This window comes from Homarus americanus, unplaced genomic scaffold (genome assembly GCF_018991925.1).
Source record: "Homarus americanus isolate GMGI-L3 unplaced genomic scaffold, GMGI_Hamer_2.0 scaffold26351, whole genome shotgun sequence".
Taxonomy (NCBI): Eukaryota; Metazoa; Arthropoda; class Malacostraca; order Decapoda; family Nephropidae; genus Homarus; species Homarus americanus.
In genome coordinates, this window is record NW_024724368.1 from 5,292,951 (window position 1) to 5,346,163 (window position 53,213).

A 53,213-nucleotide genomic window follows, 5' to 3' on the forward strand; every position below is an offset into this window, starting at 1 on the left:
ACACCAAATTAGAGTTACATCTATTTGATAAGGCAGGCTTAGCGTTACCCCTCAAGATAATACAGAATGAAGAGTCACACCTACAAAAAACACAGGTTTAGTTTCACAGCCACAGTATCAGATTACCGAGTCACTCTTCGGCTACATGACAAATGATTGTAAAAGTGTGCAAAACGGTTGAATACATGAATGAGAGGAGAAACAAATCTCTTCGTGCCATAGTGAAGTGGGATAACCAAAGTTGTTCACATGGTGATATGAGCATCAAATTTAAAGTATACTTTCTTAATTGTATATATTTTGCTCACTCTCCTCCCAAATTTTTTTTGACAAATGCCATCGTAATTATCTTTCATAAAATCTAAATATATATGTCTAGTCAACCTCAAACCTGACAATTATGATCCTGTGGATATCATTCCGTAAGTGAACAATAGGGTCTAAGCATAACTATATCATCATTAGTTTACCGCAATGCATTCTGTGGCAAACCCAGGGTCGTTTTTTCGGAGGTGCTTGCAATTTTGTATGAGTGATGTTAGAGGAACAATTTAAAAGAGTTCTGTTTCACAAGCTAATTTTTGCTTCCACAAGAGCGGAAATGATTAAATATCAACACAGAAAAATTACAATCCCATAAAATATCTGCGTACAAATACCATAGATTAAATACTAAAGTGTAGTGACTCTTCACGTGTCTGTCCACCAGCCAATCAGCTGGGTTGCAACGAACTGCCCTGTGCTTCAGTTGTAAAGTTCGAGTGAACAGGCTACATTTACCTATGCGTTTTACTCTAAATTCTGCAATACTGTAACCACTATTTCCCTAAATAATTTTAAAGCATTACAAAAATACTTCACGATACTCTAAAAAGGGTTAAAAAGTAAAAAACAAAACAAAACAGAAATAAGACAAGCGGGTTTTTTCGGTTTGATAAACTGCATTTCTTTATAAAAACACATTAATCTGACGTAGTTTTACATTCTAATTTAGAAAATATCTATATTTTTTGAGGAATCAGTGGAAAGTACTGAAAATTAAAAAACAAATATTTAGGGCTCTGAATAGAGGTAACAGGCTAACCTTTGTGATGTTTTCGGTGTTTAGTATATGATGGTGGTGCTGTTTGCAAAAGCGAATCTTACCATTTTGTAGACCAGGAAAGGTTAGGGAAGGTTTTCAAAGGTTTGTTTGGTGTTTCTAAAAAAAATTAATATTTTTGAAATTAGAATGTAAAATTAAGTCAGCTTAATGTGATTTTATTGAGAAAAAAAAATGAAGTTCATCAAATCCGAAAGATCCAGAAAAACTGATGTAGGTATAATGAAGAAAAAAATATTTTATTTCAAGTAAAAGTGCCCACGATATACGGTGGTGCATGAGTTGATGTTTCTACCACCAATTGAATTCTTGTATAGTGTAGATAGAGAAGCGAATGAAATACATTTCAACGGTATCGTGGCATGACGGATTTCTCCCGCCTGCGGCATCAATAGTACATAATTCACCAGTGCACTCAGTTGACAAAGGTTATAAGTACAACATTTGCTACTCATTTAGTCATTATTAACAAAAGGTAGTATTTCAATTAGGTGTTTGTTCTTCCCATTCTAATAGTATAGGTTAAAACTTAAAATGTTGTTCATTTTAATGTACACTGTATCCGATTACCTATAGTTATTCGTCTATTTATCTGTGTGGAAAATTAATGCTCTAAAGTAGTATTCCAAAATTTGTTTAACTCACAAGGTTAAGTTGTACGCAAGGAGTTAAGTCAGCATACATGTATTTACAAGGATGTATTCTCGCACTAATGAGATTCAGTTACATTACTCTTTAGTTGATGTTTTCTTTTCTGCGAGGTTAAGTTCAACTCAAGAAAATATTTTTTCTTGCACATGATGTTACGTTGTCCTCAGGAGGTTGTCTTCCTCATGAAGCTATGTAATACACCTTTTCACATATCTGTTGAGACATTGTTACATAACTATTTGACAAATTTCATAACCGAATGACAGAACACATATCGAATGACAATCTAAAATAATTGTTGGTGGTATGTCATTCTCCAAGTGTTACATTCTCAAACTATATGTAGACTGTCGGTTTATTGTTCACGTCTGTCAACTTCATAACTTATGTCAATCACTTCCGTTAGCATGAACGAACAGTTATTTTAGATTGTCATTCGGTATGTGTTCTGTAATTCGGTTATGAAATTTGTCAAATAGTTATGTAACAATGTCTCAACGGATATGTGAAAAGGTGTACTCAAAAGGTTTTGATCAAGATGAGAAGTTGTCTTACAATAATTTTATTAGGTTAAGTTGTATTAAACAGGTTTAGTCGTAATCAAACAGTTAGCTTTGTCAACAGGTGAAATTAGTTTTACTTGCAATGTTAAGTTATTCACAAGAGGATATTTTAATCAAAATGTAAAGTTATCTCACTCTAGTCCTAGTAGTTAAATTGTATCCAAGAGGTTGTCCTGCTCAAGAGGTAAAGTTTTCTTACGCGTGTGATTAATTGAATTCAAGTGGCTAAGTTTTCATATACTCAAGAGATCAATCTGTACTCAAAAGATTAAGTTATCTTGCTCCAAAGTTTAAGTTTTCTTACTCAAGAGGTAAAGTTGTGTTGCTAAAGAAGTGAAGTTGTGCTCAAGATGTTAAGTTATTTTCAAGAGGATTTGTATTCACTAGGTTAAAATATCATTGTTAGAGGCTAAGTTGTCTTAATCAAAAAATTACATTGTTTTACCCTAGAGATTAGATGGACTTAATTAAGAGCTTGCATTTTTCACCTGGTTGTAGTGTGCTCAAAAGATGTAAATTATACTCAATAGGTTGCAACATATTCAAGAGGTTCCATTGAATTCAAGAGACTAGTTTTGTATTCCAGAGGTTTACTTGTTCTCAAGAGGTTAAATTATAATAAAAATGTTTCGTTGTATTTAAGCGGTTACGTTGTAGTCAAGATGTTAATATGTACGCAACCTTTCTAATTTCAGAGGTTAAGTTTCATTTAAGAAGTATAATATGTATTCAAGAGCTTAACAGATTCAAGTGATCAAGATATATTCATGTGATAAAGATTTCTCAGTAAGAGGTTGTCTTACTCACATGATAAGTTATATTCAGAGTTTAAGTTGTATTTAAGCTGTACACAAGAGATTAAGCTTACTCCAGAATTTACGTTGTTTTACCCACGAGGTTGTCTTAATCAAGAAGTCAAGTTGTATTCAAAAGGTTAAGTAAACCTCAAGAGTTAACCTGTATTCATCATGTCATATTCACAAGAAGAGGTTGTACCAGGGATTCTGAGATTAATCAGGGGTTCTCAAACTTTTTTTCAGCAGGTACTCCCTGAGTTATCACACCGTCGACACTAAATTCAACACAGAGTGGTACTATACCGGATATTGTAAAAATTTTGAAATGGTGATTACTTTATTAAGCAATAAGCATTAACAACTAATTCAATGTACAGTACAATGGTACTACACTGGAAATTGTAAAATTTTTGAAATGATGATTACTTTATTAAGCAAGTACGGCTGCATTAACACATTGTTAGAACAATCTGTTAATGTTAAGACAGTATTTCAATTATGACAACCAATATTAAGTTTCATCGTAAAAGATGTGCCTGTTTTGCGGAAACTTATTTCTCAATTCGAGGAGCAGTGTCAGACAAGGATACTCGAAGGCCACACTCCATTTTCAGCCGGGCCCGATATTTAGTTTTCTTGTTCAACAACACCAAAAATCCTTGCTCACATATATAAGTACTAGGAAACGTCAGCAAAGACTTCACAGCAACTACAGCAGGGCACTATTCACTTGTTTTCTTACCATAACTTGGTCAGGGGAATTGTTTCAATTGTAACCCTTGCAAAAGAGTCATTCACCAACTCGAGGTCTTGCATAAGAACATAGGAAAATAAGGAGTCTGCAATTGGCCGGTTGGCCTGTGCATGGCAGCTCCTGTCGAGAGTTACTACCACTATCATTCTTGAATCTATCTAGCCTCCTTTTAAAACTTTCCAGCATTCCAGCACTTACTACAAGGTTGTTAAACTTGTTCCACTCGTCCACCACCTTATTTGTGAACCAGTTCCTTCCGATCTCCCTCCTAAACCTAAACTTATCCAACTTAAATCCGTTGCTACGAGTCCTATCCTGCTCGGATATTATAAGAACTTTATCTATATCCCCTTTATTGATTCCTTTCACCCACTTAAATTCTTCTATCATATCTCCCCGCACTCTTCGTCTTTCTAGGAAATGTAAGTTTAGTTTCTTTAACATATCTTGATATGGAAGGTTTCTAAGTCCCGGAATCATATTCGTCATTCTTCGCTGCACCGACTCCAGTGAATTGATATCCATTCTATAATAAGGGCACCAGAACAGAACTGCATAATCAAGGTGCGGCCTGACTAGCGCAAGATATAGTTCCAATAAGACCTCTGCACTCTTATTGCTTACACTTCTAGATATAAAATCTAATACTCTGTTTGCCTTATTTCGAACATTAACTCACTGTTTTCTAGGCCGTAGGTCCGGGCTTATAAATACCCCTAGGTCTCTTTCACAAGTCGACTTCTCTAGGTTGATGTTGTTAAGGCTGTATACATTGACAGTATTTGTTCTTCCAATATTAAGTACGCTGCACTTGCTGGTGTTGAATTTCATTTGCCATTTTTCTGACCACTCCTGCAGTTTATTTAAATCCTCCTGTAGTGCATTTGCATCCTGCCTTGAAATAATCTGCCGCCCTATTTTGGTGTCATCCGCAAACTTACTTATGTCACTGCTGATTCCAGTATCTAGATCGTTTATGTTGATCGTTCATGTATTCTTCTTGTATGTCATCTGGAAGAAGGTGCACTTTAACGATGAATGGGTTTTTGATTAATTTGAATCCAGCTCACTTAGTTCAGGGAAATAAGACTGCAATTCCATCTGCACGGAAGACAGATGTGCCTGCACTAGTTGCACCATTTGTAGTTTTCCAGTGCCTCACTAAGGTGTTCAAACATAATAAGTTTTTTGTCATTGACCTTACCCTCCCATAGCTCAGTTTCATGTTGAACTATTTGAGTTTGTCCACTGGTTATCGGACAATTTCTTGACGAACTCAAGCGGTTTTGTCTTGTTATCACGTTTGCAGAATTAAAAAACTCCTGTTTCAGTGACTCCTCTCTTGATATTACATTCTCCACGACAGCCAGAGAACCTCGGTGTAAAAAAGCAACACTTCTTCATTAGCACCAAACTCTTGGCACAGTCAGTGGATGAGTCGAGTATTGATGGCATTTACCATGTTTCAGGATTCGCCTTCTTCATTCTTCCTTGAAACCCCTATTGACGGCCAAGCATTGCTGGTGCTCCGTCAGTTGTGCACACACATTGTCCCAAGATAGTCCTTCAGCCACAAAAATGTGGAGATTTCAAGGAAAATGTCTTCGCCTCTTGTAGTAGACTCCAGAGCACAATAGAACAAGAAATTCTCATTGAAATCTCCACAGCTGATGTATTGCACAAACACGAGTAGGTGGGAACAACCAGCAACATCTGTCAACTCGTCAAGCTGAATTGCAAATTTGCCTGAAGATGCTCCCTGTATTTCGTTGATGGACAATGTCATTTGAGTAGAAGAGGCACTGATGTATTTATGACCTGACCTCATATTTAGTATAGTCACCCTGTGTACTTAAGCCTTTCTCAGTCCTTGTAATTCAGTTGCCTCTGAAGATGTCTTGAATAAAGACGAAAGCTAAGGTGCTCCTTTGTTTACCTTTTCCCGTGTGATTTTATCAAGATTTATCTTATCCTCGTTTTCATTGTGGATCTACATGAAATAAATAAATAAATAAATAAATATATATATATATATATATATATATATATATATATATATATATATATATATATATATATATATATATATATATATATATATATATATATATATATATATATATATATATCAACACCTCAACCCCAGGATTCGAACCCACGGCCCACGAGCCTGACTGTGACCGGGGAACGCTATCCGCTGGACCCAGGATACTAAAAGCAGTCCTAGACTTTGTTATATTTCACACAAAGCCTGTTCAACGAGCTTATGGCGCCGTGAACCTCAAATGGGGACTACCCGTATCACGTAGGTGGTCAGAGTAACGTTTTACCAAATCCGGCTTCGAAACACGAGGATATATATATATATATATATATATATATATATATATATATATATATATATATATATATATATATATATATATATATATATATATATATATATATATATATATATATATATATATATATATATATATATACAGTATACACAGTGGTACCCTGATTTACGCGGTCAATTGAACTCACAGGGTACCGCGGAAAGTGAAAACCGCGTAAAGTGAACAACAGAACATATGGGATTAATTCCAATAGAGACTGGCCCGACCCCCAAACTCCACTTTTTGACGACACAAAACTATGTTGTAGTAAAAATATTATCTTAACTTCATGATGGTATGCACACACAATTAATATAGAAGAGGTTAGGTTAGGAAAAATAAAGGTTATGTTAGGAAAAATAAAGTTTAGGTTTAACACTTACGTTAGTAGAAGAGATGGGTCGGCATATGGGGATGGAGGCTGGTTCCGAGGCAGAGGGCAGATTACTGGCCCTCAGGTGAATCACCATCACTAGGTGAATCACCATCACTATCTGCCATAGTTGTCAGGGCCTCCCTGACAAATCCCTCAAAGTCACCTTCACTGTCACTATCACTGGCTCGGGCTGGTTGTGGTGGGTTGCAGGCGAAGAACTCGGTAATGCTCTTTTGACGGCTAGTGTTGATGTTGTTTTGATACACCTTGATGTACGGCCCCAGAGCCTGCACCAGCCGGGTATGGAAGACTTCATAGCGGTCATCGTCATGGTCGTTGGAAAGGAAGAGCTCCAATTTCTCTGCACACTCGATGGCACCCTTAATATTACTATGCGTTAACTTGTGTTCTTCTGGGGTTGACGCACCACCTGCCTCTTCTCTGACGTGACCATCTTCCAACATCTCGTCGGCAGTCATTTCAGGATCTCTGATCATCTCCAGGATGTCTTCGTTGGTGGTCTCGGAGAAGCCTTCAGCTGTAATACTGTGCGCAGCTTCTCTTGCAAGGTCCAATGTCACTGTAACAGACTGAACCTCACCAGTCACAGGTTGACTCCGCCTCTCACCTGGTATACCATGCAACACATGCCTCCATGCGTGACGAACCGTAGCTATAGACAACTGATCCCATGCCTCCACCAAGAAGTCCACAGCTTGTTTGACGTTTAATTTTTTCCAAAACTGTTTGACGAGAACTTCTTGATTCACCACCTCTTGTTCCTTTTCCTAGTCGCTTTTGCTCTCGCTATCGGTGTCACCCAGCTTACGCAACTCATCCTTGGTGTTGGTACAGTCGTTCAGGAGCTTAAACTTCTTTGCAGAGTATGCAGCTTTCACACTGCATATCAACTTCTGGTCCATGGGCTGGATTAATGTCGTAGTGTTGGGAGGAAGGAAGACCACTTTTACGTTGGGGTGACGATCCATAAGTAGTGGTGAGTGTCCTGGTGCGTTGTCAAGGAGCAACAGAATGTTGAAAGGAACATTCTGTTGCTTGCAGAATTTCTTCACGTCGGGAACGAAACAGTCATCAAACCAGGAGAGTGACAGAGCAGAGAACATCCACGCCTTACGTGAGGTCAGCCAGTGGACATTAATCTTGCTCATGTCCACGTTCTTGTAGGCATGCGGCTTGCGGGCTGTGTGGATCATCGATAACTTGAGTTTACAGGTACCGGAGGCATTGGTGGTAAAGAGGACGGTGATGTGCTCCTTCTGCAACTTCCGGCCCCGAATCTTGCTGGCAGACTGGACAATGAAGGTCTTGGTAAGCAACTTTTTCCAAAATAGACCGGATTCGTCCATGTTGAACACCTGGTCGTCGGTGTACTGTCCTTCCTCCATAATCTCACGTAAAAACGGGGGAATATCTCTGGCCGCCACCCACACGGTCAGCACTCGCTTCTTAACGACCAATTTTGATGTTGGTGATCTTGTTCCTCTTCTTAAACCTATGCAGCCAACCAGAGGAAGCATTGAAGGGTTTGGGCTCTGCAATTCCCATCTTACGTGACACTGCTGTGTACAGTTCACGGGCGTACTCTTGAACGAATCGCGTGTCCACTGCCATGTTGCATTGCGCCTGACGAATCAAGTAACTCACCAGCAAATTTTCAACCTTTAGCAGCACCTTGTTCTGGCAATACTTGATCATTGAAGCACCTGCAGACTTTGTGATTCTCATGTGTTCTTTGATCTTGGCTGCATCCTTCTTAATAGTACGAATCGTAGATTCGTTGACTCCATGCTGGGGCGCGAGATCAGCTTGACGTGTTCCTTTCTCCAAATCTTGAATGATCTTGTATTTCACTTCGTAGCTTAGGGAACATCGTATCTTCTTTGGCTTAGGGCGGCTGGGTCCAGGTAAGGCAAGGTTTCTCTCTGGGGGCGGTGGTCCGGCGGAAGCCATTTTACAGAACAATGGATGCACATTTACACGGTTTGGCCTGGAGGGATGAAACTGACGCGGCTAGGTCAAGCGTCGTCTTTCCTCCCTCCCGCGGGTGGACACGTCATATTACTTTAAACCAATCACAGCTAGCAGCGGAGGGAAGTAAGGATGCATGGCCCAATCACAGTCCGATATGTCATATGACGTCACTGATAATGCAACAGAGACATGCACTGCGCAACCTTACCGCGCGGCTTGCCCAAGCGGGAGAAGGCGGGAGGGTCGAATCTAAAAATAGCGTCGTGCCAGATTCTCTGCGCGTATATGGGTAGATGCACCGCGTAAAGTGAAAGTTCGGTTCTGGCGAGGCACCGCGTAAATGAGAAATCGCGGAAAGTGAAACCGTGTAAAGCGAGGTATTATTGTATACCGTATATAATTTTGTATTGTACTCACTGATGGGGGGAGGTGATGGAGCGAATGTGTGGTGGGTAGTGGAGCAGAGGAGGATGGCGGGAGAGGAGGAGGGTGGTGAATCACAGAGACTCGGAGGGTGCCGCCGCCTCCTCCTCCCGCTCTGACTGGCGTTTCTCCTCTATTTTCGTAGCAAGGCTAATGGTTTTATGTTGCTTCTTCAAACACTAGCATCAGTAGCACTTGATGGGCGCTTGGAAGCCATTGCGAATGCTTAGAGTACAGTATTTATAGCAGAAACACTTAAGCACAAACGAATGGTGTGGAAGCCTAACAGAGGCTGGCTTAGAGTCGCTTGGGGACGCCGTGATGTTCCACGAGTTAGAGGTACAGTCTTGCGCCGAGAGAGGGTGATGTGCTGTAAAAAGTAGTCCGTGATGATGCAAAAACGACGTTATATTAAGTCGTCGGGACGTTAAACGAATTTTTGGTATCTAAAGATTAGCGATGTAGTACCAAAACAGCATTAAGCGGGCCGACGTTATGCGAGGACTTACTGTATATGTATACAACTTCACTGGGAAAAATCATACTTCTATCCATTGTAACCCCCAGGTACCTTTATGGGTAATGGCTACAATCACCATTTGCTGATGGGCCTGTGCAAAAATTCCACCAACACCTATTATTAATCTAGTCTACTGTTCAAATTAATTGAAAGGATTATGTTCTAGCTCTGTACACTTATCTTTCTCCAACCACAAACTTCTTGCCTGTGACATGGCCACCCTTTAATCTGAATACAGTACATGGTTGAATATTTTACCAGAGCATGGGACAAGGCCTCCATGAGAAGGTTGGATTTTTCAAGCAGGGCTGGTTGACAATTATACCAGGTCTTTGAGTGGATAAGTGGTTATTTCATTAACAAGGAGAGTTCACATATACAGTATATGTAGTTGCCTTTGACAGTGGAATAAATTATTTTATAGTTTTCCCCCGAGGTACGTACTCATAATGTGACACCCTACTCCTGGATGGGTGAGCAGGTGTGGGTGATATCAGAAGGCAGATGAATGTTCACAGTATTCTTTTGTGTTCCACAGTTGAATATACAAGTGCAAAAAATATATCCTTAATAGGTGCAGGTCCATTCATTTCCGAGGGGTGAATCCTGTGACTCCCTCAATCCACACCTTTATAAGAATTTCCTGTAATTCTAATTATGGCCTCACCAGGGGGTCTCTTTCATCACAGACTGAACACCCATGCCTAGAATGAAAAAATGAAGGTATATTCACAGGGACTGAGTTACTCAACATTAAACAGGTTGTCACTTTAATATCGAATTTACAAATTTGTGATACAGGGTGAAATAAAAAATATTGGAAAGACAAATTTAAGCCTAAAAAGTAATAGAAGTGGAAATTAAAACCCCTTTTTAATGTGGTTAATTCCTATAACACTGCATGTACTGGTTGACAATCCCTTATCCAAAATCCTTGGGGCCAGATGCATTTCAGATTTCGAAATTTTTAGGATTTCAGAATGGTTAGGTTAGGTTTTTATTTATTTTTTTTATTTTTTTATTTTTTATATATTAATTTTTTTTTTACAGGGATCAGACCACCCGGACACAGGTCACTGACCCACATTGGGGCCTGAGGGGCTAAAATTTAATAATAATTATAATTCTGTAATAATAATAATTCATAGGTCTAAGTCATGTTCCTCAATTTTGATCTTTTTTTCATTCTTGTATTTCTTTATTATTATTATTATTATTATTTTTATTTTATTATTACAGTATTACTGTTATTATTATTATTAATTTTATTATTGTTATCATTATTATTTTATTTTTGTGTATTTTTTGATAAATTTTATTTACTATGAATAATTATTATTATTATTATTATAATTATTATTACATTTTCGCCCCCCAAGCCCCAATGTGGGTCAGTGACCTATGCCCGGGTGGGATAATCCTTGTTTAAAAAAAAATAATAATAATAAAAAAATAAAATAACAAAATTTGCTCCACAAAAAACTTTGGGTTTTCAGAGGTTTTCGGAATTTCAGATAAAGGGTTGTTAACCTGTATTGGGTATCATTGGAATTAAATTAGCCAGTACAGTATTCATGTACTACAGGAGATATGAAAACAAAATTTACACTTTTTAGAAGACTTATACAGTATAGTCTGGATTTACGCAGTTTTTGTTCACGTGTTTGGTCATTTACGCGGTGCCTTGCCAGAATGAAAATGCTTTAATTACGCTGTAAATTTGGTCATTTACGCAGTTGGAGAGGTCCAGACATCTGCGCCATTTTTTACCCACGCGGTTAATTCTTGACCATACGCGGGAAGCGGTGCGGTGAGGGGTGCGCATTAGGCCGCTCTTATGTTATCGCTGACGTCATATGACGTATCGGACTGTGATTGGGCCACGCATCCTTACCACCCACGCATTCCCTCCGCCGCTAGCTGTGATTGGTCTAATGTAACATGACGTGTCCTGCCACCAGAGGGTAGAAGTTGCTGACCTAGCCGGGCCTGTCTCATTGTTCTCAGTCCACGTATACAGTTCTCTCTTGTGCCCTCTATTCCCCTCACAATGGCCTCTGCGGGACCACCAGAGAAAAACATTGAATTACCTGGCCCAAGCCATGATAATGTGAAGGAAATCATCAAGTTGGGGGAGAAAATTAAGCTCATCCTTGACAATGACCCAGATAAGCATCGGTATGAAGTGTCTAATAACCATCTGACGAAAGTTATGGAGCCGTATATCCAGATCTATCTCGACAACATCAATGCTAGTCGTCAACATAGTATTAAGGACTTCTTCTCCCGCAACCCACCACAACCACAGCCAGCCCAAGTCAGTGATAGTGACAGTGAGGATATGGACTTTGAGGGGTTTGTCAGGGAGGCCCTGCAAACCTCTGCTAGTAGTGAAAGTGAAAGTGATTCACCGGGGAGGGCAACTAATCTGCCTTCTGCCTCGGAACCAGCAACCATCTACGTGTGCCGACCCAGCTTTTCTACTAACGTAAGTGTTAAAAAACCTAATATTATTGATATTTCTCATAATTATTAATTGTGTGTGCATACCATCATAAAATTAAGATGTTATTTTTACAACAACGTACGTATTGTGTCGGAAAAAGTGGGGTTTGGGGGTTGGCCCAGTCTCTATTTCAATTAATCCCATATGTTCTATTATTTCATTTACGCGTTTCTCGTTTTACGCGGGCCTCCACGGATTTAATTGACAGCGTAAATGCAGACTATACTGTATAGGAAGTTTTTAAGATCAAGAAATTTTACAAATATTCAAGTTACTATAATATCTCCCTGTCTCAGGAACGAACATCACAAAAAATGGTAAAATATTGGAATTTTCTGAGTTGTTAAATACATTTAATTTTCCTGATATTGATAGTAAAACAGTTTATTTTGCCAGAAAAATACAGTTACAGAATTGTTAACCCGTACAGCGTCAATGGCGTAACAGTTACTCCGATATACTTTGGAGATAAATAAATAAGTACTGTAACATCTATACTTATAACGCAAAAGAGAAACCAAATAAAAAATAAATAATTATAAAATCACACAAAAAAAATAAGTACTGGTGAAAGTTATGAAAATGAATGTAAATAATACGAAAAGGGATAAATATACTATATTGATGTTCCGAAATCGAGATAGATGATAAATAAAGAAAAAACAGCTACAGACAATGAAAACTTACAGTAATTAGCATAATTCCACTCTCACTCGATGAAAAACGTCAACACCCGTAAAACTCTACAGGTTCTACCCGTAAACTTTGAACACCGCGACACGTTCATCCATGGGCGTAACTACATCTTCCATGGTCCGGTGGGTTGCTAAATGATGGTTTTCCTTCATTATATGATAGTTTAAGTCCATTTCAGCCATAATCCAAAAGTAAAAAATTTGCCGACACCAGCTGAACATAATTACAGCTCCTCCCTGACTTACGACGGGGTTAGGGTCCCAAATCCAGGTCGTAAGTCGAAAATACTTAAATAATACATATGAAATCTAAAATGGGTGTCTCTTTTTCTTCTCAGCACCACAAAACTCTCACTTTTAAGCTTGACAGCCGTTTTAAAGTGAATTACAAACGAAAATTTTGTCGGTGTACTGATATTGGGACTCAAAAATACATAATTTGACAGAATTTTGGTACGACTGAAGCAGGTCGTAAGTGCTGGTGGTCATAAGTCGAGTAGGTCGTAAATCGGGGAGGAGCTGTATATTGGTGATAATGACTAAGAATTTAATTTCAGTTCACAAAATTATTAATATCAATAACACGAAGAACACTTACCATGATATACAGCACGGTCATACTGATTTTGCAGCTCATCCTTGTTGACAAAAACGGAGACTGTCTCAGAATCAACAAATTCTTCATTTGGATCAGAAGAGTAGAAAACCTCCCTCACTGTCCTTGATGGTCTTATACTGTTCCCTTGGGAAGGATGCACAGCAGCCAGTGTGCTTGATCTTGTAAATGGGCCAACTGAATGTCCTAGTGTACTCTTAGTACTGCGATCTGGCTGTCGAATGTTAATTGTGACGGTGCCATCTTCTGAGGTGATGGCTGTGGTGTGGGTCTGAGAAGAGGGGGGATAGTCTACTGGCGTGGCTGCAGAAGTACCACTACTATGGGCTGGACTGTCATTAAATGACAAATACTGCATTCCTGGCATCTGGGGGAGAAAATGTAAAATAAATACTATAAGGTGTAGGTAGAGACCACAACATTAAGAGGGTATTCTCTGACTAAAGGAAAGGTACTTATGGTATATCATGATCATTGAAGCATAAAACCTTGCATTCCTTGTTCAGAAACCAAATTTGGAATGGACCTTGAAATCCCTTTTAATGCTCAATGGCAAGTGACCATATTCAGTAAGGCTACACCTAGGATTTCCACCTTTTTGGAAGAAGAAAGAAGAAAAAGAAGAAGAAGAAGAAGATGACGAAGAAAAAGGAGGAAGAAGAAGAAGAAGAAGAAGAAGAAGAAGAAGAAGTAGTAGTAGTAGAAGTAGAAGTAGAAGTAGAAGTAGAAGTAGAAGTTGAAGTTGAAGTTGAAGTTGAAGTTGAAGTTGAAGTTGAAGTTGAAATTGTTGAGATGCCTCCATACATGTGTCAGGAATCTCTCTCTCTCCAACACCACCCACACACCCCCAACACCAACCGCACATCCCCCACCCGCACACCCCTAACACCGCCCACCTGCACAATCCCAACACTGCACACCCCAACACCACTCACACGCAAACCCCCAAAGTAATAAACAGGACCAACCACACAGGCCTGCGCCTGTGTGGTTGGAAAATATCTCTTTCCATTTCCCTTCCTAACTACAGCTGCTCTTTGACTTACGACAGGGTTAGGGACCCAAATCCAGATCGTATGTCGAATTGGTCGTCAGTCGAAAATGCTTAAATAATACATTGAAAATCTAAAATGGAAGTCTCTTTTTCTTCTCAGCACCACAAAACTCTCTTTTAAGCTTGCCAGCCATTTTAAAGGGAATTACAAACGAAAATTTTGTCAGTACAAAGCACAATCAATAACGTCGGGACTTGAAAATACGTAATTTGACAAAATTTTGGTACGACTGAGGCGGTCGTATGTCCGGGTGGTCGTAAGTCGAGTAGGTCGTAAGTCGAAGAGTAGCTGTAATAAATTAACCTAAATATTTTGCCTGGTGAGGATTTGTCGGTACTCTTGCACATTGGCACGAAGCACCAATGACTCTTTGTCCTTTCCTTGAACATTGTATATGGCCACAAGTCCTGTATTTCTGCTGGTAACAACACATACACCACAGCTAGCTGCCTCCAGGCATCCCGCTTGGAGGCTCGAGCTAGTATGTGATGTCACAACCAATCACAGAACTTTTTGCAGTCACATGACTTTTTAGCTACTTTAACCCTTATTTTTTACACTTTTTGGCACAATTTATTTAAAAATATCATTACCATTGTGAATTTAAGAGTTTTCTTTACCCATTGACTTGCCATCTTACGAAAAAATTCAACTGACAACTCATCCATTATATACGCACCATTCATCATCTAGATATCGGCGAAATAACAATACTGACCAGTTTAATGTCACTAATTTAAAAGCTAATGAATCTTGTTTTATTATCTCAGTGCTGCCTCATGCTACTAATTGAAATAATGGTGAATAATATTTACTCGTCTCAAACTGTGAACAGGCCACTCCAAAAATTACCCATCGCTAAAATAGCAGGTCTTTAATGTGTCTAGAAATAATGCTTATTTAGTTCTTCCAATCACCCACATGAAAAGTGATATAACATGTACAGTATATTTTGGCCGAGAGATAATTAAGTACAACATTAAGCGTTCCAGTCAGAATATTGAACACAAAATAACTTAATGTAATTTATCTATATGTTATTCCTTTCACATTATTCCACAGACTCATAACACAATTAATTTATAGAGTATAATTATGGCCGTTATGAGGCCCTCAAATCCCAACCTAATTCAACCATGGAATACACGACATAAAGATAATATGTATTTGGTAGCGTAGAGAGACAGCCAAGGCTCGTGAGACGTTTGTTGTAAGAACAAACACACCGCTCATCACCAATTTATAGCATAAGTTGTTGATCTACTTACCCTATTCAGCCAGGGCAGCACTGGAGTTAATTAAAGGTGGGTCACTTGACTATATACCGTATTTGCCAGCATATAAGATGCACCACCGCATAACATGCACCCCTATTTTACAAGGATATTTTGTGGGGGGTTTTTAGTATGTTTCGTCATACAATTATTGAAAGTGGTTTAGTAGGGGAAAACATGATTTTGTGCATGTAAATACAATACAGTTGTACCCCGCTTAACGCGGTCAATTGAACCCACAGGGCACCGCGTTAAGTGAAAGTTCGGTTCTGGCGAGGCACCGCGTATATGAGAAATCGCGTAAAGTGAAACCGCGTAAAGCGGGGTAATACTGTATACAATAAAGCCTCCGATAACAACGGTTCGACCAACATCTTTTCATATTTAAGACTAGTAAATTTAGGGCCCAATTCAATTTACATCTTTATTTCATTCGTATTTACAATCAAAATATAATAAAAATTAAATAAAATTACATTTTCATATAAATAATAACTAAATCCCGACATGTATTATAAAAAAAAATAAAAATTACTGTAAACAAAAATGAAGAGCGCCTTGCGCAAAGAAGCTGCCTGGCTAGTGAGTGGTAAACAACAGTAGGAGGTTGGCTGGCCTTTTTTTTTCACGCATCTGGAACAGGGAGAAAAACTTTCTCAAGTTTTTTACAGCATTTTTGCATCCCTATTCAACACGAGCAAGAAAGCAAGTGATGGTAGTGATGCTTCAAAAGCTAATAGAAAGTGTCTAAGCTTAGCCTTCTGAGAAACTAGACTTGTTAAAACGATATGAAAAAGATGAAAGGTCTATGGATATTATATGGAGCAAGCAATGAACATATATTTTCTGAAGTGGATCCATTAACAGAACAAAGCATTAAAATTTAAATAAACGCAAATGACCTCTACATAATGATGTATAATGAGAAAAGAAAGCAGCTGTGTAAGGTTCTTTTGAGAGCTTTATTATTCGAAGGCCTAAACCATCAACTTCAGCTATACCATCAAATTCAGCATCATAAGCAGCTTCAACATCAACTTCAGGTTCAGTAACAGTTTCAGCAACAGCTTTATGGAACACTACAGCTTCAGCCAGAGTTGAACCTGATGACTTCGCCATCTGAGTAAAACTCGCGCAATATTCATTGGCTGTCCTTATGTTTTAGACCTTACCACCATTGGCGAGTAGAATTTTTGTTTTACATTTGTAAATATTATTTAAAACATAAATGAACAGTAAATAAGTGTTGCTTTCATATTCATATGTAGTGAAATGACGATATGTTTTCACATGTATGCACTTACTGTTCATAAGATGGCGTTCCCAATCGTCTAGCCTTATTTCTTTACCATTAGTGGTTAGCTGCTCCTAGTGTTCCATTTATTAACATGAGATAACATTACTTAAAACGTACATACAGGTGTTACCGCCACAGTAGGATATGCCACCGCCACAGTAGGATCAACTAGAAGAGAAAGAGAAAGGGAGACAGGAGAGAGACAGAGTGTTGACAACAAACTTTGCTGAGGTGTTAAATGTGAAACAGATGGCCCTCGCCTCGGGCTGACTCACTCCCTGTGGGGTTCAGAAGATAGTCTCTAGCCATCCAGTGAGCTAACAAGTCAGGGAGCTAATAAGTCCTACATTAGACCCAAAACACGTAAGTTTTATATGGTTTAACACCCCACTCTACTCAAATATATCATATGTAGTTGTTAATAGTGAAGGAACATACGAATGAATTAATTATCTCATATGTAACATGTGCAATTTGTACTCTGTAGGTTTTGACCGAATAAAGAACAATCGAGTCCTATGGGCAAGGGTCTCATTATCCCACAGTCACTCATTGGGCGGTTACACAGGTAATCAATTTTTTTTTTTAAATTAAGTTCACTACAGCTACAACCAGGGTCTTATTTTCTTGTTTCTTATGTAGAACCATCGTCACTCACGAAAACAATGCCGTCTTGTCTCCTCGTGTGTTATAATATTTTACTTATTATTAATGAATTACATTGTTCATTTCACATATATAAACATTAATTCAATCAAATATATATTCAGTAATAAACAATAATGAATCTTTTGTACATATTCTTAAGATAAATGACTGTTTCCTTGAGTGCGCACGTATACATTGGCATTCCACTATCAGTCTCACTTTTTCTTTAATATCAGTGGTTACCTGGCACTTCCTCTGTACATTAAATAACATCAATTAAAACATACGGGTACATATTTTTTACATTAAATTTGCTACAACAACAACCAGGGTCTTTTTTTCTTCAGCTTCAAGTGGATAACTGACATTTCGGGTGTAAACACTGACAATGGCGTCTCTTATCCTCTTGTGTGTTTTAATATTCTACGTATTATTAATGAATTGTATTGTTCATTTCGCATATGTAAAGATTAATTCAACCAAATACATATTCAGTAATAAACAATAATGAATCTTTTGTACATAAGTATTCTTGAGATAAATGACGTGGTATCCTTAAATGCGCACGTATATGCTGGCGTTCCCAATCCATCTCTTCTTTTTTCTTTGCCATTAATGGTTAGCTACTTCTATTGTTCCATTTATTATGTGAGTTCTATCTTCAAGAAGGGCGATCATCACTCCACGAACAACTATAGACCAGTGAGCCTAACCAGCATAATATGTAAAGTACAGGTGTTCCTCTAGATTTTTTTTTTTTACGGGAATTAACCCACCCAGGCACAGGTCAAACGACCCACAACGGGGCCTGGGAGACGAAAAAATAAGAACAGAAAGAAAAAGGTTATACTGTGTTAATCTGCACCACGTAGATGACGGAAAACCAGCTTTTTAAGTGAGACAGATTGTATAAGTACTGTATGGAAACACAGAAGAAGGCAGAGCATTCCACAGTTTGGCTGTGTGAGGAAAGGAGGAGGTACTATAATGGATTATTCTAGTGTGACTGACATCAACAGAGAAACGGTGGGCACAGCGGGCAAGACGTGTGTTACGAGCCCATGGCCTTGCCGTCGGTAGACAGGATGCCAAATCCACCGAACATTGCCCGTTAAAGTACCTGTAAAAGAGAGAGAGTGAAGGAACATTGCGGCGAAGAGAAAGGAAATACAGTAGAGATTGTTGACTAAAGGAGGAGAGTTAATAAGATGAAATGCCTTTGATTCCACCCTATCTAACAGTTGGACAAAAGAAGAGCCACCCCAGATATGAGAGCAGTACTCCAAGTTAGGACGAATGAATCCATTTTACTGTATACTTGGAGCAACTGCTCAGGAGTGAAGTAGCTATGGCATCTATACTTAAGAACGTTCAACTTAAAAACTTTCAGAGATACAAACATCATTGCTGAGGGAGGTTACTTGCCAGAACAGGTGTTTAATGTGGGTGAGACTGGATTATTTTTAAGAAAATTCCAGATAGAACAAACATTACCTGAGAGGAGAAGAGTGAGCCAGGTTTTAAGGCTGCATTAAAGGGTATAGCTGTACTAAATATCCATTATCTTTTCATTTTTTGCAATATGTTTGGCATCTACAAGAGTAAAGCTGGACTTACAAACAATTGGACTTACAAACAAGTCTCAGGAACGTAACTCGTTTGTAAGTAGAGGGGCACCTGCATTGAATTTAACCAAGTTTGTACCTCCCCATTCAGAGATGCTGCACAGATCCACATTGATAGAAGTAATGATATCAGCTCTAGAAACAGATCTAGTTTGAGTGTTAGGGGGAAGGGCAAAATGTGAAGAAGAGTGAAGAGTAGAATCATCAGCGTAAGAATAGATAGAATTAGTTGTAGTGTGAAGTAAATCATTGATAAAAAGAAGGAAGAGAGTAGGTGAAAGAACAGAACCCTGTGAGACACCACTATTGGTAGAGAAAGAGCGAGAGATCGATCCCTCGACAACAACTGCCATGGATCGGTTCTCAAGGAAGCTAGAGACTAGAAAACAAAGTGGAGGAGAGAAACCAAAAGAGGGAAGTTTAGAAAGCAAAGACATGTGCCATACCCTGTCAAATGCTTTGGAGGTGTCGAGGGCCATGACGAAAGTTTTCCCATAATCCATAAGAGAGGATGACCAAAGATGGGTGCAGTAGGAGAGCAGATCACCAGTAGATCTCGCCTGGCGAAAGCCATACTGGCGATCCAACAAAAAAGAATGGTGTTCAAGGTGACGGAGAAAATGGGAGTTCAAGATAGCATCAAAAATCTTAGAGAAGGATGAAGTTAGGGCAATGGGGTGATAGTTAGAGTATAAATTAAAAAAAATAGAATACTGTATTTTAACTTACTTTGAGGTGTGTATGTTGTATTCCCAGCAGCTTTGTTTACATATCGAACAGCTGATTGTAGAGGCAGTCAATGATGACATGCCATATTCTTTACAGAGTGCATTGGTTCTAATGCCTTCTTCATGTTTCTTTATGTTTCATAATAATTTCTGCACTGTATATTATCAATGTTAACTAAATTTCAGAATGACCAATAATTTTAATGTAAAAATGCAAAAATATTCAAGAGACCAACAAACTGGATGTTCACTCCTCTGTAAACAAAGTTAAATTGCGAAAGCGTTGGTGGGTGATTCGATCAGCTGATTGGCACAAAAAAACTGTTCCCTGTACTGTATATATTATCAATATGATAACTAAATTAGAATGACCAATAATTTTAATATAAAAAATGCAAAAAAATTCAAGAGCACAACTTTCTTGATATTTACTCCACTGGAAACGAATGTAAACATAGAACCAATTACAGTGGCCCCTCGGTTAACGAACTCAATCCGTTCCAGAAGGTCGTTCGTTAACCGAAACGTTCGTTAACCGAAACCATTGTTTCAATGGGTTTTTGGGTAATTGGTTCCAGCTCACCGAAAATTTCCTAAATTCAACAAAAATGGTAGAAAAGTTCACTTACTTTGAGGTGTGTATGTAGAAGGCTCCTGGATGATGATGATGATGATGGGATTTAGAATGGGGGTGGAGGAGAAGGAAGAAGAGAAGGCATTGGGGTGGAAGAGAAGTCACCCCATGGTGCCATTTCACCCATAAAATTTTAGCTCTCTGGTTTAATTCAAGATTATTTTCTTTAAATCAACGCTGCACTGCATTATATATTGTCAATATATAAAATATATTTCAAAATGACCAATAATTTGCTTGGAAACACAGAAAAAAAGCGTTTAGTTGAAGAGAGTCTCAAGCAAGATGTTACCTCCAGTGAAAACAGAGAGAGACTGACGCCTGTTTGCTGTGTTAAGAGGCTGGATGCCGCGCATTAAACTAGTCACTTTACCTTCAATTTTGTTCAATAATTGTTAAAATGACTAAAAAATTGAATATTAAACTTTTAAAATTATTGAATAGTATAAACTTCTTGATATTTACAAAAATAGTAAGGAATTTAAGCCCTAGAACCGATTAATGTATTGGCGGACTGATACTAAACCTGGTTGCCCGGTCAGTGCAAGCGAAAACATGTTGAGGTCGGTTCGTAAGAAGTTCGTTAAGCGAATTTTTTTTCGTTAACCGAATTGAAGATCCTTATGGAAGGCAGTTCGTTAATCGAAATTACGTTAACCGAGGTGTTCGTTAAACGAGGGGTCACTGTACTGCACTGTATTGGCGAACTAGCCGATCAGCTGATGTGCACAACAAAGTGTGTTTTTTCGAAAGGTTTTCGTTAATCAAAGTTTTGTTCGTTAATGGAATTGAAAATCCTTATGGGAGCTAATTCGTTAACTGAAATTTCGTTAATTGGATCGTTCCTTAATCGAGGGACCACTGTACATGTAAGTATTGTACAGTTTCTCAATTTGTATTTTTGGGTCGATTTAGGGGATTTTTAGGAGTGTTTCTGACTTTATACGGTTGCGAATCTACTGTAAATAAATTTATCACTATATATTGGAAAATGTCGTGATAAATTCGAAATATTTCCTGCCCGACTTCCCTCACAAAATATCACTATATATACTGTATAGGAAAATGTCTATAATTTGGTAGCCGCGATATAAAACAATCGTTATATAAAGTCGGTATATATATATCCCGACCCTACTGTGCTGTACTTTAGTCATATAATTAGGGATGAAGGGATAATTACTGAAATATTAATGGGCAAGGGGAAATCAGAGACTGAAATGGATGAAAGAAATTAAAAACTGGGTCCCCAGAGAGATAAAAAAACCTTGGAGGATTGGTAAAAACAGCCCAAAAATTTTTAGAGTGGAGGACTGTGGTCGCCAACCCTCAGATATGAAACCGGTACAGTACTCTGATTGATTGACTCACAGTACTGTACTCTTTTTATATTTTAAAATGTGTGACCACTCTTAGCTCAAGAGTTTCCAAGCTGTCTAGGCACCCATATAATCATGTCTAACCATTAAAAAAAGGCAGAAAAAGTGAAAACAATAGTTCTGCAAATCATACTCAATCCTTAAAGTGCTAGTGTGAACATATTTCCTTGGCTGCTGCAGTGTGTTAGTGGAAGCAGGTTTCTTGTTTGGGACCAGCCTAGAGGGTGAACATTTTCCACCTTACAGTGCAGTGTTGTCACATATGCTCAGTCGGCCTGACACTTTAAAAAAAACCTTACCCCTCACAAAATCCAGAAAATATTGGATGCTTTGACATTGATACTGATAAGGAAGATTTACGAGATAGTCAAAGTGTGCAAATAAATTAGCAAGAAAAGCAGGCATGCTCCAGGTCACTGATGCACTGTGGTAATATGTGGATGGCTCATGAAGTTATATCATAAGTGGCTCAAGTAGCCTACATGAACTAAGGTCTTTCATTCTATGAGAAAAATGCAAACTTTTCAAAATTTTATGTTTACTTAAAATAGGCAGTCTGTGAAGTGGTTAAATTTCTAAAATAAACTTTTATGTTTTAAGTGAAGAACTGTACCATTTATGTGAAAAGAGGCCATAAAAATATCCCCCTGGGAACATAACCAAAACTTATAAAATTAGATTTATTGTAGTTTTGGCTTCACTAATGCTCATTTTGCTATTACTGTAAAGCACTTGTAATCACGTTTTTCAGGAACAGAACCCCAATAAATAATGAAGACTGCCTGTATACAATATATACTGTACTCCATACTCAAAAACAGTGAATAAAATTCTGCCATACCATCTGTGTAGGCTGATGAAGATCTTGTGGAGGTTTTGCTTCTGTAATAACTTCAAGTGTCCCATCTCCACACTCCTCTCCTGGAAGGGCCAATAATGCAATGTGAAATTTAGTGATATCCTGCAAGATAAAATCATATCAATATGACAGGTACAGCACCTTACTGACTGCAATAAAATCAGAAAACCAGTACATGTACAGGTATTCTAGTATGTGGAAAATGAGTGACTGATTCTTGGAATCCAATTTTATGATAAAAAATGGAGCAAATTACTAATGATTTGGTCTATTCTTAAAAGAAGGGGTGTTTTTATATGTTATTTGTTTCCAATTTAGCAGTAGTAGGTAGTAGGCAGCTACCAAACAGGGAGGTACTACTGCCTGGGAAGATATTGGAAGCAAAATGTTTTGTCTAATGGCATCACGAAAATTGTGACCAAGTCCCAGGTTGCTGATCTGACTTTCTGCTTCATTTACACACAATTGCAGGGTCTCAATTGTTTCTCTTACCATTGACAACACACATACATATATCGTTTCTCACTTTTCATCTTTTTTTCATTTTTGTATTTATAGTTCTTTATTATTAAAATTATTATTATTATTACAGTTACTGTATTATCATCATTATTTTATTATTCTATTTTTGTTTGTTTTATCATAAATTTTATTTATTATGAATTATTATGACTATTATTTATTATTATTATTATTATTATTATTATTATTATTATTATTATTATTATTATTTTTATTATTATTATCATTATTATTATTACATTTTCGCCCCCCAGGCCCCGATGTGGGTCAGTGACCTGTGTCCGGGTGGGCTAATCCCCGTGTAAAAAAATAAATAAAATTAATCTCCAATATGCATAAAAATGGAAAGCAAGAAGAAACTTCCACAGATGATGGCTGCCATCCCAACAGCACCTTCTACAAATGATGACTGCCATTTATGGGCCAAGGAAAAAGCACAGTTGTACAAAGAGCAGTATCGGACTTTTTTACTAAAGTAAAAGTATTGTTACATTGGATAAATGTGACTCAAGTAGAAGTAAAGGTATCCAAAGTTCAATGTACGTACTCAAGTAGAAGTACAGTCGGCCCTTAACATACGCGGGTTTAGCATACACGGATTTGCAAATATGCGGATTGCCCCGCCGGAGAAATATTCTGTACATTGAAGTAATTGAAGTACATTCAAATCGCGCGCCATTCAACTCGCGCGCGGCACCGAACACGGGACACAGCCCGCTCCCGCAACCTTACACACACACGCATAGCTCTCCCTCACTCGGTCAGTCTCGCTGTAACCACGCTTGTGTTGACATCAGCATTGTAGTTGCAAAAATATTACATTTCCGTGAATGTATTATATCAAGCACAGTATGAATAGAATATCACTAATATAACAGTATTTTAGCCGAAAACTATTAAAAAAACGAGTAACATGTCTTGAACATCGGAAGGTTAGGTAAAGTCTTTTGTTTTCATGTAGTTTATCCTAATTTACATTGAAATACATTACGTTTCAGCAAAACTACTATTTATTTCTGAGAATATGGAAATGTAATATTTTTGCTGAAATGACGTACGTATTACGTTGGAAAGTGACGAAAGCAAAGACTTTAGCTTTCTTTCGTTCAAAAGATGTTACCGTAATCGCTTTTCGAATGGTTTTCAGTTAAAAAACTGTTGTATTACAATAATATTCTATCCTAATTCACTTGTGATGCAACAGTTTTTTTAACTGAAAACCATTTGAAAAGCGATTACAGTAACATCTTTTGAACGAAAGAAAGCGAAAGTCATTGTTTTCGTCACGATTTTATCCCACTTTCCACTGTAATACATACGTCATTTCAGCAAAAATATTACATTTCCGTGAATGTAGTATATCAAGCACAGTATGAATAGAATATCATTGTAATACAGTATAACAGTATTTTAACCGAAAACTATTAAAAAAACGAGTAACATCTCTTGAACATCGGAAGGTTAGGTAAAGTCTTTTGTTTTCGTCATGTATTTTATCCTATTTTACATTGAAATACATCACGTTTCAGCAAAACTACTATTTATTTCTGAGAATATATTCATTCAGGCGCAGTTTAGGTAAAATATACATGTGATGTAACATTTTTTTAACTGAAAACGATTCGAAAAACACGTGTACCGTCTAGCCCTGTTCAAGGAGAAGACTGGGAGGAGCTGTTTGGTGCTTAAGACGATGACAAGGAAAATGATTTTGATGGATTTTAATGAAAACATTCAGAAATATGGTATCTTAGTATTTATTCAAGTGAATTAGGATAGAATATTATTGTAATACAACAGTAGTGACGATGTGGAGGAGGCGGAGGGATAGAGCGGGGAGGAGTGGTGACTGGCGGGAGCAGGGACGAGTGGAGATGCCAGCCAGTACATTACGGGTGTACAGTATTAATTGTTTTTATAGCTCTTTTTGCATTTTAATATTAAATACTGTACATTACGTTTCAACAAAACTACTGTTTATTTCTGAGAATATGGAAATGTAATATTTTTGCTGAAATGACGTACATATTACAGTGGAAAGTGGGATAAAATTGTGACGAAAGCAATGACTTTCGCTTTCTTTCGTTCAAAAGATGTTACCGTTATCGCTTTTCGAATGGTTTTCAGTTGTGGGATTATGAGGCTAATGATAGGATAGAATATTATTGTAATACAGTATGGTACAACAGTGGTAAACCTGGGAGTGAAGCCAACTATACCATGGGTAGAGGGTCTAAGGGTCTAAGCACACTCGGCCCTTGAGCGAGTTTTTAAAGCCTCCATTCTATATGTGTGCTGCACTTACACAATCAGATTTTATAGAGCTGTGCCACACTTCTTGAGTTAAGGGTTATTATAATTATTTTTATCTAAAGCATGAATACATACAATGATATTATTATTATTTTGCTAATTACGAAATAAAACAAATACTTACTGTAAAGGAGTTTGTGTGAGTATTTGGACCTAAAACTTGACATAAACAACTGGTAGGCCTAAGGTAACAGATGGGACCAGTTCAGTTTTGGTCCCAAGGTCCAGGATTTGAGGGTCTATAACTGTAATGAGTTATGTTGCCTTATAACAAAAAATCATTCAGTGGTAAGGACCGGATCTTACCTCTTCTCCTTTGGTTGCTATAGTCTGAACCACTGGCTGAGCCACTATCAGAAAAACAGGTGGAACATGACTCGCTGCAGGACTCTGAGGCTGAACCAGCACCAGATTCTCCATACAGTACTGAGCTGCATGAAGCACTAGAGCTGCACGATGATTCTAAGTCACGGGCATTTTCCAAAGCTGTTGTGGCTATCTGGCTGTCTCCAAGGCGTCTAGCAACAGTATTGACTGCCATAAAGCAGTCATAATCCTTCAAATCAAGAGCTAGCCGAAATGCCTTTTCCAGTCTACCAGACCTATGAAGAAGAATTAAGACAATTAACTTACTTAAGCATTGAATTTATCTGTAGCTACCTACCTAACTTGATTCCTAAGTTACTGGAAACAATCAGCCTCACTGGACTTACCTCAATTCATTTCAGATTGATGTTGACAATTTATACATATACTATTTTTATTTTTATTTTCTATTTTTAAGTATTAGTTAAGCAATTCAGACCATTCATCCATTTAAATTATTGAAATATTAACCATAAAATAAAGGATGTGACAATATCTTCCAGTTAAAGAAAAAAATCTCAACTTTGAAGATGAATCTAAGAAGAATGCTGATTGGTCAGATAAATATGCAAAATAAAAATCTTGCACAAGAACTCTTCAATACTCGATGAAATTTGCTTGGAAAATCATTCTCAAACCCGGAATTTTCCAACAATTTCCGACTTTAGGAAAAAAATTCCGAGGTTGAAAATCAAGAGAATTTTCTGAAAATGTGTTGAATAAAGATGAAAGTTAAAGTACTTTGAGGGGACCTGACCTGACCTGACCTTTCTCAATGGCAAGTGGAGGTAGGGTGGGGGATTAATGGTCTCATATTACTGACTTTCTGATGGAATGTCAGGTCACCCTTTCTTGGGTGGGGGATTAGTGGGTCTCATGACCTGAAGATGTCTTGAATAAACACGAAAGCTAATGTATTTTTAGTGCGATTGTGATAAGTATAATTATAAATGAGAAAAGTTGCGACACTTGCACCACTGGATCAGGAAAAGGGAGAGCCAAGATGTGTGGTTGCAGCCTGCGCTCTTGCCTCACCACATAAATCAACTCACGGGCAGCCATCAACCCAGCTCATCTTACCTCTCACCATCATCAAAACCCCCTATACCCCCATAAACCCAATGGCGACAGACGAGTGGTGACGGGGACAGACAGAGATGACTGCCGGGAGTCTTTAGTCACAACTCTGCACATGGGCAGCACAGATAAGAGGGTCGTTCATGCACTGGGACCTAGGCAGCACTGCAATCCGGTCCTCTCTGTGCGGCTGAGCAGCCCTTTTGAGGAACCACTCTGCTCACCTCAAAATGGGGAGGGGGCTAGAAAAGGTGCCTAAACATAGCCTGCCTATAAAAACAACCTGACTGGGCAACACCACCCAGTAAGGTCATCCTTATGCAGTTGAAAACACAATCAAAAGCACAGATCCAAACAAAAGCAAACTATACACCCTCTTATGGTCGCTGCATGAAATGTCAGGACCCTTCTGGGTACTGGCACAAATGAGTGTCCTGAAAGAACTGCCCTTGTGGCAAAAGAGCTGGCTAGGCATAACATCAACATAGCAGCCACCTGTGAGTCCTGACTCCCAGATGAGGGTCAACTTGTAACAGCAGCATTTGCATTATACAGTATAAATATATACCCAAATGTATAATACCAAATTATTCACCAAGTTATTCAACTGTGCCTGAGCTGTTGACATTATGCATGGCTGAGGTTGCAGTTCCTTCGGGGAGCGAGCGAGGTCAGGCTGAGTTCAGCTCATGTTAGCACAACAGTACATCTGACGTGTTTCCTTTCTCACACTCCAGAGGGCAGGCAAGGTCAACCAAATTATAACATAATTGGCCTGCTCCTCATCTCTCTCTTGATAATAGTGGCTGGAGAGAGATCAGACTCATACTTTTTGTTACCCAGAGAACACCTCACTTAAGTGTTTTCCTGTGTATGTACACTAAGACATTTCCCCTAGTACAGAAGGTACAATCTACTCTCAACTGAACTCAGTACCTGTGTAACTATAATTTTCTACAATAAAGAAAAACCAACAAAGTGTTTACTTCAGCCCAGCCACTTATTAGTTGCAGAACTAATATATATAATTGTGTGTGACATATATCTATAAAAAGGACCAACACACTGGTGGCAGCGGTGAGAAGGATTAATAGAAGAATCGGTCGGACACTCAGACACAAACATTACTTCAAGTGATTCCAGTGACTTAAGATGACAGGATTTACTATAGTGCATTTTTTCCCAGCTGAGAAAAGATGCCCGCCCCCTCCTCAAGAGTTACAGCTGATTGGCTGTTGCAAACCTGTCCAATTTTGTCCTAAGTAAAGATGTATTTCTAAATGAGTTTATTAATAAAGACCGTTTCTGACAAGACAGATATTTAACTAAATTATATAGAGATGAATACCTTCATTTTTATAAACAGGATCACGTAGGAAGTTTATCAGAAGTATTATACGTGAATTAACTGATAAACTCGGGTAGCAAATTCACGCTTTAGGAGGATGCATTTAATAAATACTTATTTTTACCCACAATAAGACATACTAAGACAAATTACATATCAGTAATAGTACATTATGCAAAAATAAAATTTTAAAAGATCAGAATCACATTGAAATATTACACGCCCGTCAGCAGAGGCGGGAAATATGACTGTGAACTACTTCATATTTTTCCTGTATCTGCTAACGGTCTGAAATAATGAAGGTATGTATCTTTATATAATTTACCTAAATTTATTTCTCGTCAGAAACGGTCATCCCAACGATTATGAATAAACTCGTTAAGAAATACAGTCTCTCCTCGACTTACGACAACCCGGACACACGACCATATTTTTCACATTACGTATTTTCGAGTCCCGGCTGTGGTCGTAATGTGACACCGTACGATAGCTGTCTGAAAAAAGCGAACTTGATGACCAACCCAGCCCTGTCTCCTCCTCTGCCTCATTCAATTAAGCCCTGTCTCCTCCTCTGCCTCATTCAATTAATGTAGTCTACATGCTTAATTAAAAAATTATTGAGGCCCCCGTGTGCATTCAGCTGACTACATTAAAAGTAAGTGCACAGTAACACTTTATTAATTTTTCAGTATTGATTACTTTTACTGTACTGTATTCTATTTTAGAATTTCTATGTATTATTTTCACCTTTTTGACTTACGACCTGGTCGTCAGGACGGAACCCCATCATAAAGTGGGGTTGAGACTGTACATCATTACTCGTGGCAAAATCGGACTGGTTTGCAACAGCTGTACTCTTGAGGAGGGGGCGAGCCATTTTTTCTCAGCTGAATACTCTAAAGCAAACAATTTAGATCATATGCAAATTTGTGTATGAAAACCCCGAGTGTTAATGTGATGATGATATCACTAAAAGCATTCTTGTAATGTCCTTCAATTTTAAGGGAAATTTAAAATGATCTTACCTAAGTACCTGAAAGAAGAATCGTCGAGTCAGTGCCCTCACCGCTGGGCCAAACTCCTCTTCAACGGCCTGACTGAGAGGCTGGACTGGAACATGAAAACTTCCCAAGGCACCTTCTAACTGGTTTTCTCTTTGGGGAGTCACTGACAAACGTAACAGATGGTTGACAATGGAGGTTAAACATCGCATGGTTATACTTCCTTCTTGATCCCAGTTCAGGGAAACCAGGAGGTTCACGGCTTCATCTAGCTGACGATGTTTGATATATTGAGCCACCAGTGCTGAGGCTGTGAGACCATCTTTGCTCACTGCACTGACATCAACACGCAAGCAAGCTATGGGTCCCCGAATATAATGGAGTAAAAGTAAGTGGGGATTATTTTTTAGCAGGGAATCTTCAGGTTTTCTGATTGGGGCCCATGCAAGCTTTAACAGGGACTGTTGATGGCAAAAGTGTTCAGAAAAATCAAGAATTCTTTGAGGATTAGGATCTTCCATAATTAATTGCAATCTAATGAGAGACAAGGCCAAATCAAAACACTGGATCTGTCCTCTTTCATTACTCACAACAACTAAGTTCCCTGAGTCCAACCAAGCAATACTAGATGGTATTAGTCCTGCTTTTGTTACGTGTGTCATGCCACGAGAGTCACAGTGCAATGCCAAAACACCATTGTTACAAGCCAGAAGTAAACGATCCTCTGCTGGGTTGTGTGAGTGTGCCATTAGTGGAGCTTCTAAGGGGATAGTGGTTACAGTTAAACGATGTAATGCGCCTCTCTCCACCTGGTGAAGTAAAAAAATATATATATAAATAAGAAAAGTATTAGAAATACTGCTTTAAACTTTTGATAAATCAGCACAGGTTCTGTATGCTGTACCTTCATTTCTTGTTTATTAAACTCTAACAAAATTTATATCACAAGGTATTTCAGAGTGTTTGTAAAAAATTACATAAACAGTAAAATTATAGCTTTACTGACTAAGATTAGTGCCTCTATAAATGAGGATTAATTAATTGATTGATTGATTGAGGTAATTACATGCCAGGCGACTTTAACAGTTTAGGTCATATGTCGCCAAATTACAATCAAGGCTTAAAAGACTAAAATAAAATAATGGCAGGTAAAAACGAAATAAATAACACAGAACTTTCATAAAAACATTTAAACATTAACCCCTACACCCTGGGTGATGTCGTTCCAGAGCGGTTGATTGGTGCATCCCGGGTGACATTCCAGAACGAGCGCCTTTTCCCGTTGCTGTTTGAATGCCCAACCCGGGTTAACAGGTACCAGCATGACTATTTTTCTCTCCCGGCACACGGAGGGGATGCAAATGTTTGACGAAATGGATCAAAATGTTGAGCGCTTTGCAAAAGTTGACAGAATGATCCAAGACATTGATGAACCACCCAGCCCTGTCTCCTCCTCTGCTTCATCCAATTAATGTAAGTCTCCATATTTAATAAAAAAATTATTGGAGCCCCATGCGCATTCAGCTGACTACATTAAAGGTAAGTGGTCAGTATCATTTTATTAATTTTTCATTATTGATCACTTTTACTGTACTGTAATACATTTTAGATTTTCTTTCTATTATTTTTTGCATTTTCGACTTACGACAAATTCGACTTATGACCTGGATTTGGGTCCCTAACCCCGTCGTAAGTTGGGGACAGCCTGTATAGAATAATACTACACTAATATAATTATTATTGTTGCTGTTATTTCTGTATTATCATTACTGTATTATTATTTAATGCCATTATTACTATTATTAGCAATACCATATTTTTATTGTTATTATTAAAACATTCCATGTACAATATTATGATTATTGTTTAGCGCACTTTCGTCGCCCCGTTTATCCGGACATTTGCCACGGACACCCTCTGCCCCCCTAATTGTCTGGAAGTGCAATGGAATTTAATGAGATTTCCAATGGTGGCTTTGGAATTTTAATATGGCTAATTGTCGGGAGGGTGGGAGAGGAAGTAAGGAGACAAATGCGACTTATCAGCATGGCTGTCGGAAGAAAATTGATGGGCAGCTGAACTCCACCCACGCTTTGGTACTTTCTGGATGCTTCCCTCGCAGGATCATGCATTCATCTGTGACGCATGAAAATCTGAAGCAATTATCTTGCAAACTTATTTGGTGGGGTGGAGGAGGGAAGAATTTTTTAAAAGTTTTATGATGCAATTCACATCACCCATACAAATAGTGTCATCCAATGAATTGACGCAATGTGAGTCATAATGCGCTAGGGGGTTAAAATATAAACCCTGCATGAAGAGGTGGGGATGTCTCATGACAAAAAGTTACCTTATTGAAGTAGTTACCAAGAAATTATAATATGGATGCACTGAGCTCTGCAATAAATTTCATTTGTATCTCAAGTGTTCTAATTTTGTGATATTTCACTCGAAGGATTTTTCAATTGAGTTAATAGCCGTCCTATCGTTGAAAAAGTGTTTAGTTAGCTAGGTGTTTATGTTTAAAGTCTACGTATGTTGTATCAGTTATGTAGGTCCATATGTACTATGTATGTATAAGTTATGTAGGTCCATATGTATGCATGTATATTCTATGAACGTGCTGTTACCTTTACTTTGTATTATTATATTGTCCAAGACCTGGCAAACTACCTTGCCACCCAAACTGCCATCAGGGAAGTAAACCATATCAACATGGGTAGGTCTGGCAGCTCACCAGGCAGTCTTACCAATCTGTCCATACAGAGCACATGTTTGTCCAGGGGTCTTGCCTCTGTACTGATATTCCTTCAGTAAACTCCAGTAAACTAATTGTCTTTTCACTTGTCAACTCCTATCAATCATCTGCTGAATAAATCTGAAATTCAGGGGTTGATGTAAAAAATTATGGACAATTGTTCACATTATTAACTTACCTCATACACACAGCTGAGCACTGTCACACCTCCCTTTTTTCCAAAGCCCTGTTCCACAGTCAGCAGTACATTAGGTTGAACCTTGCTGAAAGAGACACTAAGAGGTGCCATTTCTGTGCGACAATAACACATCAAATCAAGATTTGTCCCGTGTAGAGCATATACAAGAATGTTTGCACGATCGCGGTCTTTCGCAAGAGGACTCCACGGGTACACCTCATCTTCACTTGTCTGCCACCACACTACTATCTGAGGACATATAGAAGTACAGGTAAATAAACTTCAGTATGAGTAACAATATTAGAAGAGGAATCAAAAAATAAAATAATGGTTGCCCCTCGTGGAATGAGGATGGCCGGCCCTAGGGCCCCCGAGGTGTGAGATTGTTTAAGGTGCAAAAGCTGTCACCAACACAACAACCACACCCTAAGTTAACGAGCTGCATGACCCAGTGTCACGGAATAGTCCAAGAAGACCGGACAGCTCGCCAACTGCACTGGCAAACCATTACCCCGGAACGTTCCGCAAATCAATTAACATCCAGGTTCCCAATTACTGCTGGTTAGACAGAGGCAAATGGCATAACGAAACTTGCCCATAGTTTCACCCTGCCCAGGGATCGAACCTGGGTTCGCTCGCTTGCGAGGCGAGCATCCTGACCATTACACCACAGAATAATGTAACACCAAGAAATTCCCTCTTAAGCAAAATCTTGAAAAATGGAACTTAAAGCAAACCAAATACATTTTCCTCATAAGAATTAAGTAGAGTTTCAGAAAAAAAAATTCCATGCAACATTTTCATGTAACTTTTAACAAAAACATAAGTTAGGGATGAATTAGACACACACACACACACATAAAAAAAATATAGTGCATTTTTCCCAGCTGAGAAGAGATGCCCTGCCCCTTCCTCAAGATTTATAGCTGCTTGGTTGTTGCAAATCTGTCAGATTTCGTCCTGAACTAACAATATACAGTGATATCCCTATGAGCCGGAACAATTGGCACACAGCACTTCTGGGGATGAGAGATTTCAGGCTAACCAGATGACATACCCAAACCCAGAAAAATTCCTTATCTCCAGAATCTTTTCTGGTTACTGGGGAAACATTCTGAGTGTCTAAATTAGACACCTTGCACAGACAGACACAAGCCCACTTACCCAGAACGTTTCTGGATGCTGGGGATGTTTTCCTTGAGTCTAAACTCCCAGCATCCGTAAATGCAGTTCTATTTAAGTTAGAAACTCCATTTCTTTTCTATAATAATCCAGAATAGTTTATCTAAAAGTTTGGTTAAATAAAAATATTTAAAAATTTAAAATCTATAGGATATGGGGGTAAATGTAACTGTGTTAAAGCAAAGACTGTGTGGATGTGTGTGTGTCTGCGACACACACAGGGTGGTGAAATGTGTCTAGTGTGGCAGCATTATATTATATTAGTGTTAAGGTGCAAGCACTGCTTGCTCCCTCTGGCTTTCAGCTGGCGTCGCTGGCTAGCCCTCATGGCAAACAGGGAAGCAACTTGCATAAGTCTTCCCCAGCCAGTACACAGCCTCCTCACCATCAAAACTCCTGCTGTGCCACCTCATGTTAACTCACGGTAACTGGGTGCCTCGTGGGCCCAGGCTAGATCAGCAGGGAATCTCTGAGTAGCAGTGGGCCCCAGAGGGATGGCGCATAGCCTCACTGGCACGTGGACACGTCCTGGAGCCTACCAACCACTGTCCCGCTGCTTTGCAGATCAACCTTGACAGGTATAAGGCTACAGGAGTAAACCCCAAACGAAAAATCTGCGGTGGAGCCCCGCATCAGACAGACATGCTTATAGAGCTCCAACATGACCCCAACTGTATTGTAGACGGAAGAGGTGACCACCATGGAAACCCAATGACTACACTTGCGGACGAAGGCAATGCCTGATGGACAGGCTACTAAGGCGGAACCCAACAAACTGGGCTATCGGCAGTCCATTGCAACTCTCCCTCTCCCCAGTTGTTGCAACACTTGCACCACTGAATCAGGAAAAGGGAGAGCCAAGATGTGTAGGTGCAGCCTGCGTTCCTGCCTCACCACATAAATCAACTCACCTCACAGCTATCACCCAGCTCATCATACCTCTCATCAAAACTCCTCATACCCCCCTAAAGTCCTATGACAACGGACAAGTCGCGACAGCAACAGGCAAAGATGATTGCCGGAAGTCTCTAGTAACAAATCTGCACATGGGCGGCACAGATAAGAGGGTCGTTTATGCACTAGGATCTAGGCAGCAGTGCAATCCGGTCCTGTCTGGGCGACTGAGCAGCCCTTCTGAGGAGCCACTCTGCTCACCTCACATGGGGAGGGGGGTAGAAAAGGTGCCCTAAACATAGCCTGCATAAAAACCCAACCTGACTGGGCAACCGCACCCAGTGAGGTCATCTTTATGCTGTCGAAAACACAATCAAAATCACAGATCTAAACAAAAACAAACCGTACAACCTCTTATGGTCACTGCATGGAATGTCAGGACCCTTCTGAATACTAGCACAAATGGGCATCCTGAAAGAAGAACTGCCCATGTGGCAAAAGAGCTGGCTAAGTATAACATCGATATGGCAGCCATCAGTGAAACCTGGCTCCCAGATGAGGGCCAACTCACAGAATGGAGGTCTGGCTGCATCTTCTGGAAGGGTAAGCCTGCTGCGGAGAGAAACTGCATGTATGGAGTTGGATTTGCCATCCGCCAACGCATCATACACAAGCTAACTGAAATGCCTATTGGGATCAACGAGCGCCTCATGGCGCTTCAAGTCCCACTGAATCACTCACGTCATGCCTTCTTCATCAGTACATGTAAGTGAGCACATGTGTAAACATATCGTCATTACTCTACATAAGAATATGAAAGCAATACGTATTTACTGTTCATATACAGTATAGTTTAATTAATGTTTCATTATTTTTAAAAAATCTACCCACCAGTGGTGGTAAAGTTGAAAACATATGGACAACCAATGTTGTTGTTGTGTGTGTGTTTTTACTTGGATGACCAAGTTGTATCAATCCGCATTGATAGATGAAATGATATCAGCTCTAGAAACAGATATAGTTTGAGAATTAGGGGGAGGGAAAAATGTGAAGAAGAGTGAAGAGTAGAATCATCAGTGTAAGAATGGATAGAATTAGAAGTAGTGTGAAGTAAATCATTGATAAAATGAAAGAAGAGAGTAGGTGAAAGAACAGAACCCCGTGGGACACCGCTATTGGTAGAGAAAGAGCGTGAGATCAATCCATCGACAACAACTGCCATGGATCGGTTCTCAAAGAAAGTAGAAATTAGAAAACAAAGTGGGGCAGAGAAACCATAAGTGGGAAGTTTAGAAAGCAAAGACTTGTGCCATACCCCGTTAAATAATTTGGGAGATATCGAGGGCCACGACGAAAGATTCTCCATAATCCCTAAGAGAGGATGACCAAAGATGGGTGCAGTAGGAAAGCAGATCAACAGTAGATCTCGCCTGGCAAAAGCCATACTGGTGATCTGACAAAAGTAAAAGGATTTCAAGGTGACGGAGAAAATAAGATTTTAAGATAGTCTCACAAATTTTAGAGAGGGATGAAGTTAGGGCAATGGGGCAATAGTTAGAGGGTTTGGAATGGTCACCTTTCTTTGGGATGGGCTGAACCAAGGCATGCTTCTAAGAAGAAGGAAAAATTTGGGTTTTAAGGCAAAGGCCAAAGAGGCTAGCAAGCACAGGGGCTACAATTTCAGCACACTCCCTCAGAACACGAGGGGGTATTCCATCCGGTCCATGCGCCTTACTCACATCCCACCTGGATAGCACACCAGCAACCCTATGAGTGGAAATTATAGGAAAGTGTACAGGTTCAGTAGGAGGAGTAGGAGGGATAGAGTTGGAATCGTCTAAGGTGGAGTTAGAGGAGAATAAGGTGCCAAAGAGATTGGCTTTATCAGGGGAAGAGTTGGCTATAGAGTTATCAGGTTGGAAGAGAGGAGGAAAAGAGGGAGTACAGAAGTTGGTACAGATATTTGTGATTAAGGACCAGATGGATTTACTAGAAGAGTTAGTCAGGTCAGCGGTATTTGTTTTTATAAAATTCTGCTTGACCCTACGAAGAATAGCCTTACAACGATCCTAGAAGTAATGAAAGAAGAGTGGGTAATAGGAGGAGGTAGTTTCATAACTTGATATGCCCTATCTCTCTCCCTACTTACAAGAGAACAGGAGCGATCAAACCATGATTGTAAAGTGAAAGTTTTGGTAGAATATGGGATAAATGCACTCATACTACCCTGTATAACCCCAGCAATGCTGTCAGCACATACTGAGGCTCCCGAGTGGAAAAGTAACATTCATCCCAAGGAATGTCGGAGAAGAATTCTCACAAGGATTGCCAGTTTGCCCTCCAATAGTGCCACAGTTGGTGTATAAATGGGGGTGGAGGAGGTGGTCGCGCCCAGTTTGATTTAATAGAAATAAGATTGTGATCAGAAAAACCTAAGGGGGCAGAAATTAAGAATGAATAATGTGAGGATCTAGAGGTAAAACAATGATCAAGAATGTTAGTAAGTTGATCATGTTGATCTGGAACATGCATAGGGTGTTTAATAATTTGTTCCAAATCATTAGGTAAGGAAAAAGAGATGAGCCTCGACTCCAGCTGGGTCATCCCTTGCAGAGCCAAGCCACTCTCTGTGATGTACATTGAAATCCCCTAGGTAGAGGATCTCGGTGTTGGGGTGTGTGGATAGCAACGACTCATGGCAAGAAGTGAGATAGTCAAAGAGTTCCAAGTAGTTGGTAGAATTGTGAGAACAATACAGGAAACAAAGAAAAATAGTCTGAGTTGTTATAGTAAAGTAAACCCTCAATAACTCGGCATTTGATAACTCAGAATTTCATATAACTTGGCATGGATATGGTCTCGAAATGAATTATAACTCGGGAAATGCCGAGATACATAAAACTATCTGGGAAAATATCAGCATATCTGGCTACCTGCATCACCTACCATGCTTCTGTCACCTACCATGCCTCTGTGTCATCTACCATGTTTCTGTGTCACCTACCATGCCTGTTTCACCTCCCATACCTCTGTGCCACCTACGATGATGCTTCATTCTTCGCCTGCAGTGCTTGTAAGTGTTACTTTTTAACATTTTGTAATTACATGTACACATATATAGGTAAAAAAAAAAATGATTGTATTTTTTTAGGAGGGGGAAAGAGCCTCAATAAGTCAGAATTTGGGATAACTCAGTAAGGCCAAAGCCCCATATGTGCCAAGTTATCAAGGGTTTACTGTACATTAATTCTTATGGGGAAAATTGCCACGATATTTGCAGTTTCATTAAACACAATGACTTTTAGGAATGCATCCTTTGCGATAACTAGGGTATTCCTATATAGAGGTTCTACTGTATGCCTGAAAAAGCTGTGTTTGTATGAGTGGAACAAATAATCATATAATGTTGCATGATGGATTTTGGGAACCAAGTTTTGCTTGTATTATGAATTTATGTTCCCAGAAATATCTATTACACTCACCATATCACCAGAAAGATTTGCCGATAACTTCCGTTCAAATCGTCTGCCTGAAGGCCCAGCAACTTCACAGGTGTGTATCTTGGGATCCAAAGCAGATAATCGCTCAAATTTATGTCCCTCCGGTGGTGAACGTGTGAGGTGCACTACTGACAATCGACACTCATTGTAGGAAAACAACATGTGATGTTTTGTCATTACAACTGAAAGGTGAAAAGAAAGGTTTTTAATCTATTATTTATAGCTATTACACATTCCCACAAATTTCACTAATCCTTTGGAAAAAACAAAAAATAAAATAATGTACACAACTCTTCTCACTTATTCATTCTCAGTCAAGTTCAAAATATTTCAAATTTCAACTTGAAAATCTTTTGCATAATCCACTTGAAACAAAATTTCAAAATACAGTGATATCACTGTTAGCCAGCATAATTGGTGCAGAGCTCTTATAGGAATGAGATTTCCAATGTTTAGTGATGAATATTCTCTTCCCCGGAAAAAATTACACATCCCGGAATTTTTCCAAGTGCTGTACACTACTGTACTGGGGAAAGTTTTCCAAGAATCTACACTACGCATCTCACAAAGACAAGGACAGAACTGTATTTATTTATGCTAACACCACTGCACACGTATAATATATTGTAAATAAACAAAATATATCACTGTATACACTACAGTAATTACTGTAATCAAATTATACTGTACTCACCAACAGATGCTGTCATCTTGAGCTTGTTATGCAGGCAGGCGAAATGGTGATATGATGATAAAGGATGGCTTGCTTTGTCCTGTACCATCTATGTAGCAGCTTGTCCTAACTGTTACTTTCCCTTCCCTCCGCGAACAAAAGAGGCAAATCAGGAGTGAAACAAATTATTTCCACCACCGATCAATTGCTGGACAGGGTGATGACGAGGCATGTGGTGATGGATAGAATGATTATGAAGCATGAGATGGTGGTGGTGATGGTAAAGGTACAGTAGGTGTGCAATCTCTGACATTGAGGGATGTGGACTGGGGCCATAGCAGACAGCACAAGGAGTGGAGTGGGGATCTTGGGGAAGAAGACCCCCAATCTTACACTGCTTCATCCTGTCCTCTTCTCCAGTTCATCTATGACAACTGCTCTCATCTCCGAAAAGTTCTGGTAAAAGGGAAGAAAGCTTAGGATGTCAGTGGTAGCCGTATAATACAGGAGGCGGTCCAGGTACTGGATGTTCTCGCCTCTCTGAGACCAGTGGTGGTACCATCCTCCAATTCTTCCTCTCCATCGTCCTCTTCCTCCTCCTGTCCTTCTTCATGGGACCTGATGACACCTTCAACTATTTCCCCCTGGGTGAGGGTACCATAATCAGGATTGCCGGCTTCCACCTGCAACCACTCATGTACATCCTCCACAGTCTGAGCAATGTCACCACTGTAATGGAAAAAACTGTGGACCTCTTCCATTTTGAAGAACTCAAATTCTGCATCCTCCTGCAGTAACAGAACCTCTGCACCACCACCATTCAGGAGCTTCTTCTACACATTCTTGAGTGTTGTTTCCATGATCTTGAGCTTGAACACTGCATCCCAGATTATGTAGTCCTTAATGTGCTTCAGTGTCCTGGCCCCCTAATTATCTTCCTTCCCTTTTGACACCAGTTCCACTATCAGAACATCATTCGAGAGAAGGAACATGTAGTTTTGCTTCCAGCCCAGAATGACCCCTTTGTCCATGGGCTGTGTGAGTGAGGTGGTGTCAAGGGGTAAGAACTTCACTCTGATGCACCCATCAGCACTTTGTAAGTCATCCTGAGGGTGGCCAGATGCACTGTCAAGAATGAGCAAGGTCTTGACCTCTTGTCTGGGGGCTGTCATCTGGAGGTGCTTCTGCACATTTCTCACCACCATGGGCAGCAGAAGCATTGGCACATTATAGCACTGACACACTGCTTTCTGGCCTCGAGTCCAGGGGTCCGGCTCTTCCACCAGGATGCTACTGTGTTGTTAGGCAGGAACTTCCAGCAGTGGCCTGTCTCATCCATGTTGCACATCTTGTACTTCTTTTTGTGTACTTAGTTCATAAGGATCTTCAATTCGGTTAACGAACAAAAATTCGGTTAACGAATTTCTTACGAACCGACCTCAACATGTTTTCGCTTGCACTGACCGGGCAACCAGCTTTAGTATCAGTCCACCAATACATTAATCGGTTCTAGGGCTTAAATTCCTTACTATTTTAGTAAATATCAAGAAGTTTATACTATTCAATAATTTTAAATGTTTAATATTCAATTTTTTAGTCATTTTAACAATTATTGAACATAATTGAAGGTAAAGAGACTAGTTTAATGCGCGGCATCCAGCCTCTTAACACAGCAAACAGGCGTTAGTCTCTCTCTGTTTTCACTGGAGGTAACATCTTGCTTGAGACTCTCTTCAACTAAACGCTTTTTTTCTGTGTTTCCAAGCAAATTATTGGTCATTTTGAAATATATTTTACATATTGACAATATATAATGCAGTGCAGTGTTGATTTAAAGAAAATAATCTTGAATTACACCAAGTGAACTTAAATTTTTTTGGGTGAAATGGCAGCATGGGGTGACTTCTCTTCCACCCCACTGCCTTCTCTTCTCCCTTCTCCTCCATCCCCACTTCTAATTCCCATCATCATCATCAACCAGGAGCCTTCTACATGCACACCTCAAAGTAAGTGTACTTTACTGCATTTATTTTTAGTTTGTATGTAATTTTCGCCAATTACCCAAAATCCCATTGAAACAATGGTTTCGGTTAATGAAATTTTCAGTTAACGAACGACCTTCTGGAACAAATTGTGTTCGTTAACCAAGGGACCACTGTACATTTTAGTACAAATGACTTAAAATTTCTATCTCTTGTGCAAATTATATGATGTATATATTTTTTATATATATATATTTTTTTTTGCTGTCTTGCAAGGATTCCAGCAATGTAATTTATATTCTGCTAACTTTAGGCAGTGCCATTTTATGTCAAGTTTAGTCACTTTTATTGGCCTCCAGAACCTAACCCAATTTTCGCCCATTGATTACATGTAATTATATATCACGATTTAGTATATAGCAAACATCCTTGGACCCTATCTTGCAATATATCCCGACCCCACTGTACTTACCTCAGTTTTTTAATAAATCTCACAGAATAGAGGGGTGGATCCAGGAATAACAAGGGGGGCAAGATTGTGGGTGGAGAAACATGCGAGCACAGCAAGCCTATCCAGCTTATCTTTTTTTTTTTTGAGGGAGGGGGGGAGAGTGCTGTAAACCCCCTCATAATTTTGTTTTTAATTCTGACCAATATCATGGGCATTTTGAGGCCATTTTGAAGCCATGTGCAATTGATATAAGGAGATATTCTGAGGTAATTACTCTTTATTATACAAAAATACCTGAGTACAATCCAGCATTAAGGTAAAAGTATTGAAATTTTCTGGTAAAAAGGTTTGAGGGTGGGTATGGACCCCCAGGACCCCCCTGGATCCGTCCTTGCAGAAGATTTATTTACTCTATAATAGCACCATATTAATGCTGCACTCTTGGCATAACAAGACATTCTAATAACTTCATTTTCTTCAAGTTATTGCTGTCTTTTGCCCTTTTTCACTGGATACATTTATGCTACTCACTTTATGTTTAGGGGTCATGGTTAAGGGCAATTGTCACAGAAGAATTCAAGTAAAATGGTTTTGCAAATGGCTAAGTTCTAATAGACAGAGTGCAATGAGCATAATCTATGTACCATCTGCCTCACTTGTATGGTCCACTGATTCTGACTCAACAGGCATTGTTATACTCAGTTATGAGCACTGCCTAGTAGAGAGCAGCTGATCAGAAATACTGTAATATAAAAATTTATTGACAAAAAATTTTACAATAAATTGTAAGTCCAATGGCATTTTATTTCAAGTCATAATGTAACAAAACAAGTGTTCTTGCATGCTGCTCACTAAAAGAACTTACCATTAGCCAGATGCTCAGAAAGAAGCTTTCCAACCAAGAACTTGTCAAATACGATTCTGGTCAGATCACCTGTGCTTGGATTGACTGTCATCATTACTATTACTCCTGAAGCAAATATTAGCTGATACACTAAATGTGACAGCCAGCTTTCCCAAACTACCCTCTCTCTTGACATCAAGTCCTGAAATAAAAATAAAACAAAATAATTGCACATCATCATCAAATTTTTTCAGCCATTTTCCACACTTGCATGGGTTTTACCCTCACCTACATCACTAATAAATACTTTTGTTTTTGCCACACTTACTCTTAAGCCCTTTGCCTCTATTCCATCTTTCCATTTCTTAAATTTTTCCTCTGCCTTTTCAATACTACCTGCTATCAGTGTACTGACCACAGTTGTACATGTTAGTTAACATAAAATAAAAAATTTATATTACGCGCAATACTCCATAAAACACGTAGCTGTGATTTCTTTATTGAGTCCCCCAGTTGAGACGTCCATTTTCTCACCGCTTCAATACGCCTGAGTCCTCCGTTTTCTCTCATGTACCTCAGAGACTCAGGTATTTCTTAATGCCTCATTTGGTGTTCAAGAGATTTGAAATTGCGATTGAATGCATATGTTTTACATTAACTCAGATATACTTACAGTGAGATAAAGCATTCAAGGTGTATTGAGTGTTTTTACATTAAGTCACATATACTTACAGTGAGATAAAGCATTCAAGGTGTATTGAGTGCATGTTGAAAGTATCATAATCTGCATGTGGAGAGTAAGTAGTGTTAAGACATTGTGTTTTGAGGACCCACTCGCCCAGTCGACCTATCATGCATCAATTAATTTAAAAAAATAAATAATAATGTAAAATGTTATAAGACAATGGTTTAGTAGTGCTGTTAATGTGTGTGTTGTTTAAGTGTCTTGGCATGTCACCTCACCACCTGACTCCTGAACAAACTCTTCATCAACTTCTTCAAATCCCTAAAATGTCCTTGGCAAGCTCGAAAAAACACGCACGCACACACACACGGGAGTTAAGACAACAAGCATCAAGTGAGGGCCTTGTTGTGTGACTGCATGGAGCTTATCGCTCGGCAACACTGGTGCATGTTATCACTCCTTTCCACTCCATCTATGTAATCACCCACACCTTTCTGCTTTCTCACTCCATATTTTAAAATGTTATGTTATGTAAAGTTGAAAATGTTGAAAGTAAACAACTTTGCTCATTTATACTTATACTTACCACTATCTCCCTAAAAATACTTTGGGTTTCATGTTTATTCAAGACATCTTCAGGTCATGAGACCCACTAATCCCTTACCCAAGAAAGGGTGACCTAACATTCCAACAAAAGGTCAGTAATATGAGACCACTAATCCCCCACCCTACCTCCTCCTGACAATGAGTCAAGGCAGGTCTTTCCCCAAAAAAAATTGTCAGAGGTTTGAATAATAGACCAGGTCCTTTGGAAACTTTACTCTTGCAGCATCAGACAGTGACTGGCAACCCGGCGCTGCCACAGACAAACTCCCGCCTGCACACATGGGAAAACATATCGTACGTCGTTGATACTCCATCTCACATCTTCCCCCCCCAAGTTAAAAGGAATTGACATTGCACATTTGAACTAACGAAAGGAAAACAATGCAGTGATAAAAATCAATAATGCAAGAAAAACAAACAAACAGAAAGAAAAAACTAATTTTACACCACATAGTCAGCCAACCAACCAACCCAGGGGCCTGTGGCCTCTCCCGGGCCTGGCCACGCCCGACTGAGAATGCTGAGTGGCGGCGGATGGCACAGAAGGGGGGCCAGGAGGCAGTGTAGTGCACCACAGGAGTGGTAGGCTCAGGGGTGGCGCCGCATTACAGGTGGTGTCTGTTGCGGATGGGCTCCCTGCCACTGCCAGTCAACCTGACGGCATACTGCCTGTGAGGGCGGGCTTCCACCACTGTGCACGTCCTGTCCCAGAGCTTGGTAGTGGAATCCTGCACACGCACCTGCCTGTGCGCCCACAGCTAGGGTAGCCAGCTGGCGGGACACCTCCCCCGCGACAGAACGATCCCTTCCTGGGCTTCGGCCAAGCGCACCTCCCTCATACTAAGCGCCCGCTGCCTGTGCTGGTCCACCTTATAGTGCTGTCTGGCCACGGGAACACTGTCACGGAGCTGGTGGCAAGTTTGGCGGACGACATTGGTCATCCCTCGCAGAGGCGTGTTCAGGTACTGGAGGAGGGCCTGGGATGTCCTATCGCATTTCAGGCTACCCCCGGCCCCAGTGTTATCCCTGAGGAGTCTCTTGGCGGCCTTAACCACAGCCTCTGCCCTCCCATTGGAGTGGGGGAAGTGGGCCAATGAGAGCCGTACCTCGACTCCCCATGACTTGAGGAAATCCGTCATCTCACCGCTGGCTAGGTACATGTGGCCCTGCAGGTGGAACGAGTCGGCCACCACCTGTTGAAAGGGATAGTCTGGCGTGGGGGTCAAGACCAACGACTCCGGAGGATGGGAAGGGGAGTGGGTCTCGCAAGCAGCACACCCGGGACCGATGATACTTTTTTTTTACGGGGATTAGCCCAGGCACAGCCCCAGGTCTAATGCGTGTATATTTATCAGTTCTTGAGTGACTAAGCTTCTCTCTTATAAAAAGCCAGTGAAATGACCTGGGTGAATATAATTTACATTGCTGGGATTCTTGTAAGATACTGATTAATTTGAATATAAACATGCTATAATTTGCACTAGACATAACAATTTTAGTACCGTAATCAAATTAGTACATGTGCACTCCAGCTTTGCAGTAAGGTCATTTATTTATTTTACGTTTCTTTTAGTACGGTGTTTGCATGTAAATGGACGAAAATAAATGAAGAAATTTATGTAAATCTACCCAAAAATACAGTTGAAAAACTTTATATTATAAAATGTACACTAATGTACAACAACTTTTATCTCTTGAGCAAAATATATGACGTTTATATTCAAATTAATCGCTGTCTTGTACGGATTTCAGCAATGCAAATTATATTCTCCTATAGTCTGAGATATTATATGAAAAACTTAAGGCCTAACCCCCCCCCCCCAGCGAGGGGAGCGGGCGGTGAGGCGATATGATTTGACAGTTGGCGCTGAAGGCCTGTGTGTTTATTTATCATTACTTAAGAGTGACTAAGCTCTTCTCATAATTTGCCACCCAAACAACCTGGGTGAAGATAACTTACATTGCTGGGATTCTTGTTAGACAGTGATTTATTTGAATACCTGTATAAAAAATCTATATTTGCAATAGACATAACAATTTAAGTACCGCAACCATTTAGTTCATGTACAGTACAGGTTTGCACTTAGATCCATTGTTAAGTGAGGGACCACTGTATTGCGGTGTACTTGTACTGTACAATATTGACTAAATTCACTAGATAACATACACAACTAATGGTTGGTAAAACTTGTCAAGTAAGTGAGTGTCAAGTCTGTCAGTATGAATGGCGCGTGTGAGTGCTTGTGTCCCCCATCATAGGAGTCCGTTTTCTCTCGCTTCAGGACGCCTGAGTCCTCCCTTTTTGGAGGGGGCGTATATGCGATCAGGCGTTGTTGGTTGGACGTTAACGTATGACTATGTTTACATCATTTTATTAACCCCTCAGAATCAGCGGTTAAGGGCAGTTCATGGGGTGGTGGTGGTGGTGGTGGTAGTGAGTGGTGGTGGTAGTGGTGGTGGTGGTAGTGAGTGGTGGTGGTAGTGAGTGGTGTGGTGGTGGTGGCGGTGAGTGTTGGTGAGTGTTGGTGGTGTTGGTGGTGGTGGTGGTGGTGGTGGCGGTGGTGGTGGTGGTGGTGGGGTGAGTGGTGGTGGTGGTGAGTGGTGGTGGTGAGTGGTGGTGGTGGCTAGCAGAATAAAGAAAGCTGCTCTCCACATTAGTAACAAGTACGGTTCTGGTTGGTTGTTAGTGGTGGGGAATAATGTGTTATAATGACCACTGCACTGCCAGGTACACGTGAACAGCTGAGTTATACATACAGTACAGAACTATGGATTTTCATTTTTTCGGGTAAAATATAACTCGAGTCACAAGTATTCAGTATAATATGTGGAAATCGGTCATAGAAGGAGCGAGTATGTCAAGAAAGTTGAATGCTACTGGAAAAATCTATACACAAGGAGGAGAGCACTTACTGGTTGCGAGTATACATGGGTACATTGCTCTCATTGCCAGAGAGACTGTAAACAAGTATGACCACTGTCGGGAAGTCCTGAGTGCTCTGCCTTGCACCTTCTTTGTACATAGCTATTATGGATTTTCATCATATTTTTTCCTAGTTAAAAATAACTCCTGGAGAGGACCAAAGTACTCTATAACGAATCAGCGTTGTGCAGGGTAGACCTAAATGGAGAACTACGGCACTTTCATTGTTATAAGCGAGGAAAGTTTAATGGAACAGGAAAAACGAAATTCAGTCATTGATCTTCATGACACCATAGTGAAAGACAGGACACAATGTGTATTTCCAAACGTAAAGATCACACTATGTATTTTTCTAACATTGATGATTACTAACTGCTCTGCAGACTGTTTGTTTGTTTGTTTGTTTTGTCAGCTGAAAAGAACAAAAACCCTCAAAGAACAACAATGTGTCAGGAAAGGCTTGATTCACTTTTCCTACTGTATATGGAAAAGGACATGCTTCATCGACTAAGCTTTGATGAAATTATCCAGAATTTTGCAATTAGAAAATCTAGAAAGAAGGTACAGGTACTGTATTTTAATTTCAGCATAAATATAAGTTTTGTTTCATTTCAAAGAACAAAAATTTATTTTATGATTTAGTACTGTTTTTATTTTCAATTACATATGGGGGCACCATATTGTTTTCGGTGTTCAGGGCCTCTAAAGGTCTTAAACCGGCCCTGGGTATTACTGTAATAATTTTTGATAATTTGGATACGAAAAGTCTTTTATTTTTTACTTTAACGGACTGAGTCTAATGTATGAACCTAAGCTGAATGGGTCAGAGTGTACGTTAAAGCCGAGGTCCGCTTTAAGACAGTGTCCATTATATCGGGGATTTACAAAAGTAATATTTTATCACCTTGCAAAACTAGTGTCTTGTGCAAGTTATTTCAAGATTTACTGTAATTTTGTGTCTGGTTTGGGAATTACTTTATATACTGTATTTAACTTACTTCAAACTCCTTGAGTGAATCCCTTAATTTGGCTGGACGACTGTTTTTTGGGGTCGTCATCACCCCTCGGGCTTCAAGATACTGCCGTTTATCTTCATAGTACACACGCTCCTTGCTCACATTGCTTTTATCTTGATATCTGGAAGAATAGATTTTTCAAATAACAAGGATTTTCAGGGTACAGTACCTGTATAAACAATCTATATTTGCAATAGACATAACAATTTTAGTAGATGTACAGTACAGGTTTGCACTTAGATCCATTGTTAAGCGAGGGACCACTGTATTGCAGTGTACTTGTACTGTACAATACTGACTAAATTCACTAGATAACGTACACAACTAATGGTTGGTAAAACCTGTCAAGTAAGTGAGTGTCAAGTCTGTCGGTATGAGTGGCACGTGTGAGTGCTTGTGTCCCCCATCATAGAAGTCCGTTTTCTCTCACATCAGGACGCCTGAGTCCTCCGTTTTCTCTCTTAATCTTAGAGTGCACCAGAGACTTCGTTATTCCTTAGTAATGACACAGAATTTGAAATTGCAACCCCAATTGCAACTGTTGGCCCCAAGGATTTCGGATAAGGGATTGTCAACCTAGTTATCAAGTCATATTTTCCTTGATTCACTACTCCCGTTTTTTTTTATACTACTCCATTTATATACGTCTGACTGAAGAATCTTTCTTTTTTTCACTGTAAGATGCTATGGAAAATATTGTTTTTGTATGGAAGTTGGGGTAAAATATTTAGTTTCATTTTCAGGGCCTCATAAATAAAAAAAATTACTGTACTATAAAAAGTTTTGATATCACTGTCAGAGACTTGACTAACAAAATTTTCAAAATTAACTATTAAATTTACAACATAAATCCATGATTTTAAATGTAAAGTTAAAATATTCCTTACCTAAATGATCCAAAATCTGCATCCTTGACAACCACATCATCACGGAGAGTCCAAAAATGGACATCTCCTAAAAGAGTCACCATTTCAACGGCTCAGGAAGTCAATAAAGATGGATGCACTACAAGAATAATGTCCATTCTTCATACATATTCCATCTGAAATACAGTCGTTAAATGGCTATAGTGCAGTGGAAATGATATTCAAAGATAAATTATTTGCTTCACCAATGGCTGTGAGTGTCTTTTTAAGGCAAGGAAATCAAGTTTCCTGTGAGTGGATTTTACACCATTGTGAAACAACAAGTAAAAATTGATCCTAACTCATATTTAGCAGGGTTGGCAAAAACATGCCATAAATGATTTATGACAAAACACTGATTGAAATTATGTCTTATATATCAAAAATGTCATCATGAAATCACAAGTGTACAGAAATCAAATACAGTACATAATGAAAACCACAAAAAATGCCAATGAATAAAGCTGAAAGCTGTGTTTCAAGTTAAGTTCATATGCTACATTGTGTTTATTGTAGGTTAGATATGGGGAAATATTATAAAACTAATATAAAGTTACTGCACCAGAATTTGCTTTAATAAGACCAAGGTAAATTTTTACTTTAGGACATGAATCCCTAGGGGTGACCAATATGTTTTTCCAGTGTATTTTGGTGTGTTTTAAACGAATCTAACCTTAATTTTTGGTGGAAATTGCTAGTTCCCCCACCCCCACAACAATAGTGGGGGAGAGCCTGGGAAATCGGGGTTTTTGGGTGGGGGAGAAAATGAAAACGAGTCATCTGACCTCACAAAACCTAACCTAGCTCCTAACCAGAGGCTCTGTCCCAGGACCCCCGATAGGCCTAGCTTAAACTAACCTAATTATTTCAGTACAGGCAGTTAAAAACTCTGGGGTGCCTCATGTCCGAAAGTATAATACCTAAGTTAGAAGTGGAAGGACCAGGGATACAGTAAGAATTGGATAGAATGATTGTCTTTCTCGTAAAACTCGGCAATAAACTTAAACTAATCGTAGGAGCACAAACGACAACCAACCTCCACCACAGCCATTGTGAAACTGGTCAATGAAATTAAAATCATACCCAGGATGCTTCCTTTGAAAAAAATCAAATGTGATTGGTCAAAAAAAAATTGTGTGATATTGACACCTCATTGGTCACGACTGGATGACGTCAGTCAACATTGCGCATGCATGATGGTCAGATAACATAGCCTCACAGATATGAAGACTGAAAACTACTTAAAATCAATTAAATTCAATTGTGTCGCTACTATCCATTTCTGCCATGTATATATGGGGTTCACAATGCTCAGAATAGCGAGATCTAAACTTTCGGGGGGGGGGGGGCTATATCCGAAAGTGAAATAATACCCAAATGAATCATACCAAATACCTTGGGAAAAACAAAAATTTGTGGTTGAACGGTAGTTGTGAATGAAACTGTAAATTTACCAAAAATATTAATTTTCGACGGAAACGCTATAGAAGAAAAGTGTCTTAGAATTGTCAAAACTAGTGATTCCAAAACTTATTATTCTAAAATTCGCTACATGACCGAAACGATAATTTTACCAACCTATTCTCTTAATAAAAAGGAGCCACACACACTTTTACCTTAAAGGAATATTTGCCCACATTAGCATTCTATGCATATTCGTGTTTGAAAAATATTAACAATGCAGTCATTCTAGACGGCCAACCTTTTTTTAATGGACAAAATACCAAGCCTTGTTTTTCTAAATAGCTAGTAACAGACGGTCCAACTAATTACCCAAATGGGGTCCGACTAATTACCCAAATGTACCCAAATGTAGCCAAATATAGCCGGAATGAGGTCAAATAATGGTCCTAGATGAATAAATCGGACTGCCAATCACTTCTCGACTAGTATTTGGTGTCACAAAGTCACAAAAAATTGGTAAACTTAATTTAATCTGACTTAATAGATCGAGTGCATGTACCTAACCTAATCTAACCTCGACTAGTATTTGATGTCACAAAGTCACAAAAAATTGGTAAACTTAATTTAATCTGAGTTAATAGATCAAGTGCATGTACCATACCATACCTAACCTAACGTAACGTAACCTAACCTAACCTAATACAACTCAGATTAAATTAAGTTTACCAATTTTTTTTACTTTATGACACCAAATAATAATCGAGAAGTGATTCACAGCCCGAATTACGCTTGTACGACCATCATTTGACTTCATTGCGGCTACATTTGGGTAATTCCTCGCTCCGTCGGTTCATGCACGCGATCTATTAACTCAGATTAAAGTAAGTTTTCCAATTTTTTTGTGACTTTCTGACACCAAATACTAGTCGAGAAGTGATTAGCAGTCCGATTTATTCATCTAGGACCATCATTTGACCTCATTCCGGCTACATTTGGGTAATTAGTTGGACCATAACAGATGCTACCTTGTTCATCACTCCTAAACTTACTTTCCATCAAGGCACACATTATAAATTAACAATATATTTATCCATTTTATAGCTTTGTATTGATTCTATATTCAGTCACACAGTGGTTGTCATAAGAGTAAAACAACTGAATTATCTCACCTTAATACCCTCAGCTCCTCAGTTCCTTGTGAGAAAAATCAAAAGGTATCCAAAAAAAAAGTACTAACAAAATTAAAAACGTATCCATAATCTTCTAAAAACTATCCAATTTTTTCTTTAATAAAATGACGAGATTTTCTTAGTCTTTAAAGCATTTTTGTATCACTTACTGTATATATAGCCTACAGCTACGGAGAACATGTCTACAAACTTCAAGAATTCTATTACTTTTTTATCCTCTTCACCACCGTATTTCACATTTCTTGGTTCATCATGTTGGTGATTTAATAGTGAATCACATTGCAGATGGTTAAATAGTATATTTTATCACTTTAGTAATTTACGAATTATAAATTGTATCATGATGAACACATACACTGTTAACGTTGAGTTTCTATAGTAGTGTACAGACTGACAATTGTTATATATTTCTAGTATGACAACAAAGTTAAACTGAAATATAATGGTGTCATCAATAATTTTGCTGATTATAAAATTATATAATATTAAATTGCAGGTTTAAGCCCGATTATAGTAATAAAAATGTTAAGGCTTTCCTGACATACAGTTTATAAATGAAATTGACATTATAGAAAAGGCATTGAAAATGTTCATTGATTTCGAAAGGTTTTACTGATTACAAAGAAAGTTACAATTATGAATTGATATACTGAAATAATAGATATGATAATTCTAGATAAACTAAATTATATATATATATTGAAGTGGATTCCTCCCCTACAAACGCTTGTCGCTGAGTAGTCTAGGTCAGCAACCAGCAGTGGCGTAGCTAGAGTGCCCCCCGTGCACCCACAAAAAATACATATTGCACAGTGACTCACTATATATATATATATATATATATATATATATATATATATATATATATATATATATATATATTAAATAGTTTGTGTACCATTATAATATTACTGTACTTTCACATACTCAAATATAGTATGCTTTAAATACACCCCAAACATACTTAAACTTTATAAGTAACAGTTAAACAAAAAGCAAAAACGACATATAGGATAGGGAAAAAAGTAAAAAAGTGTAAAAAATTAGGACCATCTTTATTTCTGAAATGAAAACTACAACTTTCTACTAAGTAACTTTTCTTGTTTTTTTGTTGGCAAATTCTTCAATGACATTGTCAAAAACTATTTCATCTGTCAATTGTCGCTCTATAGACAGTATGGCAAGATTTGTCAACCGCAAGGTGCTCATAGTAGATCTTAAGTAATTCTTGATCAGTTTTAGTTTCGAAAAACTCCTCTCACAGGTAGCAACACTAACAGCAATTGTGAGGAAAATCCTCAGCATTATTACTATATTTGGAACCGAGTTCCCAAGGTTATACTTTTGAATAAACTGCAAAAGTTCAAGGGGGCCTTCTTTCCACGTCTGTATTCTGTCTTTAATAGTTATAGCAGCAACAGCAACAAAATGCTGAAGTCTTTTTCTCTTAACGAGGAACTCCTCTTTATCAATGTCGCCGTGATCGTGATCTATTTGACACTCATATTTATCATCCAAAAGATTCAATGGGGTAAGGAAGGCATATTTCTCAGCAAGTTCATGAAGCTGTTGAAATCTCAAAGCTATTTCTTGAATCACTCTGTCCAGCAAAGAAAACATTTCTCTCCTCAATTCAATGTCGTATGGCAATTCAGCATCTCGTGATCCTTCACCAAACATTTGTTTCTTCTTTTTGGGTCGACGCTGACGCTCCATGACTATCCCCAGATCATTGCAAATTTCTTTGGCATAGTTAACTCCATTACTCACTAGCTTGTCCCTGTTATCGCGATTTAGTATATAGCGAACATCGTTGGACCCTACCTCGCAATATATCCCGACCCTACTGCACAGGAGAGCATTTTCTTTATTTCTAAGTCATACTACAATACAGGGTATTGTAATGATGTGCACTTGGAACACAGAATCTCCATTTTCCCAACTTCCTTCCCGAATTTTTCCCAGTTAGTTAAAGATTGCTAGAGCAACAATTGACAAATGTTAAACAAGAAAGGGTGTTAAAAATCTTAAATTGCTAAACTGAAATATTGCTAAGTGATTGTCAAATGAGGGATACCTTAACAGTACTGTATCCCCACGACTTATAAGCTTTCATACTTACGGATAAACCTATTCGTATGTCTAAATTTATGTTTGGTGCAAAAGCGCAAGTCATCAGTTCTACTGATGTGCAATAGATGACGTTAATGCACTACTCCCAGCATTCCCGGCCAAGCAACACCCATTTTAGTTTTTCTTGTCTCACATTGATTACAGCATTACAGTGGTGATGGTTGGTTTGTTGTGAATTTTATTGACTCCAATATGTCCTAGAAGCATACCGGTAAACGTAGTGCCAGTGATGAGTGTGAGGAAGAAAAGACACATGATTACAATAGAAACAAAAGTGGCGATAGGATGACAAATGTGTTTCATACTTTCAGACTGTATCATTTGACTGATGGTACAATTTAAAGGACAAAGAAAGAATTAAAGACCACAGAAAAAGGAGAATGAGGC

The 53,213-nt window shown here is 38.9% G+C and overlaps 1 protein-coding gene across 7 annotated transcripts; it reads right to left on the reverse strand.

Moving 5' to 3' along the window:
* Positions 1 to 9,890: 9,890 nt before the first annotated feature.
* On the reverse strand, positions 9,891 to 51,392 carry LOC121864211 (WD repeat-containing and planar cell polarity effector protein fritz homolog). 7 transcript variants are annotated; one of them, XM_042363250.1, is made up of 12 exons: positions 50,901 to 51,392; positions 48,082 to 48,236; positions 47,177 to 47,315; positions 41,986 to 42,166; positions 37,997 to 38,196; positions 32,439 to 32,687; positions 29,527 to 30,311; positions 26,017 to 26,312; positions 22,858 to 22,937; positions 19,722 to 19,850; positions 13,359 to 13,743; positions 9,891 to 10,263 (listed from the first exon to the last, which is right to left on the reverse strand). In XM_042363250.1, exons 2-12 carry the CDS (start codon positions 48,162 to 48,164, stop codon positions 10,223 to 10,225), a joined length of 2,568 nt encoding a protein of 855 aa, XP_042219184.1. In that variant the 5' UTR covers positions 48,165 to 48,236; positions 50,901 to 51,392; the 3' UTR covers positions 9,891 to 10,222. The 7 variants fall into 7 exon arrangements, with proteins under 7 accessions (XP_042219184.1, XP_042219183.1, XP_042219182.1 ...); XM_042363249.1 differs by having other exon boundaries at positions 50,843 to 51,392; XM_042363248.1 differs by having other exon boundaries at positions 50,673 to 51,392.
* Positions 51,393 to 53,213: the final 1,821 nt, after the last annotated feature.

Bases quoted from the DNA above. Each gene is read 5' to 3' on its own strand.
- LOC121864211 (XM_042363250.1), bottom strand. From the start codon at position 48,164: ATGGTGACTCTTTTAGGAGATGTCCATTTTTGGACTCTCCGTGATGAT. The intron at 42,167-47,176 runs GTAAGTTAAATA...TTTTTATTTCAG, and splicing joins ATTCACTCAAGGAGTTTGAA to GACTTGATGTCAAGAGAGAG. The intron at 26,313-29,526 runs GTAAGATCATTT...TCTTCTTCATAG, and splicing joins TTCTTCTTTCAGGTACTTAG to GTCTGGTAGACTGGAAAAGG.